We start from the raw sequence: 72,089 nt of genomic DNA, 5'->3' as shown, positions 1-72,089 counted from the left end.
AATCACTGTACAGGAAGCCAAAAACAGCTGCTTTTACAAGCAACCGAACACTAAAGCCTGTACAGCTTGGTTGCCGGCCTGTACAGCTTTGTTGCTGAATAGCAATGGGCAGAGCAATTCAGAACAATTGACACACAGTGCATACTCGAGATCACAAATGAACTCCTTGGAGTAAATCTAGCATGAGTTTGCAAATACACATTTTTTACTATTTGAGCATCAAACTGTCAATGCTAGCACAACATTTTTCTAGAATAGGCATAAAAAATACAACAGATTCCAAAAAATTGCCAAGAGAACCTTTTCTTCTACTATTTCTTGCATTGCCATAGATCATAAATTACATTCGGAACACATATAGTGTGCACTGTCAAGAGGTCAATGGAAATTGGTTAAAGGCACAGTGATTTCATCCAAATAAAGTTTTAATCAAGGAGAATCAAATGAGATCAAACTGACATAGCAAGATAACACTGTACATGCTTCAATCAAGGAGAATCAAAGCCAACACCACGCATGTCTTGACTCTCGAAAAAAGAGTTTCTAAGTGTTTTAAGGAAATAAGGCAGCTCTGACTCGGAAGTTCATCTTAACACCAACTCCACATATACTAAACATAAACACACTGAGACTAATCACTCAGCTGCAGCAACCTCCTGTCCTCCCATTGCCTCGTCACCTTCAGCAGGCCTGTCCATCTTGACACCAACATCCTCCTTGGCATAGTCACCATGGACCTGAACATCATAGAGGGCATTATTAGCTAAAAAAGCCACAACGAATTTAAAGTACATGAACAGACAAAAACTTTGCTGCAAGTAGTTACCTCCATGAGCTTTCCAATGTCGAACTTTGGTGCTTTCAGGATCTTCACCTTGCGGATGAAGACATTTTGCAAGGGGAATATGCTACAGGTGGCTTTCTCGATTTCCTTTCCAATGACCTCAGGGATGAACTTGGACACGAGCTCTTTCAGATCACAAGTTGAAGCTTGGTTGCTCATGATTTCGGTCATCTTCCGACGAATCTACCAAAACAGAAATGGTGTTAATATGACAAGACAACCGACAAGCTAAGAGAGATTCAAGGCTCTTGAAAACATGAGATATCTCCAGAACTCTTACCTGTCTGATTTGGCTTGCCTGAGCATAGCAAGTGCGCTTCACTTGATTGGGCCGCCTCTTGGTGAACCCAATGCAGAAAAGCCGCAGCATGTAATTATCAGTGGTCTTGACATCGACATGAGCCTCGATAAGTGTCTGCCACTTCTTAACCAGCGAACGGAGCTTGTCCGTTGTAAAGGACATACCCTAACAAGATGACAAGATGGTTAGAGACATAATATAGAACATAGGTCTCGTAACAGTGTGAAGCGAACTAGAGATCATTACCCAGAAGTTTGTGAGAACATTTCTCCCTTGTACATCCTCTGCTCGAAGTCTGATCTTCCTGTATGCCTGGTCTTCATCACTCTGAAGATCAGCCAAGGAGACCTCAAATACTCTGTGCTTTAAACCCTCAGAGGCAATCTGAAAACAAACAGAATAAATTGAGATACATACAGTCATGGAATCACAAAAAAGGATACAACAGATACTTTGAACTGATTAATTTCCAATAAAGCTACAAAGGAACCAACAGGGTCATCGAAGATTACTGATCCTCAACTCAAGTCTAGTACCCATTCCAATAATTCGGTCCAACAAATGATCTATATCTTAGAAAGTCAACATAAATCATTTTTAAAGCTACCTAACCAAATAATGGCATTGATTCTTTACCAGAATAGTGATACATAGAGAGAACGGACCAAAGAGTGCATAATCTTAGAGCTTCCACCTTATTATATGAACAAATAACAAATGTGACAGCCTACAGAGGTCTCATTCTCATCTTACAGAGCAAATACTACACAGCCAAGGTCTGAGTGAAATAGTACTACTGTAAGGTGGTGTTTGGATCTGGTGACTAAAATTTAGGAGATATGTCGGGAGGATATTGCATGGAGTGTTCGGATACGACGAATTTTTTTAAGCCTAATTAATCCGTCATTAGCACATGTTTACTGTAGCACAACATTGTCAAATCATTGACTGATTAGGCTTAAAAGATTCGTCACGCAAATTAGTCGCAAACTATGCAATTAGATTCGTAATTAGTCTATATTTAATACTCTATGCATGTGTCCAAACATTCAATGGGACAGCGACTAAAATTTAGAAGGGGCAACCAAACACCACCTAAATCGGGAACAGTGTCTAAATCAAAAGTATCGCTAGAAATGCCATATACACTTGGTTGTTGGCATGATTTCACAGCAGTGAAGTCAAGATACATGGATCAGTGCAACCGTTCTGGCGTACAAATTTATAGAGCACTGCACAAGATCAAGAATAGGTCTGACCTGACTGAATAAGTGCCCTAACAAATTGATACCTAAGGTTCAGCAATACATCTCAGCGACTAATCAATCACTACTTCACCACAATACACGGAAGGCAACAATACGATACCCAAACAGAACAAGAACGTGAAGCGCGGGCATACCTTGGTGCCCTGTGTCCTGGAGACCAGGGTCTTGCCGATGTTGCGCACGCTGAAGACCGACGGAGCCTTGATATCATACCAATCCTTTTTGCTGAACGGATCCACGCTGCAAGGCAAGAGACACAGACACACCAAGAAAACGGGTCAGCACCGGCAAGAGGCGGCCAAAGAACAGCTGATAACGAATGCCATGCATCATTAAGTTCATCATTAAGTTCATAGTACAGCCAAAAAGGATTTTGAAGTGGCCAGAAACATCATAAATTAGCTTATATATATCTACACCAGATGCAGTGAAATTCGAGGGACAATTTCAGATTAGAATGGGTGTAACGATGGATAAATTCAGCAGTTCTGAAGTATTCTTCAGGTAATCAACAATCAAAAGTTGCTGCACCCAACCAGACACAACAAAGGAAAAAATAACTATCAAGCAGTTCCCAGGATTAGCATTGCACAGGCCTAGTGTCCTCGCTCAAAGAAATCATGTGACGTGTGGTCATCTGCGCACCAAAAGGTCCACAAGAGCAAAATCTGACCATTTCTGAACGTTATATTCCCGGTTTCCGATCCGCAAACGGAAGAGGATAAGGGGGCGAGATAACTCACGTCTTCTTCTTGCCTCCCTTCTTGCCCTTGGAGATACGCTTATTCTTGCCAACCGCCATTGCTGCTGCGACAGCTCGTCGCTGCGTCCGTGCGGTGGCGACGGGGGCGGCGCGGCGTCCGTGAGGACAGGAGGCGCGGCTGGTTGCGGGACGGCGCTAGGGAATGGGGCGGATACAGACGACGACGAGCACCAGAGCCGGATTTGGAACGGAGATGAGGGGATGCAGGAAGAGAACAACGGCGGGGTGCGCTAGGGTTTGGAGGGCACCGGCTGCCCTCCACTTTTATACGGGGGGAGTGGGGGCAGGCCAACGGGCCGATTTGCAGGCCCCCAACGGCCGAGGAGCGAGACCCGCCTGGCCTGCTAACGGCATTCTATGGGGCGGGCCTTAGCGGGCCAAAGGCGTTATCAGGCCGTGCTCGTGCCGGGCCAGCGTGCCGGGGGTGCGGCCCAACTACTTCCACTCAAAAAAAAAAAAGTCCACATTACCTCTTAACTTTTGCGAAAGTCTGTTTTTTCCTCTCTGAACTCTAAAACCGGGTAAACCATCTCCCTGAAATTTTTAAACCATTCGTTTTACCTCCCTGACCGGTTACAAGCGGTTTTTAAAGGCGGTTTTATCTTTTTCTTTTTTATTTATTTCGACTAAATCTTTGAAAAATCATAGTAAATCATACAAAATCATAAAATTGGAAAATTCAATTTTTTTACTCCACATGAGTAGATCTACACAGTGAATATATAATATGGTATGCTTTAGTATAAATTTTTTGCTATAACTTTAGATCTATGATTTTATATAATTAATTCATAGCTGCAGTTTCTATGGTCCAACTGTGGTAAATTTTTTATGGTGGGATAATTATTGTATGCTTGAACTATAGTAAAAATCATATACTCATTGGATCATGTATAACTTAGTTATAGATTTAAGCATACACCTAAATAAATCTATAACTAGTTAAACATGATCTAATGAGTATAAAAATTTTACTACAGTTCAAGCATACAATAGTTATTCCACCGTAAAACTTTCACCATAGTTGGACCATAAAACTGCAGCTATGAATTAATTACAGAAAAGCATAGATGTAAAGTTATAGCAAAAAAATTGTACTAAATCATACCATATTATATGTTAATTGTGTAGATCTACTCATGTGGAGTCCAGCAAAATTGGATTTTTCATTTAATGATTTTTCTGTGATTTACTATGATTTTTCAAAGATTCAGCCGAAATAAATAAAAAAGAAAAAGACAAAACCGTCTTTGAAAACCGCTTATAACTGGTCAGGGAGATAAAACGAATGGTTTTAAAAGTTCATGGAGGTGGTTTATCCGGTTTTAGAGTTCAGGGAGTAAAATTGGACTTTCGCAAAAATTGAGGGAGTTAATGTGAACTTTTTTCAAAAAAAAAAGCATGGCACTACTATGCAGGCTGGGCCGGCACGGGCACGATGAGTTCGGGCCAGGCCGTGCTTGGGCTAGGCTTTAATAAATGTTTTTCCTTCCTATGAATTAAATCTAATTTGTGTCAGGGATAATCAATGTCTAAACTGAGTGCATATTTTTTTCAGAAGATTAGCTTTCTCCTGTGTCCCTACAAATTATTAGTACTCTTTTTCAGTTATGCGGGATGATAACCTGCCGCTTTTTTCGGTGATATGGATCGCGATTCAAACATATAAATTATTTATTTAGTTCATCTTTTTCAGTTATGTTGATGATATCCTTCAGCCCCACATCCTCAGGACCCTTTTGCGCCCAACGCACCCACATCCAACTGTCCTGATCCCGACGCGCAGGAGACGGTGAGGCATGGCGTGCTCCGTGCCCTCGACACACTCAACCTGCGCTTACAATCATTCTGGCCGGAGTGCTGTCGCCGCAGCGTTGGCTGGGTAGGCGCTGGCCACCTCAGGCTCCTCCTCGCCTCCATCGCACGGGTACATTGCGCTATGCTCACAATTTCCACTAGGATGTGAGTCAGCCCTCTTCATTCCTCCGTCACCTCTTTATGTGTTCATCACGGCTGCCTGCTAAGTCTAATTAGGGATTGTCAGATTGTTAATTGTTTGGTGTAATGCTAGATAAATTAATCTCGCGATTTTCAGTGTACTGCTACTGATTGTGATAATTGTGCATCATTTCTATGGGGGTTATTAGTTCAATGGTGGAATATATTATTGTAGTAAGTACCAATGACTTAGCCTAACATGAATTTCTGGAAATTAGATAACATTATTTTTTCTGTTATCATGTCCACTTTTAATCTATTAATATTTAATGATCATGACATTATTTATTTTCAAAAAGTTTCAATTACCTTGAATGCAAGGAGGAGCATTGGTACCCTGGGTTGATGGTGGTCTTGAGATGTGGATGACACGAACAAAAGCCGAAGGTCTCCATCTGGTACCACCACACAATCAGCTTCCATGACACGGGGATGAGGTCTCAAGGAACACGTCCACCATCCAGTTTCAAGGGTGCCGCTAATATGGACGTTTAATTATTGAGGTTTTACTCATACCATCAGTCTTATGAAATTGTGCTGTTAGAGGTAGTAGTCCTTCATTGAGTTGAGCTGTGACAGCGTGCTGACCAGAGGCAATAGGTTTTGCTATCGCTGCAGCAGTGCAACCATCACTTGTGTTGTCACTGTAGTTATTGTATTGTTGGTCTATAAGTTGGTGCTTATATGATGACAAGTGGACTTCTGTTGTAGACTAATTTTGATTATCTAGCTTATCTAAAGGATTGAACTTCTGAACCTCCCATCTATTTGGAACTGCACCTCTGCATTTTGGAATCGTTTTTAGTCTTTTCAGCTTAGGGTTATTATTAAGAATCAACACATCGTTATGCATAGTAGCAGATCTCTTGTTTTGCTTTGCATTGTCAGCAGCAAAAATCCGTCACCATGATTCCAGGCATCGAATTCTATTATTTACCCACAGCAACACACAGGCATATTTACTAGTCCTAAATAAAATCAACACAAATCAGGCTTGGCAATCTAAAAAACTAGTATCAATCGAGACCAAAACGTGCATCAACATTATAGGTTCCCAAGGACGATGGAGTGGACCGACAGGTGCAGGCGCTGCTAAGCTGAACTTAGAGGGTGTTTGGATCCTTTCGAATGCAGCATTGAAAAACATAGGAATATGAAAAAACGTATGAATAGTATAAGGATACATGTGTAAAACAGAGTACCGTAAAACGTAGGAATGTTGAGTGATTGAAAGGTTTTTTGGTTTGGGCACAGGAAAAATGAAGGATTCATTTTGTAGGAATATCAAGATGGAGATAAAAATAACACCAAATGCATGCTTTGCATGTTTTTCCTCTCTCTGAGGTTGGGTAGAACAAGCTATAATGAACCATTAGTTACAGCATTCAACTCCTTGTACTTCATGCATAGGAATTTTTCCAAGAGGTACGAGTGGATGTTACAAATCCTATAGAATCAACACACATGCCAGCTACTCAGTCCCAGAAAGAAAGTCATTATGGGATACGTGCATGTCAAACTTTTTCAATTCTCACTACATTTATAAAAAATACGTGCAACATTTTTATCTCTAAATAAGTTTATTATGAAAGTATATTCAACGATCTATCTAATGATACTAATTATGTATTACAAATATTAATATTATTTTATATATAATTGGTCAAAATTAAAAAATATTGACTTATCGGGAAGCGAGAATAACTCCTATTTTAAGACAGAGGGAGTGAACCATAGGATAGGAAACTTTCCTTCACCAACAGTGTTCCCCAAAATTTTGATCCAAAGGAGCGCTAAAGCTTATAATTATTAATGTTTTTTTAGAAATTACACCGGACAACGTAGACACCCACAGCACGCACGGACACTCACCCATATGAACATACATACGCAAACCCTACCCCTATAAGCACATTCAAAGGACTGAGCCAGTAGATCTCGAGATTCATGAAGTCATCACAGTCGCCTCGCTGTCGACGGGGACGTCGCGTACCACTGAAAACATAGCGCCGTTAAATCCTAAAATAAATTCAGAAAAATACGGGCACCCGTGCCAAGTTGAGGACTAACCCGGATAAACAGGTTCCACTATAAGGAATCCAATCAACTGATCTATGACCAGTTCATAATTATTATATATTTATAACATTGAACCGACAGTAATATTCTAATTTTAATGAATCCATTGATAATTGAAGGTTAGTACCTATATTGAATTCGGATTCCTACTCATATATCTACTTTTTTTTTTAAAGAACATGTAGATCTACTCAACAGTAGTTTTTCTAAAAGTAACATATATATTAATAAATATATCATTGATCAAATATATAAAAACAATATAAATGTAGATAAATATATTTCAATACATATAAACATTTATCAATAGGTAAATTTAAATATATATATATATATATATATATATATATATGAATCATAGATATAAAAAACTAAAGTACCTGATTAAGTTTATTTTGTACCCCCTGAACTCTTGTTTTTGTTCAATTTGACCCCCCTCAACTACAAAATTGAGTAACTTTTCATCTCACCCATCAAAATTGTTTAATTTTGATACCAAATCGATTTTGAAATGGTTCTGAGATCAAAATTGAACGATTTTGATAGTAGACGTGCCAAAATGAACCGGGTTTTGTAGTTGGGGTCAATTAGATAAATGCACCGCTAAAAATAGACTTAATCCATTCATTAATAATTCATGGCATATTAATTTAAAAATATCAATGCAAATTGTAAAATTAACGACGGATTAGGCCAAGAGCCAAGTGAGTATAATGTCTACATCGCTACACACATGTAAAAGTTGAGAAGCACGACATTTGGTAGTCGGTGACTTGGACAAGGATATCCATCATAAGAAAACATTATCTATAGATGTTGGATAAGATCGTCTCTAAAAATTCGCTGGAGAGGCTTGCCCATCTTTTCTAGTATTTGTCATTAATAAATATACTAGCAAACATATTCATGAACGTCTTAGAATAAGACTCCATATTATTATTGGACACGAGTTGTTATCACTCGTATGATTATATATCATGAGTGCACGTCACATATGAGACATATAGGCCGTGAGGGCGCTTTGAGAAGTAAAACAAAGCGAGACGGAAAAGTCCCTTTGTTCTTTAAAGTTGCGTTTGGTTTGGGAACATCAAGGGATAGGACGAACTCATTCTAGTTTTCTAATATAGGACCATCTCATACTTGTGTTTGGTTGGAGAAGAGGTACGTCCATATTTTGTGTTTGGTAAGAGGTATGACCAGAGAAAGGACACAAGGATCATTTAGATCCGTTAGGCAACCATTCAAATGGAGGGCCATGTCAGCCTCCTTTATCATCTTCTTCATCCAGACATCGGCCTCCTAACCCACCTCTGGCCACCTCTGCCCGCCCGCCCACACGAGGGCATCTCTGCCTGCCTGAGGCCGCCTTCGGCCTTCGCATCTCCTCGAAGCTCTGCGCTGGAGCTCATGCCGGAGGCCGAACAGGGAATCCTTGTTGGAAGCATGGAGGATGCACATGAGGCACGCTGGGCCCCGTGTACGGATGCCCACACTCGGGCTCATGCCATGGCCATCGCCCATAGTCGGCCCCACTTGGATGTTGCGGTTGCCCACAACCGACCCCGTGCCGATGGCCGGCTTCACTTGGATGTCCCCTCCATGCATCGGCCGCACGACCGGACACGTGAAGAAGATGAAGCGCAAACGGAGAACGACGTTGTGGAAGTGGGACCAGTGCGTTTCACTAAGAAAGGGGATCACACTGTCCTCGGATCTTGTAGAATATTTCCAAGTATGACTCTGCCCCTGCCTATCTTAGAACCAAATACTGAGACGAAGTGTCCCGCCCTCCGACTAAATGATACAGATATGAATATAGATTAAGGATTATTAGTAAAAAGAAACAATTCTAGATATGAATCTCAACAAGCGATTGGATTCTTTTTTTTTTATGAAGGGAGTATATATTTTACTTAATAATTATAATGGCAATATTAATCTTTATAGGTACTACTAATATGCTGATTATATCACGTTTTGTGTGCCGGTTAGGATAGTGACAGTGCTAGTTAACATATTTTATTTTAAATTAGTGATTATAATGACAAATTAGTGGTACTGCATATTTATTGGTGTATAATTAGTTACAGTCCTTGGATTCTCTGGTTTAAATTTTAGTTGGCTATAGTCGAGGACTAACGTTTTAGACCACTTTAGCTCACTTATGTGATCTATTTTTTTTTTATGAGATTGACTAAACTTTAGACGGCACTTTAGAGTTCGGAGCCCCAATAGCTAAAGTACTTTAGACAATGAGATCTAGCAAGCCCTAATTATTAGTTTTAAGTAATCCAAGCAATTACTCTAACTATCCTTTTTGCATAGGGAAAATTCATTCAACCAAACGTAATAATGACTCATCTAAGAGCAACTCCAACAGAATTTGTATCTAACATGCAAATGATATTTTTAGCTAAAGCTCTAGAAAAATGGCCTCCAAGATACTAGCCAACACAATTGCTATCCCATTTGACATGCTATCCTATGAGCCTCGGTAGCTAAATTTGGCTAGCCAACATGCCTTGCTATCTTAGTGTATGTGAGGCTGACTGTTAGTGCCATGTTTGCGTTGCTCCAAACTCCATTCTTTTTTCTTGGAGATATGGCCGGTCTGTTGGAATGTGTTGAATTACGGAGAAAGGATTTTTACGAAGTGGATAGCTAAATGAAGATATGGAACATGAAATTTAGAATGTTTCTTGGAGATGCTCCAATCCGTTCAACCAAAAATGGAGCATGCATAAGTCCCTCCTAAAATTCATCGACATACAACTTTACCCAAAAAAACCATGGGTAACTATATATATATCACATCGACTTTGCCCTCAACCAAACTCATCTTAACAGGCATAGCAACCAAAACACGTACACAACTCAACCAAAGCTTGTATAACATAATTTTTTTCACTCAATCATTTCTGCAAGGACAACGTGAAGCCATAAGACAAAATCATTTTGTACAAAATTTGTAAAAGGACAACAATGTACACAATTTGAAAAAGGCCAACACCATGCAATTAGATGAAAATTTGCAGAATCCCATACAAAGCCTCCCCAGCGCTTTGCTATTGTTGTCGACGTCTTCTTACTCGACCGTTCGGCGTGAAACGGCGAGTATCCGCTGTTCGGAGTGAAGGGATCCACTGGACTACTAGAGCGTAATGTAAGTTTGCGCAAATTACTTGCACATGCATGTTCCTAAAACAGAAGCTTTGCGCAAATAACTTGCAGATCAACCTGGCATAGCAAGGAAATATCCAACTTCCAAGCAAAAATAAAACCGCCACAGATCCAGATGTCAACAAAAAAGTGTTTCAAGGTAACAAGGCAGCTTTAAATGGGAAATCCATCTCACTTAAGCCTATAAACATATAAACAGCAATCCTGAGCCAAGCTCGGCCACCTCACTCTATTTTTACCACCGTTCGATCCTAAGCACGGTTGCCATCCGGCGGTCAATGAGGACCCCATTGATAGTGTCGCAACACTTCGAGAGAACTCGGCGTTCAGCCCTCCGGCTCCGCGTCCGGGTACCTTCGCCTCTCGCCGTCGCTCAGGCTGCCGGCGTGAAATTTTTGTATTTTGGTCCCTTTTGAAAATATTTTTTACAAAAAGACCTACGCCAAAACGTTTTCTGAAAATAGACCATTTTTAGGCGTCTTAGAACATGACGCCGAGGTATGAGGGTCGGCGTCGACTGACACGACGCCGAGGTCTTGCTACGTCACGGACGACCCCGGTCGACGGCGACACGGTGGTGCGTGGGGTCCGACACGTCGGCGTCGTGTCAGCAAACGCCAAGGGCCCAACCTCGCCGCGGCTGGACTGAGCGCCGAGCTATTGGCACCATCCGGCGCGTGGCTCAGGCGGCCCAACAACGCTTCGTGGCCCAATAGCTCGGCGCGGTGTCACTTAACGCCGAGCCACCAGACCTCGGCGCGGCCCGACTCAACGCCGAGGTCTGGTCCCTTGAAGCCGCGCCGCGGCCCCCTTCTTCTTCCTCCCTCCATTCTGAAACCGCCGGCTCTCCTCTCTGTCTCTTCTCCCCCACGCCGCCACCAAACCCTACCCTCCAAAATCGACCCTATGTGCCACGATCTCGGCTCCCGAAGCTTCCTCGAGGTAATGGTCCCTCCCCTCCTCCAATCTATCCGCGTAGATGTGCTTACATTGTCCCTAATCATGTGGAATCATGGGTGTATGGTGTTTTGGTATATTTGTGTTTGCATTTGCAAAATATATGGCTTAGGATGATTGAGTGCATTGTTGTTTAACTGTTGTATGTGCTGAACATGCTAGGTTAGTTTGGTTTCTAAATATTTTGGTCATTAGGGTTCTTTGTTATTTGTTGGTGTCATTAGGGTTAGTATGTATTTTATTTATTTGTTGGTCATTACATTTTAATTTTTTATGACTAGAAATGATTATGTTGTTGGGGTTGAAAAAGATGAAATGATATATTTTAGTTTTTACTTATTGGATTGAAACTCGCATGATATATTGATATGTGACACTACTTGTTGTGTGATGGCTGTAGATGGATAAATTGGTGAGGTTGCATTATGGAGGCCGTATTGTTAGGACAAGAGATGATAGTTTGGAATTTCTGGACATGTGTGAGGAGTTGTTGATTTTTTCTGAAACACCATCTTTGACCCAGTTAGTGGAGCGAGTGAAGGTTAAGTTAGGCTGGAATGAAGGAGAAGTGCATGTTCAGTTTGAAGGTGTCATAGATGTTGGGTCGTCGAAGGGTTCTCGGATCAAGCGGTTGCTCAAAATTACTAGCGAGTCTGAATGGAATGATTACAAGGCAGTTGTATTGGCCTCAGAAGTGCGATCTTTGGATTTAGTAGTAAGTAAGGAGTCCGGCTTAGGAAATGATAGCTTCGAAGCATGCCCATCTTCTCCCGCTCACATAGGTTATGGTCCTTTGTCTGAAGAAGAAATGCTTGTCACACAACTAGGCTACGGTGGAGATGAGGAGGAGAATTCGGTTGCCGATGGTGAGGGAAATCATGATAGTTATGAAGAGGATGATGATTATGTAATTGGTGATGCAGAAGAAGGTTTAGACGACGCTAGCGGAGACTTTTCTATTGAGGATGAGCTTAGCGACGAAGATGATCTTAGTGGTGAAGAAGACTTTGGTGATGCTAGGGCTACGAACCGTTTTGACATGGAGATAGCTGGAGATGATGAATCCTTCATAGAGGAGATAGCCGAAGACTCTGATGACGATCGACCTATTGGTCGTCTCAATTTTAGGGAAATAGAGATATTGTCTAGGGTCTTGCCTTGGAGAGATCCATTAGTTGGTGATTTTGAGGACCTTAGCCATGGTCACAGGGCAGTAGCTGATGGTGGGCCAAGTGATACAATAGTGCCTAATGTTAGCGGTTGCCTCATCATACGGAAGGGCATATTGTTTGCTACCATGGATGAGTTGAAATTATGGTTGCAAGAGTACTCCATTGTATACAACCGACCTTTTAGGGTCATCAATTCATTCAAGGAGAAGAGATACATTGTTGCTTGTGAACAACAACAGTGTGGTTGGAGAGTATGTGCTAGGAAGACGAAGGCAGGCAAATGGAAGATTACCTCAGTGAAGCAACCACATGTTTGTGCCACTACTGAGGCAGAAGAGAACCATCTGCAGCTCAATTCTAGGTTCATTGCAAGGCAGTTATGCCCCGTGGTGAAGCATATGCCAACCATTACGGTGTCCGCGTTGGTTGAGATCATCTTCCAACAGTACAATTACTATGTCAAGTATGGAAAAGTATGGAGGGCAAAGCAGCATGCACTAGAAATAATATTTGGAAATTGGGAAGAAGCTTATGAGCGCCTCCCTGTAATGTTGAATGTAATGAGGGCTGTAAATCCTGGGATGCACTTCGAGTATTTACCTAAGGAGGGTGAAACAAGGAATGGTAGCCAGGTATTTGGAAGGGCCTTTTGGGCGTTCGGGCAGAGCATCGAAGCATTCAAGTATTGTAGGCCCATCGTCTCAATTGATAGGACCTTTCTTATAGGGAAATTTGAAGGCACAATGCTTATTTGTACTAGGACAGATGCAGAAGACCAGCTTGTGCCATTGGCCTTTGCGATTGTTTGGAAGGAGGACATGGATAGTTGGTGTTGGTTTCTCAGGCTAGTAAGACAAGTGGTAATTGGTCTAGGACATGATGTTTGTGTGATATCCGATAGGCATGCTGGCATTCTGAATGCCGTAGAACAAGAGATTCCTGGTTACGGCCAAATACATCACCGGTGGTGCACCAGACACCTTGCTCAGAATCTTATAAGGCGTGATCATACAAAGGACAACTTCAAATTATTTGAGGAGGTTTGCAGGCAGCAAGAGGTTCAATTATTCGAAGACAAGCTAGATGCCCTGAAGTTAGCCACAAATGTTGATGGTAGGCAATTCTTGAGTGAGTTGATGGCGTCGAAGGATAAGTGGTCACTTGCATATGACACCGGAGGTTGGAGATGGGGCTTCATGACTAGTAACATGGCAGAGATGTTCAATAGCCTTCTAAGAGGTTGTCGTGGTTTGCCTGTGACTGCTATTGTCTCATTCACCTTCTACAAGTTGAATGCTTGGTTCATTTCGAGGAAGAAGCATGTGAGGTCTCTATGGATAGCAGGCAAAGCTTGGCCACTTTTAGCATCTTAGGAACTAGCTTTCTCAAAGAAAAAGTCTAAACGACAGAAGGGTTCATGTTTTGATCCGATCAACCATGGATATGAGATTCTAGAGGGTGGTGGAACTAACATTGGTGGTGAAGATCAAGGTGCTCGAAAACATAAAGTAGTGATCAATGAGAACAAGTGTACGTGTGGAAAACCGACCATATACCATAGGTCTTGCTCCCACATGATTACAGCCTGTCGCCTTAGACGTGTTGACGCTGAGGTCCCTCCCTGTATGGCCGCGGAGTTCTCTTTGAGGAACCTAATGAGCACCTGGAATCCTCAGTTTAAGCCATTTCTTGACGAGAGTCAATGGCCTACTTATGATGGTCCCAAGTATGTGGCTGATCTTGATTTACTCTGGAAGAGTAGAGGACCTAGGCGGCGGAAGTGGTTCAGGATGGACATGGACCGAGCCACGAAAGGTAGATCAACCATGAGTAAGGTTGGGAGACATTTTGTAGAGGACACCCAAAAGAGTCATTGCTCTGGTTGCCATAAGACGGGCCACAATAAGAGAAAATGTCCTGAACTTCTTAGACAACAGGTATCCACCAAGCTAGCTATATGAATTGCTTTGTGTAATAGTGCATTGGTTTACTTTTGTTTTTTTATTGTTATGTTACTTCGTACCATATATACATGCTTTAACTTATACTAATGCTTTAGCATTCCTTATGTTGTAGGATGGATCGGTTCCCCCTTCTTGATCAAGGTTCGATGAGCACCACCGGGCTCGGAGGATCGAGAACGGAGAGGTATATTCAATAATTCATATGAAACAGTGCATTGTTCATCTTTTGCTCTATATTCCATGCTCTTTATAAAGTGACATGAACTAATACTTTTTCATGCTTATCTTTTTTTGCAGGTTTTGAATGTGCTGAGACCAATGACACATGAGGCCTCTACGACCATGGTCTACGATGAGAGGTACACGCTCCTACTGAAGCTGGCGAACCTTGCTACTGTTGCTCGTGTTTGTCGTCGAGGCACGCCACCTTTCAACCCAGCAGCACTGACGGCATTGATAGATCAGTGGCGTCCGGAGACACACAGCTTTCACCTACCGTGCGGGGAGATGACGATCACTCTCGAGGACGTTGCCATGATCCTTGGAGTCAAAATCTGAGGATTCCCAGTGACAGGAGACACGGAGTCTGAAGGATGGCAGTAGTGGGTTGAGCACTTCTTGAGACATCCCCTAGCGGCAGTTGAGGCTAGCAAGAAACGGCGCAGCAGTGGGGTGTCCCTGAGGTGGCTTCGTCAGTAGTTTCGGGAGTGCCCACCTAATGTAGATGCCCAGACCGTGACATACTACTGTTGGGCCTACGTCCTGCACATGTTTGGTTCGGTTCTCTTCCCTAACGGCACTGGAGACACGACGTCCTGGATGTACATCCCGTGCCTTTGGAACTAGGAGGATGCCGGCAATAGGAGTTGGGGCTCGGCTATACTTGCTTTCTTGTACCGTCAGCTTTACGAGGCTTGTCGCCGTCCTGGAGGCGCGCACACTACAATGTTAGGGTGCATCACACTGTTGTAGGTAATAAAGTAAAGTTGTACAAGTTTCCACTACAATTCAATGTTTTTTCTTAACAAAAGTAATTAACATTCAAGTTTCCACTCTTTTTTGTAGATTTGGATGTGGGAGAGGCTTCCAGTTGGGAGACCACATCAGCTTGATCCCCCACAATCTTGGTTTCCTCAAGGAGACGTAGTTGTCGCCCCTACCATGGCACACCTCTATGAGCGAGCCCACGGAACTTACCACATGTCACGCCACGCGTACATCAGCTTCACCAATGAGCTAGACACCCTTTTACCACAGCATGTAAGTTTCCCACCCATTTGGCCTAATCGAGGATATGTGCACAAATTGAGCGTCGACTAGTTGATGACGACGTTGTGTACAGGTTCAATGGTGCCCATATCAGCGGAGGCAAGTCACGGATCTCAACTTGAGCTCCTTGTGCATGGCAGACGAGGATGTCTGGACGATGAGGACCCCCTTATTTGTTTCTATGCAGTGGAGTACCATCTCCCTCACCGTGTAGCACGACAGTTTGGTAGGCTACAGCCTTCTCTGCCTGAGGATTTCTCCACCAGTTGGCAGCTCCACAAGTACGTAACATGCAATATTTTGTTCGTTTCACATGAATGAATCATTGAGTAGGCCTTCATATTACCGCTATGGTGTAAAATTTGCAGGTTCAGCAGACAAAAAATAAGAAGATCACCAACTGGCAGCTGGAGCACCAGCGCTACATTGATGAGTGGATGTTGATGGAGTAGAACAACATGGGCATCCATGTCGTCCATCGTGACAAGGCATTCGATGATTACCTTGTTTGGCTTGGTCAACGAACAAGGCTTCAATTGAGGCCCGCTTGGATGGAGCAAGACATTGCTGACATTGTGAGCGAGGATGAGGGCAACAACCCATATGACCAAGCTACCCGAGAAGGCAGGCAAGTTGAGATCACCCCTACGTTAGCCAGAGCTGTAAGTGACACAACTATTTCCATCTCTGAGGTCTTTACTATGATAGAGACTTAAATTCTTGTTTTTTTGTATAGAGCATGAAGATAATGAGGACAGTAGCCGAGCAAGGAAGGGCATTGAGGATTCCTGTGGGCGGTCCTGATGAGTTCTCCATGTTACGACAGCACATTCAGGTAGCCTCCTATCATTCAAGTGATGTTACATCTTTATATAGTTTTGCGACCAACCACACTTACTAATAGTGCTTTCAAAATGCAGCGTGCCATGCATCACCTCCGAAAGGTAGCTGCACACCTTAGATGTAGACGTGCCCCGGATGTGGCAGTCCCACAACAGCTTGGTGCTGGACCTTCTACTGCACATGTTGGAGGGACTTCATCTTCACATGGTGCACATGTTGGCGGGACTTCTTCTTCACATGGTGTAGCAACTAGTGTAGAGGGTGGTCAAGGACATGGTCCTTATGATGATGAAGATGATGAAGGATAGGGAGAGTACTATAAGCATGAGTATGATGAGATTGGCATGTCCCAGCTTGAAGATGCACCCCAAGGAACTCAAGGCCCCTCCGGTTCTGGATGTCCACAGAGGACGCTCAGACCAGTGGATGTAACACCTTGGTATTAAGCATGCATTAACATTCCATCCCATGAGCATAATTATCATCACCTCAGGCATAAGCATCATTCTTGCATTTCATTTCGAAAGAAATGAAGTATCATTTCATGTGGTGCTTAAGTGATTGAAATTCATTATGTTTAAAACAATGTGAAATGCTATGCTCATGTTTGGATGCCATGATTGTTGTTTTAATCACTAAGATAGCTTAAAAATTTTTAGGATACAATTTGGAGCAAAGTTCATATTTAAATTTTTACCAAATTATGCTTTTAAAATAATTCTCCAAAATTAGGGTTTTGAATTAATATCGATTTTATTTTGTAATTCAAAATCTATTTGGAATTTGACTTTGGTCATAAAAGCAAAATTGTAGATCCTGAAAAATGGAACAACTTTCATTTTTACACCAACTTTTGAAACTGCTTTGAAATAGTTTAAAATTTCATTTGAATGAAAAAGGATTTGAAAAGAATTTGAAAAAGAACATTTCACCTTGGATGGGCCGCAGCCTCGCTTTTGGCCCAGCCGCTCACGCCGGCCCGGCCTACCTCCGCACTAGCCCGCTCACCTGGCCTGCCTTAGCGCCACGCCACGCCTGTTCCCATGCGCCGCGCCTGACCGCATCAGGGCGCGCTCGCCGCGTGGCCGCCATGCGCCGGTGACGCACGCCACGCGGCAGCCCGGCCTGCCCCGTGCCCTCCTGTCGCGTCTTCACCTTCCCGGCCGAGCTGCGCTCCTTCTCACTCCCCACTCCACTCTCTCGCTTGCTCAGTAGCAGCAACAGCAGCGGCGCACGTCCTCGCGCACCTCGTCCGCCTCGGAAGTAGCTCGCCGTTGAACCCTCCATCTCACCCGCAGCTCTGCCTCCTCCTCGCGCACCTCGTGCTCGCCTCGGTAAGCCGTGAGAAGCTCCCTCTCTCCGGGAATCTCTCGCTGGAGTTGTGGCCGAGCTCGCCAGAGCGCTCCGCTCCGTGGACCTCGCCCCTCCCCTCCGTCCTCCTTCTCGCTCTCACTTCGCGCGCACGAGCACCGCACGAGCTCGGTGAAGCTCCCGCACCACCTCTCGCGCCCCTTCTCGGTCGTAGTTGGCCGGCCGTCAGTGAGCCGTGCCACCGCTCCACCATGCACACCGCCGAGCTTCATTACGAGCTCCTCCCGTGCCTTCACTTGGTGCACTGCGTCCGCCTCGTCGTGGGTGAGCTGCTGGTGGTGACCGCGCCGCTGGCTAGCTCACCGTCGGCGAACGCTGACCAGTCAGCGGCGGCCCTGCTCGGCTCCGGCTGACGCGTGGGTCCGGTTTGACCAAGGGTCCCGCCTGGCAGCCCCTCTGGGTGCACAACACCGGGTGCACCTAGCGGTTCTAGGTTGGGGAAAATTTCATTATTAAAGAAAATGGTTTCAGAAATTGATTTACAAAGCTTGTAAAATGTATATCTCCAGTTATATTGCTCCAAAAATGGTGAAATAAATTTTGTTGTGCTTCTTGTCACCAGATCTACATGATAAAAATATTGCATGTCATTCTTGAGATACTTTTCTGTGGAGTTTTATTTAATAATTGAAATTGTTGTTTTCTTGAGAAAGTCATAATAAATCATAGAAAGATCAGAAAAATATGATTCCAAGTTTGTTACTCTTCTTGTGTAATGTACTTCCTGTGAAAAATATATTCCATGCATGTCCTGTAGAAAAATTATGAGGTGTAGTTCAAGTACCTTTGATGGCTGATTTTTGTTATTTTTGCTAGAGAGCAAAATTTGTATAAAACATGCATGTGATAATTTTTATGCAGTGATTATTTACTGTGTAGAGCCTAGAAAAAAATACTAAATATGTTGTTTGGCACTTTTCATAATACAAAGTATTTTCATGCTCATAATTAGGTCCAAGCTTGTCAATTTTGTGTAGGCTATTCCACTTATCCAAATGCCATAAAAATCTGATGGTAGACTACTTAGGGTAGTATTGTGCTATGGTAATTTTCTAAGATTTTTCTAAACTATAAAAATAGATGTTGGTATTCAAACCTATTATTAATTAGGGTTTAATCAAATGTTGCTTTGTGCATGATTAAGAAATTAGTGGAGCTTTGGTGTATCTTTGAAGCATTTAATGAGATGTGTTGACTTAGCATATTAGTAGTAGAAGAGAATGTAGTAGATGACATGTGCTTGTAGTACATGTTCTTGGATGAGGTTGACTACTTTGCATTCACGCATATCCATTGTGTTCATCTCATCTGATGCACCTTTTGTATAAGCACTTACGCACCTGCATCATACAGGATCATAAACCGAGAGCCCAGTTGTCCTACCTGAGGAGCCCGAGGAGCAGCTCGAGGTGCAGCCGCAGGAAGTGACCGAAGCAGACGAGGAGGACGTTGAGGAAACTTCCAGAGTGCACCGATCACCGCCCGAGCTCCTTCGAGAGAGGCAAGCCCCAGAGCATTTTTCTCCCCGGTTTGCAATTATTAATTAAATGCTTTACTTTAATTGATGCATTACGTTTAGGAGTTGTTTGCAACCGTTGCTGCATTATACCTTGTCTACCTTTGTTATACTATATCCTTGTTACCCTGGTATCCACAGTCGAGTCAATGCTTAGCTGGCTTAGACTGGTAGAAGTCAGGTGATTTCCTGTCACCTACGAGCTATAGGTGGTTACCTGGATCTGCTTGGAGAAATATGTAGTCATGGTATAACTAAGTGTTAATTGAAGTTGAGACCGGATGGAGACTTACAGAGTTTTGGACTGTAGTGCTTTTCGTCTGTGTCGATTAAGGACCAACCGTTGTTGGGCCTCAGGTCATGTTGAACACATGCCTTATATTAGCTGGCCGAATAAAGTACCTTTTGACAGCGAAGCTGGGAGATTATTCGGGCCGAGTAGATTGCCCGCAGCGCACTGTGTCGGAGTAGGTGTGGTAGGACACGGGGGCGCGAAGATAAGACCAAAGAGCAGTCGATCGGCCCCTGGGTACATGTGGTTCCTAGCAAACTCGAGATTCCTGGATAGTTGACTCAGTGACCGATACCTCACTTTAGCGGGTGAGTGAGGTTTGTGTAAGGAATAAATCACCAACTGGTTAGGAATCGATTCGAATCGCCATCGCTCCTGGATAGTGAGCACTTGACTTGAGTGACATCATCGTAGAAATATTGATGGAACACTTGGACAGTTATAATGAATATGACAATATGGAAGTTGTTAATGATCATTGGTTATCATTATTTGCTTAATCACATGCTTGCTCTAGTATAGGTGCAAATATAGTCGATAGGTTAATAATAATTAACTTGACAGTAATGCTTTTGGAAAGGTTCTTAAAATACTAAAAATGTCACTTTTTGCAAATGAGTCAGCTACCCTACTATAAAGCCCTTCATAATCCTTGGTGTCATTTTATTTTTGGTTATGTCGGGTAAGTCTAGCTGAGTACCTTCTCGTACTTAGGGTTTTATTCCCACTTGTTGCAGATGGGCAGATGTATTATGGCTACTGTATCAACTGCCTTTATCCTGCGATGGGTGATGCTTAGGACCATGGGCATGGTCATTCCATACGTCTCATCTGATGCTTTTGTTGGAGATGATCATTAGCTGGCACTATATTTGAACTCCGTGTGAGTGTGTGTGGTTTGAACAAATGGCTTCCGCTACTTCTATTTGAACTCGTTTTGTAATAACTATGTTTAAACTCTGATGTATCTGTGATGCAAACTTTTATGTAATATGTGATGGTGACCGCTAAACTTATTACGATCTTGGCTAGTATGTGAGTTGGTTTGAAATCCTTCGTGATTTCACGGACTACCGGGTTATACGGACTTAAGTTTGTTAAATCGTCTGCTCTGGCAGATGATTTTCTTACTTAATTTCATATAATTGGTCGGTTCTGTTATAGTGGACAGGTACACTCCAGGTACCTATCCGTTTGGGAGGGGAAAGCGTTATGCTCGCCGTCCACGTTAAGGTACTTGGCTCAAATTTTAGCATACACCAATTAGCTCAATATCTAAACGAACATCTTTTGATATGTAGTTAAGTTACATCTCATTTTTTGTTCCCAACTTAGCTCAATAGCTGCTAAAAGTTGTTAAAATTTACTATTATAGGAAAAAGAGAGATCAAGGTGAAAAGGAGCATTGGAGAAGGAACGAACTAAAAGCTCCAGACCTTGTCATATGCTTCTTTTGTGCAACCTTATGTAATGTTCTATGTATCTTATGGTATGCACTATGTTTGGACTATGTTTGATATCACTATGTTTCGATGTTGAATGTGTATGTCGGTGTGGTAATGACATGGACTATGTTTGATGAAGCATATCACTATGTTTCCAGCGTTGAATGTGTATTCTATGAAATTTTGTATTCTGCGAAATTCTGTCAACTTGTGCACTTGTGAACTGAAATGTTCATTTCTATTTTTTTGTGTACTCAAATCTCGGCATCAAATCAAGACACACCGATGGTAGGCACGTCGACGTTTAGTCAATTAACATCGACCCCTGGCGCATACTGGAATCGACTGGTTCGAAGCGACGAGGTGCCCAAGCTCGGCGCGTCGTGAATTGACGCCGGCCCTTTAGAAACGACGTTTATTCATTTGACGCCGAGATAGGGCCGTGGGTTGAATCGACGACGTCCGCGGCCCAAACGTTGGCGTGGTCCGACTCAACGCCTTGGTGTTCAAACTCGGCGTGGGCTGACTCAGCGATGAGCTGAAGCCCAAACCTGGCATGCTGGTCGAGCCAAACCCTAGGGTCGGCGTGGGCCGACTCAACGCCATTCTCTTTACCTCGACGTGGGCTGACTCGATGTCATTCTCTTTTTTCTTTTTTTTTCTTCTATTTTTTTTCCTTTTATTTTTTTTTTATTTTTTTCAGTACTCTTTTATTATTTCTTTTATTCTCATTTGTAATGTTCGATTTCAATCCCCTATTCTTAGAGAGAGTCAAATCTTTTTTTGAGTTTCGGAATCAACCATAGTATATGAAACTTAGAGATAGGTAAACTACAAATTTATGAAATAGCGAATGCACTACGATTACACTCACATGAAAACTAACAATGGCATATCACAAACTAAACCTACCATGCCTTAGGGATTGAAAGAAACAAGTGATACAGACGTTACAATGGTACTACGATTACACACTCACATGAAAACTAACAATGGCATGTTGCAAACTAGACCTAGCATGCCTTAGGGGATTGAGAAGAACAACTCATACAAGCATTCCACATTCAAATTGACTAACAAAGGTTGGTCCTAATAACGGTCCCACATATTGAACTGAGTTGCGCCTTCCCCACAGTATCCCCCAAATGATGGAGGCGGTGGCGGTGGCGGTGGAGAAGGAGGCCCGTGCTTCTTATGGTACGGGCACTGACAGTACGGATTATTGCATAGTGCCTCCTCTGCATCATTGCTGTTGTCGTCGTCCGACTTGTCCCTGTTACCACTTCCAGGGCCATACTCTAGGTCAAAGATGCGTCCCTGTAGATATGTGATATACTGTTGATGAGGATAGATAGGAGGAGGGTCGACCCATCTAGTGAAGCCATAGTTATCTAGATAGCTTGAATCCTGAAAACCCATCTACCAATAAGTACTACTACAAACCAAATGCAAATCTAAAAAAGAAGAGAGTTCAAAGGAAATACAAATCCTCGCGGGCATATGAAGAAACGACGGCCTCTACCGTCACAGTCATTGTACATCTGCACAACACAATCCAAACTGTGGCGGCATTTTGGCCAATCTTCAATGCGCTTGTCGTATGATCTAAGAGGTCTCTCATGGGTGAAGTCACTCTTCCTCTCCAAAGGAAATTCCTCTATTGGTTCTTCAAAAGAATCAGGACCCAGAGAACCCTCCCACACAATCGGAGGTCCCTTCCTCACCCCCTTTCCTCTCCCTCCGCCGAAACCCTTTTCACTCGAGGAACCTTCGCTCGACATTTGCTAAAACTAAACCAGAAAACAAGTTGTGTGGATGTGAAGCAAGACATAGAGCACTATATATAGAGATGAAGGCAGGTTCACTATGAATGCTACTTGACAAAAAACTTATGTGCATACTCATTTATTGAATCTGCAAAGGCTAGATGCTTCATCTGAAAAGCCTACAACCATGACTGGTCATTTCATCTGAAAAGACTACACCTGTGTTTTGTCACTTCATCTAAATACAGTACATCACTCTGATATTAATTCATTGCGTATACGGATACAACAGTAAACGAATCTAGGCTTTTCAGCGAGTTTTCAAATTGACTTTTCATTGACTGCAACAGTACTTGTAGCCCTTTTAGTGACTGCAACAGCACAAGTAGCCTTTTCAATGATACAAACAGTAGCACTACAGTCCTAGGATAGTTAACGAAGTACAGGGCATAAGACTATCTGAAATAAAAGCATAGTGCATTACAACATAATAAAAAAAGTCTAGGGAATAAGTTCATCTGAAATAAAAGCAAAGTGCATTACAATATAGTAAAAAAAGTCCAGGGCTACACGACATCGCTCGTGAATAAACCAAATACCTACTGAGTGCAACGAGGCCACTTTCCCTTCCTCTGGGCATCGGGATTCTCCTCCATCGCTGCCTTCGCTCGGCGCACACGCTCAAGCTTCTTCTCCCTCTCCGCCCTGTACGCAGCAACACGCCTCCTTTCCTCCTCTTCCTTATGCTCCTTTTCTATAGCCTCCTGTCTGCGTCTCTGCTCAAACCTCTCCTTAACCTCCGTATCCCACTCCTTCAGGCCTTCTAGATGCTGCTTGTCCGACTCCTTAATCTCAGTGTCAATCCACTGCTCAAAGTCACACAGTGGTGGAACGGTCTACAAGAAAAACAAATTGTTACAAAACAAATAAATAAGCAATACTTAATATCACAAGAAAATTAATTAACACATAATAAAAATTCCTCACAAACGATGCACGGCGCTGTTGCTTTGTAGGTTCCTATGTATATTTGGGACATATCCAGTACCTCTGTCTATATGTTTCCTTATCTTCAGATATGTCTACCTTATAAGGATCACCACAAAAGCACATTGGTCGAGGAACACCTTCAGGGAGAGGCTTTAGGTCATAGGGATTTGCCCTCTGGCGACCATAGCTACAATTGAAAGAATTTAGTCATATTAACGGAGAACATAACCTAAACCTAGGGTTTTCTATTTGTTGCACAAATAATTAATAAACATTAGGATTACCTTGGAATACGAGATTTACCATGCCTTGGCATCCTAACATTACGTAGAAAAAAAATCAATCCAAAGTACCTTGCAATGAATATAAAGCTACTAACACTAAATCATCATATCTCCCAAATAAGCTTTTCATTATAAACCCTAAGCAAATTTGAATCCCAACAAACACAAAATTTAACTCAATGATTATAATCCAGAACATATACAACAACAACAACCATACATTTGGGTCATTCAATTATTTGAACCACCATACATTGCACGAATGACATGAACATGAACCAAACCTATAATGCCAAGTTCAAAAACAACCAAATCTAAATGGATGAAATGAAAGAGGGAAAAGAGGAGTACCTTGGCAAAACACCTTGGTCATAAAAAATTGAAATATAATGACCAACAAATAAATAAAATACATACTAACCCTAATGACCAACAAATAACTAACCCTAATGACACCTACAATAAACAAAGAACCCTAATGACAAAAAAAAACTAGAAACCAAACTAACCTAACATGTTCAGCACATAAAACAGTTAAACAACAATGCACTCAATCATCCTAAGCCATACATTTTGTAAATGCAAACACATATACCAAAACACCATACACCCATGATTCCACATGATTAGAGACAATGCAAGCACATATACGCGGATAGATTGGAGGAGGGGAGGGACCATTACCTCGAGGAAGCTTCGAGAGACGAGATCCAGGCACCTAGAGTCGCATTTGGGGGTTAGAGTTTCGTGGGGGCCGTGGGAGATTTGGGAGACAGAGAGCCGGCGGTCTTCAGAATGGAGGGAAGAAGAAGGGGGCCTCGGCGCGGCCTCAAGGGACCAGACCTCGGCGTTGAGTCGGGCCGCGCCGAGTCTGGTGGCTCGGCGTTAAGTGACCCCGCGCCGAGCTACTGGGCCACGATGCGTTGTTGGGCCGCCTGGGCCGCGCGCCAGATGGTGCCAATAGCTCGGCGCATTGGGCCGCTTGGGCCGCGCGCTGGATGGTGCCAATAGCTCGGCACGTTGTCCCGCCGCGCCGAGGTTGGGCCCGTGGCGTTGGCTGACACGACGCCGACGTTTCGGACCCCACGCGCCACCGTGTCGCCGTCGACCGGGGTCGTCCGTGACGTGGCAAGACCTCGGCGTCGTGTCAGTCGACGCCGACCCTCATACCTCGGCGTCATGTTCTAAGACGCCTAAAAATAGTCTATTTTCAGAAAACGTTTTGGCGTAGATCTTTTTATAAAAAATATTTTCAAAAGGGACCAAAATACAAAAATTTCACGCTGCCGGCGCACCCGCAGGCGCGCCTCCAATCGCCCTACGGCATATCACCGCGCCCGGCGCTACAAGGGACCAGCGCACCCGCATGCACGCCTCCAATCGCACTATGGCAGATCCCCGCGCCCGGCGCTGCCAGGGACCACCACGCGCGCTCGCTCTCTCCCGCGGTACGCTGGTTTGCGCCGCGCCCGCGATGCCGCGCTCCATGCCGTCCTGCACCTCCGAACCGCCGCCGCCGCTTGGCCTACCGCCCAAGAGATCCGGCTACCGCCGCTCCCCATGCCGACGCTGGTCAAGCACGAGATCACGACCGCGGCCGAGGGCAGCAGATCAGACGGCGCGACGACGACGCCCTCTACGACCTCGTCAACACCTACATGGACCTGTACGGGCTGCCAGGATGAGCGCGGCAGCTGCACCAGCGGCACGCGCGCGGGCAGCGCCGCGGAGAGTCGGTCCGCAGGCTAGACCGCTAGATGTAGGCTAGGCGCCACCTCCTGCCGTTCTCGCTTGGCGAGACTCGGGCCATGATCAAGGAGTGGTTGACTAGACAGGCTCCTAAGCTAGCTTGCGATGCACAAGACGTGGCTGGCCAGACGCGCGGTCGTCCCGACATGCTGCCACGGCGGTCCATGGTCACCGCGAGCGGATGGTCTGCGGCCACGGCAGCGCAGCGCCACTGCGAGCCACGGCCGGCCAGCCTACTGTGCCCACTGCTTGCCGAAGATGTTGAGCATGTCAGCAGATGCAGCATAGCTCCTCCTGTAGTAGGATCTGTAGTATGCCTCCCATATCTGGATCTCCTCACTCTGCCAATTTCCAAGACTGATGAAATATTTGGATTTTCTGGAACTTTGTTTTGCCCTGCACAATGTTGACTCCCAACTGCAAAATTTTATTATTTTTCGTTCAATGTAAACACCTGTAGTTTTGAAGCCTAGGGGACAAATACGTTGAGAAGACAAAGAAAAAGGCTATCTAGAAATATTAGCGGTAGTGTATAGAACTACAACTCATAGCCTTGTCTGTATTTCACCATTCAATTGCTGAGATTTGCTTGCAGTCTGACTATAAGTGAAGTAATTTTCATATGAAAAATTATATAGCTGGTTTAAGAGAGATTGATTTATAAAGAAACGTTGTGCACATATGCTGATATTTCTAAAAAAAAGATACGGAATGTTGCCCATGTATTAGTAGGTCCCTTGTCCTTGCATGAGTTTTTCTGAGTCTGAATACTATTCTAAGCACCCATTTATGATAATCTCATCATGGGGACATTTAATTTTAAGTTATTATATGTCATTCTTCTGGTCGAAAGAGATTAGGGAAGTAATATTAAACTCCACAGTGTCTCTTCTGGTATCACCAATTTACATTTTGATATCCTCTGTTCACAAAGCACAAACTATTCCTTGCACAGCTGATTTCACTGTGCCTTCTTTGCACCAATTTCATGCTTTGATAGCTATTTTGGGAACATATCACTATATCAGAGACTTATGCCCAACCCATCTTCGTATCCTTGCAATGCAAGTGCCATATTTTACATCAAAGTAAATCTTCATCATATAATATTCTTCAGTTCTGTTTTATCGCTAGCAGGCCATATGTATTCACTATCATGTTGGGTTGTTTGTTTTCTTTCTTTCTTTTGAGGAGCATGTGTGTTCCCACTCCTTTCTTCACAAGATGGCCACTGGCAAATTGTTGTTCGCTGACTGGTACTCAAGTGCGGATCATATGAACGATTTAAATTAATGGTGATATACAGACCAGACCCCGTTGCAGTTTTTCTATGTATATCAAATTAGATTTTACTTAGTGCAGATGAATGATGATAAACATATGTTAATCTTTTTAGCTTTTGGGCAATCTAACTATGCCAATTTGGGAATCGCTGCCAAATTCCAGTATGCTGTAAACACTAATCTTCATACATTTACGCATTAAACAATAACTCGGACTCAATTCTAAACTAGATCAGTTCGGTTATTTGTACCAAGGCCTTTGTGCAAATAGCATGCAACTTGCTAATTAAATTATGCAGATCACGTTTTTTTAGCAACGAATATGCAGATCACGTGTACCTCTTTATTTAGAGAATTCATTCTTTTTTTATTCTCACTTTCTAAGTAATTACAACTACTACTTCTGCTTAAGACCTTTTGTTATATATCGTATCACTGAATAATCACAAATTATCCATCAAATAGACAGACCATACCACAAGCCCATTGTCTGTAAATAAGCAGCTTATACAAATCTTAAAAAAGAAGCTTTCTGCGGTTTGTTTCTCATTATTGATAAACAATGCTAGACATTTTTCTCTTATTGATAGACAATTTAAGACACTTCTATGAGATGTTTACATTTTTAACTTGGGCCTCCTATATTGTTGCTTCAATTTTATACTGCAAACTTGAATCACTGGTGTTGTATATGTTCCAAATGAATTTACACCATTGTACTCCAATTCAAGCACTACTGAGGATATAAACATACATATCTAGCATTTTCATATTGGCCAGTATCCTACTACACAAAATTAAATAAACAGTGGCCGTCACAGAGATGGCGCCGTGTTTTCTAGTACTATCACTCGGATGCAGAAACCTCCTGTCCCCCATTGTCAAGTCATCTTCAGCGAGCCTTTCAATCTGAACACCAACATCCTCCTTGGCGTAGTCACCATGCACCTGGGAGTCACACAACATTATTAGATTGAAAAAAAGGCACAATGCTAAACTACCATAACACAAACTTTGCTTCAGGTAGTTACCTCCATTAGTTTTCCAATGTCAAATTTTGGCGCCTTCAGGATCTTCACCTTGCGGATGAAGACATTCTGTAAAGGAAAGATGCTAGAGGTGGCCTTCTCAATTTCCTTTCCAATGACCTCAGGGATGAACTTGGACACAAGCTCTTTAAGATCACAAGAAGAAGCTTGGTTGCTCATGATTTCGGTCATCTTCCGTCGAATCTACAAACATAAATGGTATCAATGTAACAAGACAGCAGGCAAGCTAAGAGAATTTCAAACCTCTTTATAAACATGAGATATCCCCAGAACTGTTACCTGTCTGATTTGGCTTGCCTGAGCATAGCAAGTGCGTTTCACTTGATTGGGCCGCCTCTTGGTAAACCCAATGCAGAACAGCTGCAGCATGTAGTTATCAGTGGTCTTGACATCGACGTGAGCCTCAATAAGCGTCTGCCACTTCTTCACCAGTGAACGGAGCTTGTCCGTGGTGAAGGTCATTCCCTAACAAGATGACAAGATGGTTAGAGACATAATATAGAACATAAGCCTGGTAACTGTGTGAACTAAGCCAGAGATCATTACCCAGAAGTTTGTGAGAACATTTCTCCCTTGTACATCTTCTGCGCGAAGCCTGATATTCCTGTATGCCTGGTCTTCATCACTCTGGAGATCAGCTAAGGAGACCTCAAACACTCTGTGCTTAAGACCCTCAGAGGCAATCTAAAAAAAACAGATTTCAGAGAGGGAACTAAAATATCACATACAAATTAAATTGAATATTTTAAACTAAAATTTCTGATAGAACTACACTAAAAGAACTGCATAAGATTACTGTTCCTCAGCTAAGCACACATCCCTAGATAAATGACATATGACTGGATGTTGTATAACCCAAGCTCGGTCATGCTCCATTTCCTCAGTCAGCAGTCAGTTAGGAGTCTTAGCTGAATAATGAGCTCTCTTGAGCGCGTCTTGTAAAGGCCAGACGCATGCTCCGTTCATGCAGCGGTCTTCCTTCATTCTAGCAAGTAGTGGTGTGCGTGTGCGCGTCGGTCTCGTCCGTGGGATGGCACGGGCCTGTCGGAGTTCGTGGCGCGCTTGCAGGAGTGGCGATCGGCATGCATCCAGTCGTGGGATGGCGCGACAATGGCGGGTGCGTGGTCGACGCAGCGTCGTGGCTTAGAAGCCGCATGTAATCTGCTATTTATATTGCAATAGAGTCCAGAAAATGCTGCGGTTGTTAGCGGCACCAAACCTTGTGTCTGTGTTCTTGAATTCCACCGTGTTCGTGTGAGTTTTTCAGGAACGCACTGTTCCTCTTCTCCATCTCCGGCGACGGGCGCCGGCGATCCGGGGACAACAAGTGGTACCAGAGCGAGGTCCCGGCTGTGGACGCGCGACCGCGCGATCGCTGCTGCGTTCATGGACGAACGGAGGAATCGCTCGTCGTCGCCGACGCGGAGAAGCGGCGGCTAGAGCCGTTCGAGCAGCGGCGGCGCAAGAGGGGAACGCGGCCTGGTGATCAACCGGGTCGTCCGTGATGGGGGGAAGGACAAGTATCCTCTCCTCACCAAGTCCAACTACTATTCGTGGGCGGCTCTCATGAAGCTCAAGCTCCAGGCGCGGGGCTGGTGGGAGGCGGTGACCATCGGCACCGTCGACTTCATGGAGGACCGCAACGCCCTGGAGGCCATCGCGCTGGGCCTCCCGGAGGAGCTGCACGGCAGCATCGCCAGCAAGGCTACGGCGAAGGCGGCGTGGGAGGCGCTGAAGAAGATGCATCTCGGCGTCGACCGTGTGTGCCAGGCGAAGGCAAACACGTTGCGCCGCCAATTTCAAGACCTCAAGTTCAAGGATGGAGAATCGGTGGACGAGTTTGGCGTCCGCATCAGTGATCTCGTCAATCAACTGGAGGTGCTTGATGCGGCGTACCCAGAGCCGGAGGTCATCCGCAAGTTCTTGCAGGCCACCCCACCGAGGTATGCACAGATTGTGATGGCAATTGAGACTCTTCTCGATCTCGATCAGATTTGTGTAGAGGAGTTGATCGGGAGACTCAAGGCCGCCGAGGAGCGGTACGGCCTTAACGGCGGTGGGGGAGGCAGTTCCCTGGCCCGTCCGAACCTCACCGAGGACGAGCTGGTCGCGCGCATCTCGACGCGGCTGAAGCTCTCGGGTGACGGCTCGGGCGGCAACAACGGCAAGTCTTCGTCAGGCCAACGTCGCGGGCGCGGTGGCCGTGGTCGTGATGGAGAGCGCGGTGGCGGTTCCAAGCCGCCTGCTGGTGGCCACGGTGGTACTGGCGGCCACGGTGGCGCCAGCGGAAGCGGCGGGTCTGGAGCTGGCAAGAAGAAGGGCCGGCAGCTCGCCGACGACGAGTGCGCCTACTGTGGCAAAACGGGCCACTGGGCCCGGGAATGCCGCAAGAAGAAAAGGGATGAGGCGGCGCACATGGCCCAGGCCGATCAGGAGGAGGCCGCGCTCAACCTCGTCGTGACGTCGCTCGACACTGAGGTGTCTCCGGGGGAGCTGGTCATTTCCCTGGGAGATAAGGCAGGCGGAGCTGCACACTGGGTGTTCCAGGATGCAGACGTGTGGCCCGCGTCGTCCACACACCCAGAGGTGAACTGGGTACTGGAAGAGGACAGCACTCCGACGCCGTTTGCGAGCGTGATCACCGCGAGCATCACCAAGCCGGAGCCGGTACACATTTGTGAGGATAAGCTGTTCGTACAGCTTGGCGAGAAGACTGAAGGGGGGAGTACTCGCTGGATCCTCGACATAGGAGCCACGAACCACATGACGGCCGTGCGCTCCATCTTCTCCGAGCTAGATACTGCTGTACATGGCACTGTCCGATTCGGGGATGGCTCCACCGTGGCGATCGAAGGATGCGGCACGATCCTCTTCAAGCTCAAGAGCGGGGAGCACCGGGAGTTGGCCGGGGTCTACTACATTCCGAGGCTCACGACAAACATTGTCAGCCTCGGCCAGCTCGACGAGGACGAGTACAAGATTCTCATTGAACATGGTGTTCTGAGGATCTGGGATCAACACCGGCGTCTGCTTGCCAAGGTGCCCCGTTCGGCGAATCGTCTGTACCTGCTGGATCTCGCGATCGACCAGCCGGTGTGCCTCGCCGCACGGTGCACCGAGTTGGCGTGGCAGTGGCATTCTAGGTTCGGGCATTTGAGCTTTCAGGGACTGAGGGAGCTGTCCAAGGGGATGATGGTGCGTGGACTGCCGCAGATCGATCATATTGAGCAAGTCTACGACAGCTGCATGGCGGGCAAGCAGCGACATCGTCCGTTCCCAGCTGCGAGCGAGTACCGCGCCAAGAACCTGCTCGACCTGGTCCATGCGGACCTGTGTGGGCCGGTCACTCCGAAGACGCCCGGCGGGAATCGACTGTTCCTTCTCGCCGTCGACGACAAAAGCCGCTATATGTGGCTTGTGCTACTGAGCTCGAAGGACCAGGCGGCGGATGCAATCATTCGTCTTCAAGCACGCGCAGAGGCCGAGGCGGGGCGCAAGCTCGGCACGCTGCATACCGATCGCGGCGGCGAGTTCACCTCGCACGCGTTTGGGGAGTACTACGCCATGGAGGGAGTCCAGCGTCATCTCACCGCGCCGTATACGCCGCAACAAAACGGCGTGGTGGAGAGGCGTAACCAAACTGTACTGGGCATGGCACGCAGCATGCTCAAAGCTATGCACATGCCTGGCCGGTTTTGGGGAGAGGCAGTGCTCACGGCAGTCTTCATCTTGAACAGATCGTCGACGAGGAGTCTGGAGGGGATCACTCCATTCGAAGCTTGGTATGGTTACAAACCACCTGTGCACTTCTTTCGCACGTTTGGTTGTGTTGCACATGTGAAGGTAGCCGGCGGTCACCTCAAGAAGCTTGATGACCGAAGCACCCCTATGGTGTTCATCGGTTACGAGGTGGGGAGCAAGGCGTACAGGTTCTACAACCCCGGGTCCAAGCGAGTGCATATCTCGCGGGACGCGGTGTTTGATGAAGGCAGGGCGTGGGACTAGACAGAGAGCGACGGTGGCGCTCTCGCGGCGGACACGGAGCCGTTCCTCGTCGAGTACACGACGGTGACGTACCGCCGTGCTGATCCAGCTGCATCGACGCAAGAAGATGGTGGTCCAGGCGGTCCAGTGCCTGGTGGTGCATCACCGACCACGCCTGGACCGACTACGGCGGGTGAGAGCACGCCAGGCGGCGCGCACGGGAGCAGCGCGAGCACGCCGGGCGGCGCGCACTGGAATGGTGCGAGTACGCCAGGCGGTGTTCACAGCAGCGGCGCGCTGGGAACATCTGCATCACCTGCACCAAACCCTCAAGTGGAGTTCGCGACACCACCCTCAGGTGCTCTGGACCTCGATTGTGAACAAGACGACGATGCACCGCTCCGGTTCCGCACTGTTGACAATGTGCTGGAATTTGGACCGGCCAAGGTGAGGAGTATGGGGGAGCAGGAAGTCGAAGTTGATGGAGACTTGCTCCTGTCCGTGGGGGAGGAGCCGGCGACATTTGAGGAAGCTCGGCAAGAGGAGTGCTGGCGCCAGGCCATGAAAGAGGAGATGGCTTCAATTGAGCAAAATGGGACTTGGAAACTGGTGAATCTGCCTCAAGGTCATCGACCGATTGGTCTGAAATGAGTGTTCAAGGTGAAGCGTGATGAAGCTGGTGTCATTGTCAAGTACAAGGCATGCCTTGTTGCAAAGGGGTATGTTCAGCGGGAAGGAGTCGATTTCGATGAAGTGTTTGCTCCTGTCGCTCGGATGGAATCTATTCGGATGCTGCTTGCTGTTGCTGCTCAAGAAAACTGGCTTGTACACCACATGGATGTTAAGTCAGCGTTTTTGAATGGAGAGCTCAAAGAAGAAGTATATGTCAGACAGCCTCCAGGTTTCATAGCTGCTGGACATGAAGGAAAGGTTCTGAAACTCTACAAAGCACTGTACGGTCTTCGTCAGGCCCCTCGTGCGTGGAATGTGAAGTTAGATGGGAGTTTGCTGAAGCTTGGTTTCACCCGGTGTGCAAGTGAACATGGGATGTACACTCGAGGCTCGGGGAAGACACGTGTTGTTGTAGGAGTTTATGTGGATGATTTGATCATCACAGGTGCAAGCCCGGCTGATGTTGGCGCGTTCAAGGAAGACATGCGTCGGCTCTTCCGGATGAGTGACCTTGGACTTCTCTCATACTATCTTGGTATTGAGGTGAAGCAAAGTGCACGATCAGTGACATTGGGGCAATCAGCTTATGCTAAGAAGCTTCTGGTGAAAGCAGGAATGGAGTCATGCAATCCGTGCTCAACACCGATGGAGGTGAGGCTCAAGTTGTCAGCCAAGAGCACGACACCTGAAGTTGATGCAACAATGTATCGCAGTCTGGTGGGCAGCCTGCGGTACCTAGTTCATACCCGCCCTGACATTGCTTTTGCGGTGGGGTATGTGAGTCGGTTTATGGAGAAACCTCGGCAAGAACACCTAGTTGCTGTCAAGCATCTGCTGCGTTACATCGCCGGGACAGTGGATTTCGGCCTGGTGTATCCGAAGCTTCAGAACGGCGACAACAGGCTGACGGGGTACAGTGACAGCGATTGGGGGGGAGATGCAGATGAGCGAAGAAGCACCGCAGGGGTCCTATTCTTTCTGGGACATTTGCCGGTCACCTGGCAATCTCAGAAGCAGAAAGCGGTAGCTCTCTCCACCTGCGAAGCGGAATACATGGCTGGAGCAGTGGGGGCATGCCAAGCCGTGTGGCTGATACAGCTGTTGAGTGACATCACTGGCAAACCAGCTCAGCAGCCTGTACTGAAGATGGACAACCAGTCCGCGATCGCCCTAAGCAAGAACCCTGTTCTACATGATCGAAGTAAGCACATAGATACGAAATTTCATTTCATTCGTGACTGTGTGAACAACGGGAAGATCAGCGTGGAGTATGCAAGCACCCAGGAGCAGCTTGCTGATATCCTGACGAAGGCTCTTGGCCGTGCGCAGTTCTGCGAATTGCGTGACAAGGTGGGCGTCGTCAAACTTCGATGAACCGAGCAAGTGTTAGGGGGAGATTGTTGTATAACCCAAGCTCGGTCATGCTCCGTTTCCTCAGTCAGCAGTCAGTTAGGAGTCTTAGCTGAATAATGAGCTCTCTTGAGCGCGTCCTGTAAAGGCCAGACGCATGCTCCGTTCATGCAGCGGTCTTCCTTCATTCTAGCAAGTAGTGGTGTGCGTGTGCGCGTCGGTCTCGTCCGTGGGATGGCACGGGCCTGTCGGAGTCCGTGGCGCGCTTGCAGGAGTGGCGATCGGCATGCATCCAGTCGTGGGATGGCGCGACAATGGCGGGTGCGTGGTCGACGCAGCGTCGTGGCTTAGAAGCCGCATGTAATCTGCTATTTATATTGCAATAGAGTCCAGAAAATGTTGCGGTTGTTAGCGGCACCAAACCTTGTGTCTGTGTTCTTGAATTCCACCGTGTTTGCGTGAGTTTTTCAGGAACGCACTGTTCCTCTTCTCCATCTCCGGCGACGGGCGCCGGCGATCCGGGGACAACACTGGATGGGCCAGTGGCAAGCTCCCAAGGGTGGGAAGTAGCCGGCGGGGTTTCGAACTGCCGCACCGCAACTGGCCTCATGGAAGGCTGCGCCAAGGTGGCGCTGTTCAAAAAAAAAAGACAGATGATCTATCTATATCTTAAGAAGGCAAGAAAAAGGCTTGGTAAAGTTCTGTAACCAAATAATAACACGTGTATCGATTCTGTACCAGTATAGCGATGCATATAGAAACCAATCCAATCAGTGCATAATCAGCAGCATTTAAAAGAAAAGAAGCTTATGGCCTTCAGCCCAACTTATACTAACATGCTACAAATAGTTAATCAAAAAGCACATCAGGCAATCAGGCATGAAGATGGTGCTTATATAAACACCAAAGAATTCTATATTTATGCTTCCAAGTTGCAACCTATATCTAAACCTGAAAACCTACAATCACCATTCACCCCATCCTACTGGGCAAAATTCTACACAGCAGAGGTCATGTGATACTACTGTATATCAGGAACGACATCTAAATCAAATGTATCACATAAAAATCCACACAAACTCGGTAGCTGGTATAATTTCACGAGAATTGAGTCAACATACAAGTCAAACCATACAATGCATGGACATAGACCACATCACTCCCACCTACACCAACTGTAAAAATCTACAAAGGTCCCATCTCACTTCCGTTTAACCTAACTGAACAAATAATCAAATACCCGAACAAATGGATTGGTTAAAGTTCAACTACACATCTAATGGAAGGCACTACTTTATCACAGTACACGAAGGCAACGATTACATTCACAGACAGAGCGAGCAGGAGAAGAGGAGCAGGCATACCTTGGTGCCCTGTGTCCTGGACACCAGAGTCTTGCCGATGTTGCGCACGCTGAAGACCGACGGAGCCTTGATATCATACCAATCCTTTTTGCTGAACGGATCCACGCTGCAAGGCAAGAGACACAGGCACAGCAGGAAAACGGGTCAGCGACAAAATTGGAAGATCGAGCTTCTGACCAGGCCGCGGCGGCCAGTTCCAGCACGGCTGGCTGGAGCTCCGGCTGGCCGGGCCATGGTCGGCTCGTGGCTGGCCTGCTGCGGCAGCGGCCGGGCCAGAGGAGGACGGGGCGAGATAACTCACGTCTTTTTCTTGCCGGCTTTTTTGCTCTTGGAGATACGCTTATTCGCCAAGCCATGGCTGCTGCGAGAGCGCGTAGCGGCGCCAGTGGACGGTGGGGCGGCGGCAGCGCGGGTAGGGCTTGCGGGGGTATTTAACTTTTTACCATTAGGACGCAAGACACTTCATCGGATAACACTCTTAAAATTACTTCCAGATATTTATCATCGAAAGAGAAGAATTCATAACTTTAAGTCATTTTTTATACGCAACGTGTCTGTGAGATGCAAAATGACTTTGTTACCCCTCATATATTTCTTCTTCGTCCGTCTCATCCTCATCGCTCGGTAAAGATGCATCCCGGCCTACACGCCTCTCAGCTCCACCTCCTCCTCCCTCCCAGACGCGAGCAGCAGCAGATGAAGCCGGCGAGCGCGAGGTCTGCGCACCACCCCAGCTAGCAGCGCGCTCCGATGGCGAACGCAGGCACAAGATCCGCCGTGCGTGGGCTCTGCCGCAGGCACGGGCTCTACCCCGCGTGCGTCCCCATCCCTGGCGTGCCTCCCTTCTGGTCGGTCGCGCGAGGTCCAGCTCCTCCCCTTTCAGTCGCTGCTCCCCCATCCCCAGCGGCGTGCGCGAGGTCCGGCTCCTCCCCTTCTGGCTGCACGAGCTCCTAGATCCGGCGAGGTGCCACCATGTTCGTCGCCGGCGGGGGAAGCTGGCTCGCCGGTACCGGCAGCGACCGCGCACGAAGAGACTCGGCGCAACTCGTCTGTGGCCGGGGATACGCGTCCTCCACCGACGAGGAAGCAGAGGAGCACGAGCATGAGGAGGCACGGGGCCGCCATGTTCGTCGCCGGCGCCGAGGAGGTTGTGCTCGTGCGCGTGCTCCAGGTGCCGCTATGTTTGTCGCCGGCGTCGGGCGCGGCCATGGCCCCGGCTGCCTCGCCCCCAACTTCCCCTATGTTCTGTCAGCCGTCGCCGTGGACCCCATCGTCGGCCATGGTCGGAGCTCGAGCGAGGAAGGGATAGAGATAGAAGAAATAGATGAGGGGCAAAAATGTCATTTCCGGTGGCCGATCTATGCTGTCAGGTCGAGTTGGCATGCCACGTCAGCGGAAATGGCAAGAATGTATCAAATGCTCTCTCGATGATAAATATGTAGGAGTAATTTTAAGAGTGCTATATGAGGAGGTGACATCCGTTGTAATGACAAAAAGTTAAATATCGCGGGCTTGCGTGGCGAGGTTTTGTAGGCGAAGGATGACGTCTGTTCCGATGGATGGGCCGTGTTTACTGTTCAGGGATGGTTAGGCCACTCTGAAGCCAGTTTGGGCCAATCGATAAAACAAAGACCATGTAGAGCCTAAACTGGCCCTAAAGTTGACCCAAACAAACTGCGGCCCATCGACAGCTTTGCTCGAGTTCCGGTTTTGACCCCTCTTCCATTTCTGGCTCAGATGAAATTTCGGCCCTATATGCTCATTGAATTCCTTCCCCGTCTTCGTATTTCTCAGTACCACTAGAATTTTGGCTAAGCCCTTGTTTAGTTACCCTAAAATGCAAACTTTGGCACTAGGCAAAAAAAAAAAAAAATTCCCATCACATCAAACTTGCGGTACATACATGGAGTACTAAATGCTGACGAAATAAAAAACTAATTGCACAGTTTGGTTGTACTTTGCGAGACGAACGTTTTGAGCCTAATTAATCAACGATTGGATAATTATCACCAAATACAAACGAAAAGCTACGGTGCGCTACAGTGCCGGTGAATTTCAGTCGGTGCCGATTCAGGCGGCAACTGGGCGTAAGCTGTTGAATCGCTTGATGGCCCGGCCGTACATAACCATGCGAGGACTCTGAATGTCAGCAAGCGATTCCCCGTAAGCAGGACCCTGTAAGCAAACCACAAGCGATGCATTGATGCTGCAGCTGTCAGAAAAGGCGCGGGGAAAACGACGGCACCGGACGGGGAAGAGTGGAAGACCGGTGCTTTTGCATGCATGGCCTGAGCAGCAGCTGCACGAACAAAGCCGGATGTTCCCCCGTCAGCTCGACTGGCTGTTTAGTCACACACACGCTTAGCTTTGGCGAGTAGTACCGCGCAGTGCTGACCGCCTGGGCCATGCTTGCTGAACATGAGCATGTAGATATGAACGATGATCGGTTCTTTCTTTTGCTTTCCTGTGTTTTGTTACTTCCGATTCCGAGTTACGAGGATGATTATGTAAGAACTTGCATTATCTTCGTTCTTCTTAAATGACATGGCAGCAGTGCTCTGCTGATTTCTTTTTCTTTTTCTTTTTTTTAAAATACACATCTTGATGATAATATAAAAATCGACACGTATTAAGAAACAGGTTACAGCTTGCAAGAAGCCGTTCCACTCGCAGATCAGCACGTCATGTAGCAGCAGCATGTTGCGTTCCGTGCGTGTCAAAAAGGCAAAGCGCGCGCGGCTCGCGGGATGCAACCGTACTAGTACGTGGGTGCGCCTCTCCGGCCGGCCGCTGTCCGCACAAAGCACGATCGGGGCCGGACGGTTTGGAGACCACTAGTGGCGATCGGGGCCGCGAGAACGATCGAGACACGCAGCCGCAGCTTGTGCCGAGCGCTGCCAGTGGCCATGCGAAGCGCCCATGCCATGGCCGCGCACGCACACGCGCAACTCGGCACCGTGGCCGTGGTGGAGAGGGAGCAGCGAGCGACGCAGGATACTCTTCTCTCGGTCCCCGCTCCCGCTTCACTGTAGCGCGATGGATGGGTGACTCCAGCATTGCTGACCCTGGGTCCTCACTTGGAGTTTAAAAGCACTTAAAATTCAACCATTACCTCCAGCAACAGCCACTACATCCTAGCCCTCGAATTCATACGATCCACTCGTCATTAGAGCAACTCCAGTGTAATCTAAAATTGAACCGAGAGCTCATCCGACTGAACCATGCACACTGGAGTATTCGAGCCGTATGTGTAGAAATCGCACTCCGCAGATGACTTGAACCGAAGCGATAAAATAACCAGTTCCGTGCACCACGTGAGCAGAGAGAAGCAAAGAACGGTTGGAGAAGAGTCCGCCTGGTCCTGGCCGTGAAACTTGGGTACCTTCCCAAAATTTTACAAAATTTTTCAAGATTTTCCGTCACATCGAATCTTTGGACGCATGCATGAAGTATTAAATATAAATAAAAAATAAAAACTAATTACACAGTTTAGACGAAATTCACGAGACGAATCTTTTAAGCCTAATTAGACTATGATTGATACTAATTACCAAATAACAACGAAAGTGCTACTGTACCATTTCGCCAAAAAAATCGCCAACTAAACAAGGCCTTGATGGAAGATTTTTTTTAATCGTACGTGGACCCTACTAATCGATGTCTACGCTAGAGTCATCGAACTCTCCTTGCGTTCGAGTGGCATGGATTTTACGATTTGATTTAGCACTAGAGCTGCCTTTAGGTCGTTTGTTCTCCATTTCTCTCTCACGCATCCACGGATAGACTCATTTCTCTACAATCACGATGTGCATCGTCCTTCGTGCCGCCGTGTGTCGGCATCGAAGAGGGAGAAGGGGAGAGGGGGGTCATGGACTCATGGTTGAGAAGGGCTCACCAAGGAGGAGTCGCTAGGGCGGGGAGGGGGCGGTGTCGTCGGAGCAAAGACATAGGAGCAAACACACTAGGGAGCATTGGAATGTACTAGAACATATGATAGGTCTGATTTGATAGTATTATACCAACACTACTGCAATACCATGACGTGTGTGCAAACGTACTGAAATGCACGCCAAACCTCGGATATAAAAGGCTAGCCTCAACATTTTGTATCGGGCTCTCTCTCTCTCTCCTCTTACCTAGGTGTGGGTGTGGGTGGGTGGGTGGGTGGGTGGGTGTGTGTGTGGGGGGGGGGGGGGGGGGGGAGATTAGCTCCTTGGTTTCCAACTTTGAAACCTGATGCACAAGGAGAGAGCTCAAGATCACGCTGGACGTATGTTTTTTTTCATAGTGGGGGTCTCAACTTGGTAATCTCTCACATGGATTGAGCTAATTGCTTCTAGCTCTTGTCTTTTGAATCCCTTTTGCTGTGAACATCTTGCTAACGTTAGTTCGCCGTCTACCCACCGACACCGATACAAACGTTATGTCAAAATATTTTATATGCATATTTTTTCATTTAAAATGCTATAAATTGTAGGATATATCTGTAATAGAATGTGACTATGACAATTTAGCTTATTACACCATGCTATCTCTAGAGAAGGCATAGTACCTCATAGAAATTAAGGGCCTCTAAGAAGTTATTCGTCGATCGATCTCTAGCAATTTATAGAGTTACCACAACAGCGGTTATCATGCAAAAAATTATCAAGGTCTCTAGCAATTTAGATACACGTAACAGTGCCGCTACAAATTGCCTTAGAAAAACCCTGTTGCTTACACTATAAACGCTGTGATACCGCCATAGGGCCACGTGTCTTCCTCGTAGATTTAACACGTCATCAAACTATGATGTGGCAGCCCTCCACGTTGGAGGCCCTTTTCTCTTCTAAAGTAACCTACCTTCTGTCTTCATTGCAGGGCCCATGTGGTTCTCTTCTCTCTCTCTCTCCTATCGGTTTTTAACTTTGCTTCCATGCATGGATTTCTCCTCCCCCAAGGCCCCAACCCAACCGCACCCGTCGCCCCCAACAAAACCTCCGAGCAGATCACGACCTCCACCATCCCGCTTAACCACACCACCCTACCTTTCCTCCCCTCTTACTCCTTCAACACTCTGCTAGCCTCAAGCTTGCTCTCGCCCTCTTTCTCTCAGATCTCCGACGCTCGACGCGCCGCGGATCCTCCTCCCGATCGCGTCCTGATGGCCTCCAGGTCGGTTTCTTGATCCCTCGATCCTGAATCAATCCCACCGTTTCTTGCTTCATGATGGATGTCGTGGAGCTTGCTGCGGCGGCGAGGCATGGATGCAAGGTCTGCGGGAAAAGCTTCCTGTGTGGCCGGTCGCTCGGAGGACACATGAGATCGCACATCTCGCTCGGCGAGGCGGCGCTGGAGGTTCACGCCGACGACGAGCTGAGGCGTGCTTCGCCGAACGGTGGCCGGAGCTGCAATGGAGTGGTCGGGTACGGGCTGAGGGAGAATCCCAGGAAGACCCGGCGGCTATCTGACTTCGCCAACGAGGAGGATGGCGGCCATGGCGTTGGCGATGGCGATGGAGAGCAGCACAAGGCGTGCCGGGAGTGCGGGAAGCTGTTCTCGTCGTGGAGATCTCTGTTCGGGCACATGCGGAGCCATGCGTCCGGCGGCAGGTATCGCGACGACGAGCATGATCTGGACGTGGAAGAGGAGGAATTCGTCCCAGTCCCAGAGGAGACGGAAGCAGAGGAAACAGAGATGGTGACGCCGATAGAGGCGCCTGTGGCGGCGGCGCCGGCGGCTCTGACGGTGCTGTCCGCTCCCCCTAGGCGGAGGCGCCGAACGATGCGCGTGGCGGCTCCGGCCCCCGCGCCGCCGCTGCCGCCGATGCTGAGCGGGTTCGAGAAGGAGCCGGAAGACGTCGCGCTCTGCCTCCTGATGCTCTCGCGCGACACCGGCATGTGGAGCTCGCCGGCCAAAGAGGAGCCTTTCGAGAGCGCGGAGAAGCAGGCGGGCCTCCCAAGAAGCGGCTACGCTTACAATTCCGACGACGACTTAGCTCTGCTCCAGTCCGCCGACGCCAAGATCAAGGGCCGCGTCGCCAAGAGGAGGAAGCGAGGCTCCCCGAAGCAGCGACGCGATCTCGTGGCGCCGAAGCGGACCCGGTACGAGTGCCCGGGATGCGGCAAAGTGTTCAGCTCGTACCAGGCGCTCGGCGGCCACCGCGCGAGCCACAAGCGGATCAACGCCAGCTGCAGCTCCCCCAAGGTCACACCCGCCGCGTCCTCCGCGCCGGAGCCAAGCACTGAGACGTACGCGTCGTTCAACACGCTGTCCCCCTCCGTGTCGCCGGACTCGGTGGCCATCGGCTTCGGCAAGCCCAAGGACGAAGCCGTGGCCGACGCGAAGTTCGAGTGCGCGGTTTGCTTCAGGGTGTTCGCGTCGGGGCAGGCTCTCGGCTGGCACAAGCGGTCGCATCTGATGCCCTCCGAGTCCGACGACGTCGAGCTGTACTACGTCAACGGTGCCGGCGCGGACCACCAGGAGCAGCATTCAGCAGCCGCGGACGGGTTCCTTGATCTCAACTTCCCACCGGCTGCACCGGAGGAGGCATGAAGCTCTGCTGCGATGGCTGTACCGAACCAAGCTTGATCCGCAAGCGATCAATGGTGGCTCTGTACAGATTGATTCAATTCAATTCATTTTTTCCAAGCTTAAGGGAATCTTGGAGGAGGAGGAAGATTAAGAAGAAGAGTTCGAGTTTTCTCCCAGGTTACTTAATGTTTTTTTTTTCTTTAGCATTTCTGTTCTTCAGGGCACTAGATCAATAAGCCTGCCTATGATGATATTCTGAGCTCGAGTAGCCGAGCTGGTTCAGTTTAGCGGATGCTAAGATTAGCTCGAAAGCTATCCATCTGCTTACTCGGTCAGTTTGTTATTTTTAACTTTGGCATCTGCTTGCTCAAGTCCATTAGCAATTCCCCGTGAATTTCTGAGTCAATGCTAGCCTTTGCTCTGCTCCTACTTTTGCTCACCAACCCGAGGTAATTGTTGCCTCAAAGTAACCAATTGCTTCAGCCGCTGCATGCTCAGTGTACTACGGTACTGTCATGCTACTGGTTGGTGGCTCTGCATGCTATATTGCTACGGTTCACTTCATACCAGCGAGAGAAGCAAGCAACAAGAGTACAGTACTTCACCTCTCTCTCTGACAGACAGCAAAGCAACGCAAATTGTGCATAAAGATTAGAAGGCATTGTGTTGTGCAAGCTAGATCAATGGAGGTATCGAGTATGCGAGCCAACCGAAACAGCAGGGGTGCAGCTTCAAGCAAGGGAGGGGCCGACGAGAGGAGTACAGTGATGGAAGCTCAGGAGCTGCAAACTATATGTCTTAGTGACAAAATGATTGGTTAGGACAGTGGAGCAGCAAATCTTTATGCAACAATAGGTACTGCTGAAGAAAGAGATTTGGCATGCATGTGTATGATGGCATGTGGGATCAGTCAGTGCAGTGTGCAGAGGGGTTGTTCACTAGTCCACCAGAACACTGGACAAGTCTTCTCACTCACCGTTCCAGTTTCTCTTTCTCTCATCCCCACTTAGTCTTCTTTGTTGCTTTAGCAAGACTGCTCCAAGATAGTTTATCCCGTCCTGTTCGCTGCGCTTATAAGCCATATTTTTCAGCCAATGAATAATATTTTCCTCTCACAACAAATCAGCCAATAGTACTGTCACCTATGGCTTATCAGCCATCTTTCTCTCCCTTCTGTTTCTCCCTCTAGAGAGTAGAGATGCACAGACAGCTCACGCGATTGTTGTGTTGCTCATGTCTCTTTCTTGCTCGGCTTCGTTGAACTAGCTTTGCTTTAGGAGGCACACAGGCCACTTGCTCATTGCTGCAACTCCTGCCGGCTGCCGAAATTCTATAGTCCTCAATTCCAGAGCACAGAGTTCGCATGCATCCAGCAGGAGTTTAAGCCTTCTCTTGTTTGGACCGGAGGTGTTACCAGCTGTGCTGGCGCGTTTGTTCAGGTCACATCTGTGTAGTAGACTAGTAGACTAGTAGGCTAGTAGCACATTCCTTGCTTCAGTTCAGTAAACTAGCACATCAGAGATCCAGAGAACAATGTTCCATAGGTCCATATCCATTGCGCAGAATGAAGCGCGCGCGCGCGTGTATATATACTGTATGAATACCATGCAATGCATCTTTATAATTGCTATACGATTGCCAAGATGCAAGCAATTCTTGTGACGCTTGATGGTTACGGTTTTTTGAGAAGCAGATGCGATGGCGATCTCCAAGCACCTCTTTTTATGGGTGCCAGTCGGATGGGACCACGCACGGCCATATGCCGGTCTTCTTCCCCATCCTATCCTATTAGGTGGAGCTCTCGATGTTGGTAACCCACAAGTCGAGCAAGGCTTCTCTTTTCTTTATGGCGCGAAAGATTGGGCGATGGCCTCATTTTGACCACAGCTGGGCCAATCTCAATAGGAGTTTTATAGGCATTAAATACGCTGATATGGTACTGCATTAATGAAGAAAGAGATGATAAAAATTTTATGGAAGTAGAGAGAGTTTACACTGTTTCAAAAATATGGGTCGTTGAAAACTGGGCTATGAAACCCCACTTATATAGCAGAGCCAATCGGTGTGCAGTCTGTGATTGATGGCTTTGATTCTGCATAGTGCAGACCCAAGCTGATGTGCTTCAAGCAAGAGTCTGAATTGTACTTTCTAGCAGTGGTCCACGCATGGTCATGACTGTCTTCCTGGTGCTTGCAGTCTTGCAGAAAATATATTTCAGAATACCATTGTGGATCAAAAGAGCATAAGGGCATAATTAGTCGATTTGCCAGTTAGCTTCCATTTGTCTTTACAATTAGCTGTAAGAGGAGATGTTAGATATAGCTCTCGACCGTGCAATTTCTTAGTCTCCATTAGCATTGACATGAATTGGTCACCTCCAATCAACAGGGCATTTTATATTGCACTACTTTTTACTCCAATTTCACTCCGAAACAAACTGTAAGATCTTTGATCAGCAATGATGTCCCTAGACATCCTTGGAACAGCAGGTGCCACAACCCACAAGCCAAAGCCTAGAAGGAAATGAGCTGTCACAAGCTCTTCTTGCATCTGGACAAAGGCCCAGGTCACACTCCAACTTGCGACGAGAAGGATATGCATATGTATATATATACTTGCAGAGGAATATCGATCATCTCTGGGTAATGACTTGCTTGCAGAGACAATTGGAGGATATATATATACATATACGTACTCATCCATAAACAAAGCCATGAGAGGGCATTGGTGTCATGGTGTGCAGGCAACTTCTGTTAGTGGTTCCCACAAATGTGTGCCCAACCAAACCAGACACCTCTCACCACTGCACACGGAGCCATAGCTCTGCTGCCTTGTAACCACTTAAACCAACCTTTCTTTAGCAGCCAGGACAGATCCAGATCTGCCTGCTTCAGCGGTCAGTACAATGCTGCTAAAATTAGCCAGGCGAGAGGGGTCTCAAAGATAGGAGCTCTAATTGGGTGCTTGTGACCGGATTAGTCGGCAACCACTAGCTGCAAAAATGCCATAAATTGTGGCTAACCATTTTGACTTTGTGGCTATGTTCTTTATTTATTTCTTCTTCTTTTTTTCTTTACTGCCATCAGAGGTGCCCAAGATCACTAATGCTAGCCCATTACTAGATGATGATACTGGACTGCTGGCAGATGCAAAGTTAGTGTTCACTATATGTATGAGTGAATTCAAGAATGCAATAATTGCCCGGGTTGATTGGATAGTGAGCAAAAGATCACACCAGCCAAGCTTTGGTTGCACTCTTCAAGGAAAGGCTACTGCTTTTTTACATGCCCCGAAATGTGTGACAAATCACGCCTCTGCTGTGTCTCTACTCTAGTACTACTGTAGTAGCAACTAGCAAATGTTGCTCTCGACGAGTATATGCTACTTGTTTTTCAGTGTACTGTCGTCAGGGTGGTTAAAGAAATATAAAAGCCCTTAAATTGGTTGGGGTTAGCATATCCAGAAGCTTGGTTACCTAATAAGAAGATAATAGTATGTGATGAGTGATGCAAAACATACAAAAATAATCAGTTTTTTTTGGAAGGAACAGGAGGGGCAAGGAGCCCCTACTGGATTAATATTAATAAAAAAACACAACAACAATCAGTGAATATAGCTGACCAAGGTAATTAGGTACTGGTAGGGTATCCTCATTGAAAGAGGCGAAATCGGAGCCTTCAGCTTGTAGAAAAGCAACGTTTCTCCTTTCAAAAAATATACTGGCAGGAAAAGTTGGGAAAGGCAACTGAAATGCTCCTTGAACAATAGCTGTTTGCTTGCAGCCATCAACAGAGCCACTTGATAGCATTGCATGATAGGAGCAAACAAACCGACTGAATCTCCTCATCGAACCAGTACTGCAAAAGAAAAGGGCACAAAAAACGCTATATGATTTGACACGCAACGCTGTTAACCTACACACTCCGTTCCAAAACTATTCAGAAAAGAAAAGCTCGTTGCTTCAATATATTCAGTAATAGAAGAAGATGGTCATTAATAAAGTGATAGAAGAGTAAAATTTGAGTGTGGGAGCTGCCTAAATACATGTTCAATCAAGCGTTAGCATTTTGATTGGGCAAAACTATTGAAAGTGCGAAAAAATACAGAAATGTGAAGGAATTACTAATTAGCTTAGGCCAATGATTTCTTGAGAGATTTCGGCTGGTAGCTTCTTGAGTAAAGCCCAACTCCCTCCATCCAACAAAGGTATCATTCTCATTTTTTATAGAAGTCAAATAATTTTAACTTTAACCAAATATATATGGCATAACCTGTTAACTATGCGCCCCCAACCCTAGCGGGCCTGGCGGGTTCTCCCACGCCGCCGTCGCCACCGCCAGCAGCCTCCCCGGCACCGGTGCCCACCCCTCCCAGCCTGCCCTCCCCCTACCCTCCCCTTCCACTTCTTCCTCCCTCCCTGCAACCCACCACCACGCCGCCTAGCGAGCACGACCCGCGCCGCGCCTCCTCCCCGACATGGGCGCCGCCGCCGTTGCAACCGGCTGCTACTCTGGCAGCGGAGGCCGCCTCCACCTCCCCTCCCCTCTCTCCTTACCCCCACCGCAGCCCCCCTCCCCTGCGGCGCGGCCCTGATGCCGGTGCCTGCGAAGGGCGCGGCCCTGACGCCGAGGCCTGTGGAGGGCGTGGGCCGACAACGCGCCAGGCTGGCTGCTCGCCACCGGGGTTGGGGCCGGCGTACAGGACGACACCGAAGGCCGTTGGGCCCTGGCCTTTGCTGTCGACGACGGCCGCCAGAGGCGGTAGGTTCTTGGGCACCGTCGATCTACTCGGATCAGCATCGTCCGGGTCCAAGAATGGGTCTTTTGGGTCTGTGGGCTCCCCGGAGGCCGCTGCGGCAACTGCGGTCAGCTCTCCAGTGCCGCGGCCCTCCCCGCCATCGTCGCCGCCTCGTCCACGACGCTAGCGATGCCGGGCCCCACAACCACGACCACTAGCAGCGTCGAGGGCACCACCGTGGGATGCAGCACTGGAGCGCTTCCGCACATCCCCTCTCCATTACAGCCGCCGCTGACGCCAGGATCCATGCTCTCGCCGAACGCGACTGCATTCTACCCGCCTTTGGTAGGGCGCACGACCCTCCACAACCTACCTGGATGCCGTCCGTCGACTGGTGAAGCCGGTAACTGTGTCCCCACCGCAGCGCCCAGACCCGTTCAGTTGTGGTTCGGGGCCGTGGCGGAGCGAACACGAGATGACACGGACATGGATGAAGCTGGCGGCACATCCCCAGTTGGTGCGCGGCCTACCTGCTCGGCAAGTGGAGGGCCAGCGTCCCTGCCTGCCAATGCCTCGGCCGGCGCGGACGGGTCTTCGCTCGCAACGCTGATGGGTGGCGGGAGATCCTCCCCCGGGCAGAGACGGGACCTGCGGCCACCTCGGTTGAGCCTCTCCAAGAGCAGCTCCCGCCGGCCCGGAGGATCCCCGCAGAGCTTCGCGATAGATGTTTCAACTGCCTCTCCTACTCGCACAGAGTAGCGACTTGTCGATTGCCACGGCGTTGTCTGCGCTACCACGACTTCGCCCACCTCGCTAGGGACTACAAACGGATGAGGTCTGCTGCGACAGCGAAGGCGAAGGGTGACGTTGCTCGTGGACATGAGCCACCGGCCCCCAGCACACACCACACAGCAACCCGCCAAGTTCGGTCAGGGCCACGGGAGGCACCGGTAGAAGCCGGCAACGACGCTGGCAACGTCGGAGAAAGCCGGCAAGCGACACCAGCATGGATGCACCCGCCGCCTCCGCCGACAACGCTACTACCTCTGCCGCTGCACACTACCTCCACGAGCCAGGTCCGCCCGTCATGACGACTGCTCCTCAAGATGAGGATGCATCGCTGGTGGACACCAGTTCTCTGGCGAAGGCTTGGACGATGGGCTCGCCTACGCTGTTGCCGGAGCAAGGACAACTACCGGTCACGCCACAGCGGGCGAGACATGCCGTGGAGGCTGAGGCGTGCTCCAACAACATACCCTCAGGCAAGGACGTGGCCACCCCCATCCTGTCGTCGGGGGGGGGGGGGGGGGACAGCCCGCCGTCCTAGATGACGAGGAGCGCCTACAAAGCCCTAGTGCCATCCGCCTAGCCGCGGACATGACCACACATCGCGAGGGACGCGGGAGCTCTGCCGCCAAGAGGCTAAAGCGGTTCACCGTAAAGATCCTACGTAAGATGTTATCGTTGCTGCTGCCTCAGCCAGATGTAGAGGCACAACCAAGGTTGCCGACTCACAGTAGAAGGATTGCCGCTCAGGCGCTTTCACGCATCCCGGCTTCAAAAGCGGGGAGAGGTGCTGGTGATGAAGCGGATGGGCTACCTTGATGGGCAGACGAGGCCTTCCACGGTGTCCCAGGACACATACGATAGCATCTTCGTCGACCAGCTCAAACCCTCGCATATTGAGGCAATGCGACAGCTCTTCCTGGACCCACAAGGAGAGCGTCCGAGGCGCCGCGCACGCCAGCGCGTTTGATCGTCGATGATGGCTACGTAGTATGATTAGCGAGTAATAGCTCATTATCTTCTCATGCTAGGGAAGGGCAGAGCCGATTGTATAACAATCACACCCTCACCCTAGTGTGCCATGTTCGTGGCGTGTCGTTGTAACTTTCACTATTTCTCGATCTTAATACAAAGATGCGCAAACTTTTTGCGTATTTAAGAAAAAATAATAGATTATTGATATTAGTATGGTGTATAATAAGTATTATTAGATTAATTATTGAATATATTTTCGTGATAAGCTTTTGTAGAGTTGCTAATATTTTTTTATAAACAAATTCAAACTTAGGAAAGTTTGATCTGCATAAAACGTTACATGACTTTAATTTTGACACGAAGGGATCGAGTACTACGGCTCCTCGAGAAGCTCGCTTGAAAAATGATGCCATGGCGACCATCACATCACATAACAAAGAAAACATCATCGTTCTTTTCGCTAAAGTTGAAAAAATGCCCCTCGATTTAAAATTTTATAGACGCACAAATAACCGGGCGCATAATATTTTCTTAGAGCCTTCGGATGCTGATCGGACGGTGAACCGTTTTGAGGGAGAGAGAAGAAAAAAGCAGTGTTTAGCAGCTCTCGAGCTTTCCCTCGCTCCCGTCTCTCTGCGCTCTTCGCCGCCGCCATGGAGGTCGAGCTCCCGCCGCGGGTGCCGTCCCCTCCGGCACAAGCTCCCTCAGACGCCTCGCCAGTTGGCGTCACCGTCATCACCGGCTACCTCGGGGCCGGCAAGTCGACGGTGAGATTTTGTTCCGTACCTTAACGGCCTAACCGCCGCCTCTCCCCCACCGTGTGTTTGGTGAAGTAGGCGCGTCAGCATGCATGCACTTCATAGAATCAGAGGCAAATCGCTGGGTACCCAATATTCGCTGTACAAAGTCTCGCTGATAAAGTGATAGGATACTTCTAATCTCACGAAATTGAATCCTGGTTTAATCTATTTTGTGCCCTATCATGGTTACAAACTATAGGATTACTAGTTTACCACAACAGCTCCTCTGAAAATTGTCATCCTCAGTTCAGTGTTTTCTGACATAATTGATTCATAGGTGTAGCTCACCTTATGCTTTCTCATGGTAGCATTTATGTATCTATTAATGCAGTGTTAGTGTGTTACATTAAGTTTCTTAGCCAGTTTCTCGATTAGCTGATTAATGACTTGACAGTTTCTATTGGACTTTGAACTCTAAAACAGTTTCTATTGGACTTGGAACTTTCAGTTAGTCAACTACATTTTGAATGAGCAACATGGGAAGAGAATTGCCGTGATACTAAACGAGTTTGGAGAGGAAATTGGGGTCGAGAGGGCGATGATCAATGAGGGACAAGGTGGTGCACTTGTCGAGGAATGGGTGGAGCTGGCCAATGGATGTGTCTGTTGCTCTGTGAAACACAGTCTGGTTCAAGCACTTGAGCAGCTTGTGCAGAGGAAGGATAGGTAAGATACAGTTATTCCTATCTACGCAAGGATACCTTGGATACAAGTGTGGCCTAGGATTCCAGAATTTTGGGCCCTCCTTTCTGTATCTTTTTGGTTCTTTTATCTACCTGTTGATATGGCCAAATTATTTGGTGATATAATTTGATTTGATATTGACATCCTGGCTGTAGCTCTAAATTGTTGGCATCCTGTTTTTGGCTCACAACACCCTTCTTATTCATGAACAGGAGACCGATTATCTTTTGCTAATGATGGTTGCTTGCCTTATCTAGTCTGCATGAAGCTGTAGAGTTCAATTTAATTTTTTCATTTTTTTATATATTATGTTGTGCTCTTGCATTGGTCCAATGTTATAAGTTGGATTGGTAGCACCCTTTTGAATTACGATGATGCAAATTGTCCTAACATGTTGGAGTGATTTGGTATCCTGCAGAATGGATCATATATTACTTGAGACAACAGGATCGGCCGATCCTGCTCCACTTGTTTCTGTTCTTTGGCTAGACGATCAATTGGAGTTCTCAATTAGACTGGATTCTATTATTACGGTTAGTTAAGCCTTGTGACATTTGTTTTTTTTTCTTTTGTTTGATCAGTTGTCAACCATATTTTGTGAGATGTAGAAAACACTATTGCTGATCATATGCATAACCTTGCTCTGCAGCTTCCTTTTTAAATTTCCCATTTCCCATTCTTATAATACTCTAAAAGTTCTGCAAACTATCTGTACTTCGCTTCCTTTAGTTGCTCTTAAGATCACAATTTAGAATATCATATCATATCACGTTGGACTTTTTTTTAATATATTTTTTGTTATCTATTGGCAGGTTATTTATGCAAAAAACTTCAGGGTTCCTCATTCCCTGAAGCATTTCATCAAATTGCATTTGCGGTAACTTGTCCTTTGTGTCTCTCTTGTTTTTGTCATTTCATGGTTTATTTTTGGGATATTGACTTCTTGAATTTGGAGTTTCCTTTTTTTTTTATCCTTGCAGCTGCAGTTAGAATTCATAACTCCAGTATCCGAATAACTACATGTCAAATTCGTGTAACAGGACGTTGTGATATTGAACAAAATTGACCTAGTGGAAGACAATCTTGAGGATTTGGAAAAACACATTCATGATGTGAATGCTCTGGTTACAGTGGTGCGGTCTGTCCGTTGCCAGGTTGACTTGAATGAAGTATTTAACCGGCAAGCATATGGTGCCAAGGTTAGTAAACTAGTTAAGAACTTAAATTCAGCTTTTCATCTTAATTATGTCAATGTTTGAAGGTTAAGCTGCTTTGATGTCTTAGGCAACTTGAATATTTATTGTCAAAGTTTATTTTAACTCTATAGCCTATAGCCGTAGGCTGCTTAGAAAGATGGACTATATCATAAGGACTATGAAGGATATATCAAACCAACAAGTCAGTCAGCCTGTTCGCTGGTTGGTTTCTGGCTGATAAGCCCGGCTGGTGCTGGTTTGTTGTGAGAGGAAAACACTGTATCATGGCTGATAAGCCCTGGCTGAAACCAACAAGCGAACAGGCTGAGCGAACTTTGGGGCTAAGTGGCTAACTAGCAGTATCCTCCACAAGTTGAAGTCTTGAGCAACTATATGGCAATGCAATTTATCCTCAATACTTCATATGCTAGATATTGAAAATATTACACGACTCATCAACACTATCCTTATATGTTCTGAGTTTTATCTAACTGAATGGAAACTTGGAAACCAATAGAACAACCTGAAAACAATTCTGCAAAGCTGATTCTTTGTCCATTGCAAGGCTTTATATATGCTAGAAATATGCATTGGTCTGATCTTGCAGGGATGCAATTCTAACTTCTTCCTTCTTTTTCACTAGAATTCATCCCATCTGCAAGAACTGCTGGACTATAGTAAATCAGTGCTACCTAGTCGCCGTCATGATAACAGTATTTCCACCTTGTGCATCTATGAGCAGGATTCTGTTAACCTGGCTAAGGTACTTTCTCTCCTTAAATGAACCATTTCAAAAGAATCATGTAATGAAGTCAGACATTAAGACATTTGCATACAGAAAATGGGGGCTCAAAAGATATTTCTTATTCAAGGATACAAAGTTGACATAAAGTGCATAGTTTGCAATTCAAAGTATGTCTTGAATTGTTTCACTCACTGTTCCACATCAAGTGGCATTCTTATTTCGTAGGATAAATTGTTCCTGTCTCGAATATAGATATTTCTTCATACATCAAAACAAGATGTTCCACACTTTCTCTGTGAGGCTGCCAGCTGGACTAAATAAATTGACAAAATTCAGTACTTTAAATGGGAACGACTATTTAATATTTTCTAGTATCCATGCCTTAGCGACCCCCCCTCCCCCCTCCCCCCACAAGGTTCTCTGTTCTTGATCTAATGAACTTGAACCTCCAATTATCAGTCCCTTTTGCATATTTGTCTGATACCCTGTTGTGGTTTGTTTTTTACAGGTGGAGTCTTGGCTTGAAGATCTTCGTTGGGAAAAGAAATCTAGTATGAGCATATATCGCTGTAAAGGGATTTTATATATCCATGATTCAGACCAAGTTCATACATTACAGGTTGTTACATCATACAAAGAATCTGAAAGAACTGCATGATCAGCTAAAGCTATCAGCCATTTTTTTGTATTTTGTTGCAGGGATTGTCAGTACTGATTTCTGATTTTGCCCTTATGCAGGCAGTGAGGGAAGTCTATGAAGTTGTGCCGGCTCGGAAATGGTCTGAGACAGAGTCTCACATGAACAAGATAGTTGTCATAGGTAAAACCTCAAAAGTCAAAACTCAGTAGTTCAGCATTTGCAAATTCTGAACTGGTTGTAATATTTGCATGCCCATTTTGCTGTAGGCCGCAATTTGGATATCAATGTTCTTCAAGATTCTTTTAGTGGTTGCAAGAGCTGATAATGAGCATCTGTTTGCCTTGCACAATGTTAGCGTTAGATAATCTACTGCTTCCTTGTGTGAACACACAGCAAGGAAAGACGACGCCGAAAAGGCCTCCTGATGTGGTACTGTAGCCGCTGTAGAGGCAGATGTGGTACTGTAGCCGCTGTAGAGGCAGGCGCCGAACGGCTCACCTGCCGGACTGTAGCCACATGCAGGGGCAAGCGCCAGAGTCAGCCCTGCTGTGTTATCTAGTCACTGTTACAGCATGAGAGCTATACTAGGACTAGATGGATAGAGTTGTATATATAGTTTGCTACTGTAACTCAACAAAGAGAGTTTAGTTTTGCCATATCCTATGCAGGGCTCCGGCCAACGCTGGTGTTTTGTACTGTGTGTATGCTCTGTTCTTCTCTTCTTCTCCCTCTAGTCATAGTGTGCGTGGTCGGACAACCTCTGTCGTGCTCGGCCGTGGTCGGCAAAACTGGTGAGTGGTCGACTCACCTGAGCCGGTGATCCTGTGGGCTAACAGGTGGTATCAGAGCCATACAAACGCCGTCGCTGGACTAACCGCTGGCGATGACGAACGGTTCGGAAATGGACGACAGTAGTGGCACTGCTGTGGCTGCCCAGCCACGACCGGAGGTCGTTGTTCGCACGGTGCAGGAGGTTAGCGGCACCAGTTGGCCGACGCTAACTCGCACCAACTATGAAGAGTGGTCGGTGACCATGAAAGTCAAGCTCAGAGCCCGACGGCTTTGGAATGCTGTTGACAAGGGCACCGAAAATGAGAAAGATAACATGTCAGCGTTGGAGGCTATTCTCGCTGCTGTACCGACAGAGTACAGGGAGCCGTTGGGAGCGAAGAGCTCTGTTAAGGAGGCGTGGGAGGCTATTGCGGCGATGCGCGTCGGTTCCGACCACGCAAAGAAGGCGACGATCCAGCTTCTGAAGCAGGAGTACGTCAACCTCAAGTTCAAGAATGGTGAAACGGTGGAGGATTTCTCCCTCTGCTTGCAGGCGCTCATCAACAAGCTGAAGAGCCATGACGTCACCATCGACGAAGAGGAGGTGGTCTCCAAGTACCTCCACTCCGTGCCGACAAAGTACATCCAGATCGCTCTCTCCATAGAGACGATGCTAGACTTGTCCACCCTCACCATTGAGGATGTGACAGGCCGTCTGTGGGCGGTGGATGAGCGCCTGGAGCAGGCGACAACAACGAAGGACAGCGACAAACTGCTGCTGACAGAGGAGGAGTGGGCTGCTCGGAGGAACTTTGGGATAGCCTCCTCTAGGTGCGGCGGCGATGGTAAACGCCGCGGCAAGGCTTCTTCGGTAAAGAAGAAGCAGGTCGACCCCAACGCCTGTCGGCGCTGCGGGAAGTCGGGCCATTGGGCACGAGAGTGCCCAAATCATAAGCAGGAGAAGAAGGCTGAGGCTCATCTGACACAAGTTGATGACGATGATGAGGCCACTATCCTGATGGCGATGTTCTGTGCACTGCACGACGTCAAGGCTGAGGAGAAGGAAGAGGCGACGACGGTGGAAGGACCTAGGAAGGCCCTGAAGGCTGTCAACCTCGACGAACCACGCGCCCAAGTCCACCTCGGATGTGTGGGTGCTGACCAGGAGTAGCGGTGGTATCTAGACTCTAGTGCTAGCAACCACATGACGGGCTCCAAGGCATCCTTCTCCGAGCTCAACGACGATGTTACCGGTACGGTGAAGTTTGGTGACGACTCACGGGTGGCAATCCAAGGGTGCGGCACCATCATCTTTAGGTGCTAGAACGGGGAGCATCGCGTGCTAACAGATGTATATTACATCCCGCAGTTGCGTTCTAGCATCATCAGCATTGGTCAGCTGGATGAGCGCGGTAGCGAGGTACTAATCAAGGACGAAGTCCTTAGGATCAGGGATCAGGAGCAGCGACTTCTCGCCAAGGTGAAGAGGTCCCAGAACCGCTTGTACCTGTTTGACCAGAAGGTAGAGCAGCTGGTGTGCCTGGAGGCAAGTCACACCGAGGAACCGTGGCTATGTCATGCCCGGTTCGGACATCTCAACTTCGACGCACTTGGTCAGCTGAGAAGATGGTCCGAGGGCTACCCCACATCAAGCACGGAGGTGAGCTGTGTGACAGTTGCCTGGCCGAGAAGTAGAGGAGGCTATCGTTCCCAAAGGCGGCCAAGTATCGCGTGAAGGACGCTCTCGAGCTCATCCACAGCGACCTCTGCGGGCCGATCACGCCAGCTACAAACGGTGGTAGGCGGTACTTCATCCTGCTTGTGGATGATTGCAGTCGCTACATGTGGCTGCAACTCCTGACGAGCAAGGACAAAGCGGCGATAACGATCAAGAAGTTCAAGATGCGCGCGGAGGCCGAGAGCGGCAAGAAGCTCTGTGTGCTGAGGACTGATCGCGGCGGCGAATTCACTTCGGTGGAGTTCGCTGCATACTGCGTGGACCAGGGTGTGGTGCGACACCACACCGCGCCATACTCGCCACAACAGAATGGCATGGTGGAGAGGCGGAACCAGACGGTGGTCGGCATGGCTCGATCCATGATGAAGGCCAAAGGCATGTCGGCAAGGTTCTGGGGTGAGGCGGTGACCACGACGGTGTTCATCCTCAACTGCGCTCTGATGGGCAAGACGCCGTTCGAAGCTTGGTATGGGCACAAGCCGAGCGTGTCCTTCCTCCGGACATTCGGCTGCATCGGCCACGTTAGGAAGACAAAGCCGATCCTCACCAAGCTGGAGGACAGGAGCACACCGATGGTGTTCCTAGGCTACGCAGAGGGTACCAGGGTGTACCGGCTCTATGACCCACGTGGAGACAAGGTACTTGTCTCGCGCGACGTCGTGTTTGACGAGAAGGCGGCTTGGGACTAGACCAGTCCGAGCACGGGGGAAGCTAGCGGCTTCACTAACACCTTCGTCGTCGAGTACCTGGTCATCCACGATGGTGGAGACGCTAGGGAAGAGGTGTCGAGCACTCCGAGAGAGGTGCCGAGCACTCCAGCAACAGAGCCGAGCACTCCTAGGGCAGTGCCGAGCACTTAGGGAGGAGTGCTGAGCACTCCTAAAGGGACGCCGAGCACACCAGGAGTGGTGCCAGGAGGTTCTATAGTGGTGACGACCACTCCAGGACGGGTGCCGAGCACTCCCATAGCGGAGCTAAGAGGTCTTGCAGTGGTGCTGACCACTCCAAGACTGAGGCTGAGCACTCCTACAGTGGTGCCGAGCACTACAGGAGTAGTGACGAGCTATCCAGGAGTAGTGTCGAACACTGCAACCGGGGTGCCGAGCACTTCGGGTGCTGTGTCGAGTACTCTGGCGGAACAGGGAACTCCATCGATGCCGATCGAGTTCGCCTCACCTCCAAATGACATCACTGAGTTTGTGGATGCCTTCCACGAAGGTGAGGAGGTGCGGTTCCGCAGGCTGGATGACATCGTTGGCGGCACAGTGCCCTCAGGCCTGGCTGGTCGGCTGCTCAATGATCAAGAGCTGCTGCTCGTCAGCGTAGAGGAACCACCCATGTTCGCGCTGGCTGAGCGCGACGGAAACTGGCGACGGGTATGCTGGAGGAGATGAAGGCGATCGAGGAAAACAAGACATGGCAGCTCGTCGATCCACCTCCAGGATGTCGTCCGATCAGCCTGAAGTGGGTGTACAAGGTCAAGCGGGACGAGCCTGGCGCCATTGTCAAGCACAAGGCTTTGAGGAAGTCTTTGCACCAGTAGCGCGCATGGAGTCTATCCGTTTGCTACTAGCCTTGGCAGCAGCAAAGGACTAGCGCGTCCATCACTTGGATGTTAAATCGACCTTCCTCAACGGCGAGCTGATGGAGATGGTCTTCATTAGGCAACCTCCAGGTTTTGCCGTCAAGGGAGAGGAGCATAGGGTGCTCCAACTGCGCAAAGCGCTCTACGGGCTACGGTAGGCCCCACGAGCGTGGAACGCCAAGGTTGATGCCACGCTGGGCGAGCTTGGGTTCTAGCGGTGCACAACTGAGCACGCGCTCTATACGCAGTGACGGGGGAAGGAGGAGCCCGTTGTCGGCGTGTATGTGGATGACTTGATCATCACCGGCGCGTGCACGGAGGACATCAGCAGCTTCGAGATGGCGGCTCATTTTCAAATGAGCGATCTCGATGCACTCTCCTACTACCTCGGCATCGAGGTGAGACAAGGGAAGGAGGAACTCACGCTCGGTTAGAGCGCGTATGCCTCGAAGCTGTTGGAACGGAGCGGCATGGCTGAGTGCAAGCCATGCGTGACTCCGATCGAGGAGCGGCTGAAGCTAACGAAGGCCAGCACCACGACGAAGGTGGATGCAACACTCTACTATAGCATCATCGGTGGTCTACGCTACCTAGTCCACACGAGGCCGGACATTACGTTCGCCATGGGCTACGTCAGTCGCTTCATGGAGGATCTCGAAGAGGATCACTAGGCTGCAGTGAAGCGGCTACTATGCTACGTCAAAGGGATGGTGGATCAGGGGATCATCTTTCCCAAGACCAGCGGGAGTAGGCTGTAGCTCACTGTGTTCAGTGATGCGACATAGCGGGGGACATCGACGGACGGCGGAGCACCTCTAGAGTGCTCATCTTCCTCAGGTCGGCTCCAATTTCATGACTGTCGCTGAAACAGAAGGTGGTGGCGCTATCTACGTGCGAGGCAGAGTATGTAGCGATGGCCACAGCGGCGTGCCAAGTTGTGTGGCTGCGCCGGCTGCTGGGCGAGCTGATCGATGCGGAAGCTCACCCACCAGCATTGATGGGGACAACCAGCCCGCCATCGCCCTTGCAAAGAATTCGGTTCTCCACGACCGGAGCAAGCATATCGACGTGAAGTTTCATTTCCTCAGGGACTGTGTCAATGAAGGGCAGATCGTCATCGAGTTCGTCGAAACTGATCGACAACTTGCGGACATCCTCACCAAGCCGCTCGGACGTCTTTGACTCACGGAGCTGAAGGAGATGATCGGCATGGAGGGGGTACAAGGGATAGCAGTAGGATTATGGGAATAATTGTTAGATAATCTATTGCTTCCTTGTGTGAGCACACAGTAAGGGAGGGCGGCACCGAAAAGACCCCCTGTTGTGGCACTGTAGCCGCTGTAGAGGCAGACGCCGAACGGCTCACCTGCCGGACTGTAGCCACATGCCGGGGCAGGCGCTAGAGTCAGCCCTACTGTGTTATCTAGTCACTGTTACAGCATAGGAGCTGTACTAGGACTAGATGGATAGAGTTGTATATATAGTTCGCCACTACAACTCAACAAAGAGAGTTTAGTTTTGCCATCTCCTATACAGGGCTCCGGCCAATGCTGGTGCTTGTACTATGTGTATGCTCTGTTCTCCCTCTTCTTCTACCTCTAGCCATAGTGTGTGTGGTCGGACAACCTCTATCGTGCTCGGTCGTGGTCGGCAAGACTGGTGAGTGGTCGACTCACCTCAGCCTATGATTTTGTGGGCTAACAGTTAGTTGCCCATTTTTCTATGAGGTAATTTTTTTAACGTTTCTATGAGGTAAAATTAGACTTCATCAAGGGTTAGCCTTAAGCCTGTATCTCTTTGCCTTGGTAATGGATGAGGTTACCAGGAACATACAAGGGGATATCCCTTGGTGTATGTTGTTCGCTGATGATGTAGTGTTAGTGGACGAAAGCCAGGCGGGAGTAAATAGAAAACTAGAGTTATGGCGGCAGACCATTGAATCTAAAGGTTTTGAATTGAGCAGAACTAAAACCCAATACATGAGATGTGACTTTGGCGAAGTTGTACAGGAGGAGGGAGATGTGAGTTTGAAAGGTCAAGTAGTGCCTAAGAAGGATACCTTTTGGTATCTGGGATCGAGGCTATAGAGGGATGGAGATATTGATGTGGACATTAGCCATAGAATCAAAGCAGGGTGGATCAAGTGGCGACAAGCTTCTGGCATTCTCTGTGACAAGAGGGTACCACAAAAACTAAAAGGCAAGTTCTATAGAACGGCGGTTAGATCGGCTATGTTGTATAGAGCAGAATGTTGGCCTACAAAGATTCGACATGTTCAACAACTGAGTGTTGCAGAAATGTGTATGTTGCGATGGATTTGTGGTCACATAAGAATGGACCGAGTTCGGAACGATGATATACGTGATCGCCTAGAGGTAGCACCAATTGAAGAAAAGCTTGTCCAACATCGGTTAAGGTGGTTTGGCCATGTCCAAAGAAGACATCCAGAGGCACCAGTACATTCTGGAGTCCTAAGCCAAGCTAATAATATGAGGAGAGGTAGAGGAAGACCAAAATTGATATGGGGGAGGCAATAGAAAGAGATTTGAAAGCTTAGGATATACCTAGAGATCTATGTTTGAATAGGAATACTTAAAAAGCAGCTATTGTAGTGCCTGAACCGTGACTTGGGGCTCTTGGTGGGTTTCAACTCTAGCCTACTCCAACTTGCTTGGGACTGAAAGGCTATGTTGTTGTTGTTTCTGTGAGGTAAATTGCCCTTTGTATTAGAGGTTGCCATTCACATTTTCCACTTTGGGGGCATCACATGCCATTATGGATAGCTTTGCTGTTTGTGGCATTGAGCTGCCATTATCATGAGTTGCTATGTTAACAATGCTTGTATACTGTTTAAAACGATTCAACTCTTTGTGTGTTTGTACATCAGTTTAATTTTCTTACCTGTAGTATGCATGTAGGTACCTCTGTGCAAGTGAATACTGAACTGGAGGAGAATCTTCAGTCGGGGATTATAGATATTAGGTGCTCCATACATACACTTGGTGTATGAACTGGTGATTCCAGGTCTTGTTTGGTTGGCTGCATTGCCCCAGGTCTGAGTACCCATGTATGAGTTTGGTGTGGTTACCACCAGCTATTGCAGAATGAAGAACAGTAGAAGAAAACAGAGATAATTTTGCCTCAGTTCAACAAGCTTGGCATTGACAATGACCTTGGAGCTTCTAATGACATAAACATGACAATAGTACTCCCAGCAAATCATGAACAACAAAAGTCATAGTTCCTCACAAGGTCATTGTCTTTACACGTGTTCAAGGCATTTTGAAACCATCACAGGCAATATGAAACATTTAGAGGCACCTGCAACAATGCTTAGCAATGAAAAAGACGAGCACCATCAAAATAAACGATCGAACCAAAGTAATAGCCAATAACCAAGGTATTTTAGGGCTTGATTGGTTGCCCGAAGTACTGCAAGGAGGCGTTTTAGGGAATAGACCCCAGGCACCTTTCCTCGATAGACAACATACCAAGCCTTGGCATTTTGAGCATCACAGGCAGTTGTAGCAACAAGCAAGAACGAACCACAGGAGCACCAGCAACAAAAAAGACTACACCACAGCCACAACAAATAACACTAGTTTGTTCCTAACCACCTTTGGTGGAGGATTGACAAAAACTTTGTCATCTTCACAACCCATGAACTCCAAGTATGATGCTTCTGTCTCTTCTTTGTTAGGAAAGCTCTTGTAGCTATTGTTTTTAAACCAGTTACCTAGGCATTGCATCTAGCCTAGGTTGCATATACCCCAGGAACTCTACCACGGTACATAACATACCAAACCATTTGCCCCTTAAAAACACATAAAAGCAAGTATAAGATGTTGATAAGATGAGCGGTAGTTCAATCGATTTGCCTCAGATTTAATTGCCTTTTCATTTGACCTTGAACTTGGAGCTTAAGAAACATAGACAGCAACAAACCTCAAACAGATAGTAGAAAACCAAGATCATGACAGGCATGAAACCATGAGAGACATCTAGCCCAGCTATCAGATCATCACAACTGCTCAGCTGTTGCTTGGGCATGGATGTCTCACATGGTTTGATGACAGCCATGAGACGCATAAGCAGAAGATAGAAGAAACAATGCTCCAGTACATCACAAGTCCAAGGTCATCAATGTGCATAATCCATTACTCAAACTGGCACTGTTATCTTCATAGGCATGAAAAGGATCTCACAGTTGTATCAGCCTCAGTCAAAAAAATGGTTGACATTATAAGCACAAAAAAATGTAGGCCTCAGCTAATGTAAACTAACTTATGATCATCTTGCAAGCTAACTGCAATTATCCCAGGTAGCAAATAAGAACACAAATTGCTGAGGCAAGTTTATGGCTCCCATGGAAGCGTGGGACACATCCATCCTAGCCATCCGGTAGGCATGCCTACAATAGTTTCTTGGGAATGGACGTATCCCACGGTTTGATGACAGACATGAGAAAACACAAGAAGACAATAAAGCAGCAACAGGAAGAATACCCACAACCACTTCAAATTGCTATAGTTTGCATCATCGGCCAAATAGGAACTCCAACAATAAGAATAACAAGAACAATAACAGCAACCGAAATGTTTCAGATCAACTAAGTGACAATCCAAGGTATTTTAGGGCTCAGATCAACTAGGTGACAATCCATCACCCGTTGTTAATGTCTACACCACATAGATCAACAAAGCCTCACATCCATCACCATGGCTCCTATGCTATTCCAAGCTAGGTGTAGCCTTGGTCAGGCGGCAAATGGTTCTTTGTAGCATCAGATGAGGTCAGTGCTACACATCAAAATACTTCCTACAACATAAGACAGCTAACATGGCTATATACAAAAGTGGAGACGCCAACTCATATGTATCTAAGCAAAGTAGGTTGTGCTCAGGTAGGTCCTAAGCCACAGGATCCTATGAGCCTCTGTCATCTAAACAAAGCAAAGTCCCCCAGCCTTGTTCTTCAGTAGGTAAATCAGGGCAAACATGAGTGTCTCCTATGAGTACCCAGGGCAGTTCATAACACAACCATAAAGATCCTGATGCACCTCATTGTGCTATGGAGTCTTGAGGGCATCTTCTACAGACTCCACAGTCTTGATCATTCCATTCATGAGGTCTATTTCCTCTAGGGCAAGCTTCCTTCTCTTGCCACCCCTTTCCTCTTGGCCCTTGGCATCAGAACCCTTAGAGCCTTCCATACTAGAAGGAGTTCCCTTTCTAGAATCAGCCTCTGTGCCACCTAAGTCAGTGATGTCCTCAACGACATCAATATCACCTTGGCCAATGTCAGTTGGAGTACCCAGAGGCTCATTTGAGCCCATTGCATACCTACCTATGGCCTGGTTACCACCAAAGATGGCCTCCATCTAAACATAATTCTCTATTGGTGTGTTCGAGAACTTAGCATCAGCATGATGGCCCTAGTTAGTGAAATAGATGTAACTATTAGACATAGGGGAGCAAAAGAAAAGAAAAGGGATAGCTGAGGTGTTATCCAAACAGTTTCTAACCTTTGTGTGGCCAAGTAGGTGTTCATCATCAAGTACTATCATATGGTGGTCCTCATCCCACAGAGCACCACTCAAATCCTTGAGCCTAACAATCTTAACCCACCTTTGCCTCCACTTTCTCAGGTGATTGTAAATCTACTGGGTGCTCACATTGACCCTAGCAAACTCAGAGACCATGAGTGCAACCTACCTAACATGTACCTCCTTGAACCCTTTCTCAGTTTTGACCCCCTGCCCCACCAAATCATGGAACCTCCTTAGCATGAACCTAGACTGGACAGGAGTCTAGTGCATAGGGCCATTAGGCTAAGGGGCTGCTTGGTTGCCATCATCAGCAGCAACTATCCAACCCTGTTCCACCACATTGTCCTCACCACCAATGTTAACAACCTGGTCTGGCATATTGTCCATTTCCTATCCACAACCACCATAACATTGAACAACCAGTACGTAAGGAAAATAAATTGCATGATATGAAATACAAGTTCAACATATCAAATAGGCAAAAAAGGAATAGGTACTACATCATTGCAAAGTGCCATAGGTCTCAGTTAAAATACAAGTTCCTCCAATGCTACTAAATAGTACACACACCATGCCACTACATCCTAAAATTTCCCCTGTTTTGCCACATCTGTGCAGCCCAAGCCTCCCTCTGTTGTGCCCAGGTACCATTATCAGGGACATGATCTGGTTGTGAGGCATTGTCATTGATGTTAAGAGTCCATATGGACATGATCTGGTTGTGAGGCATTGTCATTGATGTTAGGAGTCCATGTGAATTCAACAGGCACATGCTCGTCCCGTCCATGTCTGAGGATCCAATTATGAAGAATACAACAGGCAAAAACAAGCTTAACTTGGGTCTTGTATGGGTGGAAAGGCTTATTGTCTAATATTCTGAATCTATTCTTTAGAGTCCCAAAAGCCCTCTCAACTGTTACTCTAAGAGACGAATGTCTTAGATTAAAAAGCTATCTTTGATTTTGAGGTCGGTTTGAACCAAACTCCCTCAAATGGTACCTTGTGGCATGAAATGGTGGCAAGAAACCAGGCCTCACTGCATAGTCAACATCGACAAGATAGAATTTATCTAGAAATTAGCAGATCGGAATATGTTTTAGTAGTTTCATTTAAGATTAAGCAAAGTGTCAATGGCTTTTTGTGGTTTAGATGATACCTGGTGGCACTCTAAGGCCATTAGCTCTTTCAAGAGCATCAGACAAGATAAAAGCATCATGTGCAGATCCCTCCCAACCAGCAAGCACATAGGTGAATCTGAGGCCAAAGTTCACGGTTGCCAACACATTTTGTGTGATGGTGTGCTTCCTGCCTCTAAAGGCAGCTTGCATCTTCACAGGCACTCTAGCTAATACATGAGTACCATCAATTGCTCCTATGCAGTCCTAAATCAACAAAACATAAGTGCAAGTGAACATTGACACTAAACTGATAATAAATGAGACCTATGTATGACAAGTTATGGATACCAACCTTGAAATAGGGGTACCACCTTCTGCTTCCAAGGATCCTAGGATAAATATTGGTAGCAGGAAGGATAATCAATTCATTCTTCAGCTCTCCTACCGCATATAACACCTTCTGGAAGAACCTACTAATTGTCTCTACGTACCTTCTGAAGGTGAGGTCAACCACCCTAAACCTCTCATTGTGACCAACAACATGCAAGAACATGGCTACTTGTTCTTCAACAGATGCATGTATGCTGTCAGTGACAAGCTCTCTACTATAGAAAAGGTCACAAAGTTGGAAAAAAGAGGCCCTCTTCATTCTAAGAAGGTTGACACAGTGCACATCATCAGATTCATAGATGTATCTAAGGTTGTTCATCCTCTATTTGTCCCTCTCAGCCAAGGGACCATTGGTGACTGAGCGTGAATCTTCAACTCTCCTTCTAAACCACATGAAAACCAAGCAGCCACTACAACAACCACAACAGCCCTACGCCTAGCTTCAAAGGCCATGTCTACCAATAGGATGGAGGGCAACATTAGGAAGGGAGCATGCAACATGGGTGTGTACTGCTTAGCAAGCAAAAAATCGAACAAAATAAACTATGAAAGACGCAGCTGCCACACCAAAGGGTGCTCCTCCAGTGTATACTATTACACAATCAACATCACTGACCTCTAGGCACTTTGCTTAGTGTGTACAACAAAATAGGCATCAGCATGTACAAGATCTACACAAAACATGAGGTATAAACCAAATCGAAGCATCATGTACAGATATGAGCTAGGAACAGGTAAATCAGGTATAGCATCGCACAGATCTGAGGATGTCAAACCAAGAACCCTAATTTCTTAGCATTTCAAGCAAAATCCACCAACAAATCAACAAAATCGACACTGAAGAAGGAGGGAAAAAGCGCAGGTGGCATATACCGTCGAAGCGCCGGAGGACCGAGAGAAATCTGCCGACGAGGGTCGCCTCGGTAGGGCTACCAAGGTCGAGGGGGAGCTAGAGGGGAGTTCGCACCGGAGCTATGGCAGAAGGAGAGGCGAAGAGTGAGGGCGGTAACCCTAGCCGCGACCCGCGCGCGCTTTATGGCCCGGACGGCCTCATCTCCCGCGCTCTGCCCAAAGGTTTCCGCCAAGCACCGAGCGAGCCTGCACCGAGAGGGAAGTGGGGATCGAGAAGACGGCGCCGTCCGGGATGGAGGAGGGAATCTGCATGGGAGGAAGTAGAAAAAAAGGTACGAGTAGGGTAACCAAATACATGTGAATGCATCAAAAAATACGGAATGGACCATATGACGGTCTGGTTCGGACAACCAATCACACCGGTGCACGCCTGCTCTCTCTCCGTCCATGCCCCTCGCGCTGGGCTCAGCTGAGCGTTGTTGATCGGCTTTTGCGTCGTCCCTCGTCCGGCGAGGCAGCGACACAGCGGTGGAGGCAACAGGCAATTGTTTGCACTGTTGCGCATGCGCCTGACGGAAGAGCGGATGGAATGCAGTCAAGAAAAAAGAACAGCGAAGAAGCTCCCTAGCTAGGTGCCGGGCCGCTCTCCAATCCAAAATTGTGCATACACGTAACGTGAACACTTGTACATAAAAGAAAATTTCTAAAATCATAGAAAAATAATCGTACATCTTAAAATTCTAAAACTTGTTATATATCTTTGCGATGTGCCGCTCTCCAATCCAAAATTACAAACCAACCACATAGTATTTATGCTTAATCAATTCGTATAAAACAAATTATAAAAAAAAGATGATGAAAGCACTGGCCACTGTTGTGCCCATCTATCAGTTCGAGAAAAAGCTATATAATATGCTTGTTATTGATTTAAGGATTCCTACCTAATCTTTAAGTTAGGAGTTTTCATCGGTTCAAGTCCTTACAGAAACAAAGGTGTCAGTGATGGTTTTGTGCACTATATTAAGGGCTCCTTTGGCACGAATCCTCTTGGCTCCATCTCCCACCTGCCATGCCAAAGGGGTCTAAGGTAAATCTTCACTTACTCCCTTTAGCTACATACTTAGATAAGCACTTGTCTAAGTAAGTATCTGGAAGTTGATTTATTTTGTACCGCGAGAAGTATTATAGAATGCTTATATATTCAGATATATGTTCACTACATACCAAATTCTCAAGACTTCAAATAATTAACAATCAAGTTGCAATTTAGTTCAAATTTGGCATATACCCAATATAGTCTTTGTTTGTTTCCCCAACTGAGATTTCTACATGCCCATAAAAAAACACTAGCTATGTTGGTTGTGCTTCGATGAGTAACATGATGAGATAATGAGATGAAATGTTATTTAATTATCTCTGCTACTTCAGGTACACAGGTACAAAGCATAAATATTAATAAAATAACAAGCTATCTGATTTTTGTTTCTCCCTTGCGTACTTTTAATGTGAACCAAAGATAGAAGCGCCCAATACGCAAATATAGGGCGTGTTTGATATCCTGTCCCTGCCCGGCACGGGCGACTGGCTTGGTGCAACCGCGCGTGTTTGTTTTTCTGGACCAAATAAGCCAGTCTGGATAGGAATTGTGTTTGTTTTGCCTATACCAGTGGATATGGTATGGCTGCCTTGCATCAGGAAGTGGTAGATTTACCACCATCCTTCACTTGCTCTCTCCTCTCGATTATTTCGTCGAACACGCGTGGAGTCTGCCATGAAGAAGGGAGGAGACGAGGCAGAGCGGCGAGGAGATCGATGCGGTAAGGAGACGCGTGGAGTCCGCCAGTGCGCCGCAGTCAGCTCGCTCCACTGCCGGTGCCGCCGCCACCGCCACCGCCACCGCCGCGCCTAATCGAGCGAGGCCATGGCCTCGCGCCTCCTCACGGCGGCGTCTCCCGCGTCCGAGGCCACGCAGCGTCCGTCTCCCACAACGCCCTCTCCAGCGAGATCCCGCGGGCGGTGAGATCGCCGCTGCTCCACCTCGACCTCCGGAGTAACCGCCTGTCGGGCGGGGTCCCGCGGCTGCCAGACACGCTGGTGTACCTCTCGCTGGCGGGGAACCAGCTGTCCGGCCCCGTCGGCGCCGCGCTGCGGCGGCTGCCCAGGCTGTCGTTCCTCGACCTCGGTCGGAACTGGTTCTCCGGCGAGGTCCCCGGGGAGGTGTTTGCGTTCAGCCGGATCAGGTACCTGCAGCTTCGCAAGAACGCCTTCTCGGGGGAGCTCCGTCTGGCCGGGCGCGTCCCGTCGGGCGCCACCGTCGACCTCAGCCACAACGCGCTCTCCGGCCGCATCCCGCCCGAGCTCGCCACGGCCGCCGCCGTGTACCTCAACGGCAACCGGGCGGATCTCGCCGTCGCTGCTCCACCCCGACATCCAAGAAGAAGAGGGTGAGCGCCTCACCGCAGCCAGGAGGTAACCCGAAGCCGCGCGTGACGCTCGAGCGAGCCAGGCCGCCGAGAAACGAAGGGGGGATGTCGTTTGCCCAGAGCCAGGAGAGAGAAAGATTTTGCACGCACCTGGCCTGGCCCGATGGTGGGCTCATGACATCAAACAGGTGAGTTGCAGCCGGGGGTGTAGCCGGGCTGTCGGGCCAGGGTATCAAACACCCCATAGTAATTGTATTTGAGAATATTTTACCTTCATATTTACACATATCTAAATCACCAATTGTCCTGAAAATAGGCTGTCACGTACTAGTATATAAGGGATATGGATGTTTTTAGATAGACCTTTCATTGCCACATCATGCGTTATCTGCTATCCCAAACTTCAATTTATTTTCTTCATGTCTAATCTAGCTATCCAATTACAGGAACTACAAGATTAACAATGGTCACCTTAGAGATGGCATGGCAAAATCCAAAATTTGATTTATCTTATTACAAACTCGAAGATCAACAATGGTTACCGCAAAGATGGTGCGCGGCAACACCGTGCCCAAGATTTCTAGCTTTTTTTATAAACTAGGTAGTGTGTCTGTGCGTCGTTATGTGACAACTAAACTTTTATACTAAAAACACATGTATCGCACGATAAGATAACAATACTATAAAATTAAATACCAACATTAAAGTTACAATTAATAAAAAAAGCAAAGTTTGTGAAATTAATAGTCACGGAGAGCGCGGCGTCACATGTTTATAAACTCTACTTTATAGACATTTTCGTGATGCGCTTAAGATAATGTTTTATATCGGCAGGAAGAAATTTTTGATATCCATTTCTTTCGTACGCCAATAAATCTACGAATAAGTTCCGTCGCATCTCCATACCATCCAGTACACATGCTCGAATATATATGTCAATATTAGTGCATGCCGCATGGGTAATACTGCGTCTCTTGAAAAATCTTCCACAAAAACTTAAAACAAAGTGTTATACTCACCGTATAAATATGTGTGGCTTTTGGTCTATTCCACGCAGACATATACTGTAGAATAAGATATCCACTTAAGTGTCTGTGGCAAGATTCACGATCAGCGATATATAGAAATAGTTAAATCATAGGTATTATTATTGTAAGCTATAGTAACTCTGTGTTAGTTATCCATCTATGTCCTCTGCAATGTTTTCTTCCCGTCTGAATTTTTATTTGAAGACATCCTCATTCCATCCAGGAATATGTACATTCACTGCGTTCGTGTACTGCAAGGTAAATCCAAGAGTGTACCTGGCATACATCAGCGCTGGTGTGTCTTTACACCCGTCTTCAATAGGTCTAGGATCAATCATGATAAGCATCTTCTCCTTCTGATCGAAAACATAAAACATATACTTTCAAACGTGCAGCCATGGCAAAAGAAACTGCAAATATGGTGGCATTTAGAATAGTATATAGGAAACAAGTAATAAAAGCGGGAGCAAGCGACTTACATATCCGCATTGTGCTAAGTAGTATTCCATATCCTCACATACACCAATCGCAGTAGCCATTTCTTTCTTAGTGTATTTTTTACGGTATTATGGCATTTTTGTTAAAGCACATATTTTCTGAAAGAGAAGGATATCGAGAGTCAAGATTAGTATAACTTGGTCTACTTTATACAATTAGGAGAACAACAAATAAGACAATATAATATAGCACGATAAGAATTTTAAAAATATGCTTACACAAAATCTCAGGTCCATGTGATGTGTCAGTGCAGAAAGTGACCAATTAGTAAATATTTGTAGTTTTGTCGTACGTTGTGATCGGAGGTGGCCTAGCACTCAATGACACAGGGTTTATACTAGTTCAGGCAACGTGCCCTACGTCCAGTTTAAGTCAGTCGGTGTCTTTATTCTTGAGCCTAGGTGCTCAAAGTTTGCAGTGTGGTTACAAACGAGAAAGAGAATGATGGAGTGTACAAGAGGTCTGGTCAGCTCCGGTCGGAAGGGCCGAGAGAGACAGGAGCTCCGCTACGAGCTATGTGTTCAAGCGTGTGCTTGAGGTCCGAACCTGACGGTTCTGTGGTTTGTGTGCTAGTGAACTTGGTCGATATAATGGATCTGGAATAACTTGTATGAACTTGAATCAACTTGAGAGAGAGCGCATCCCCTTTTATAGATGAAGGAGATGTCCTTACAAGTGAGGGAGGAGGAGTATGCTTGCTTCTAAGCCTTGTTGCCTACACCGGCGGGTATAGGACGATGGTAGGCGCCCACAACACTGTTGGATGTCAGATGCATGTGGGAGGTTACGTCATCTCTGTTTGGGTATGGCAGATGTCGGTACTTGCATATACTATTGATGTCTAGAGGCATGTGAGGAGTTTCACCATGTTCACTCGGTACGGTAAATTCCGACGCCCACAACACTGTCGATGCCTAGAGGCATGTGGGGGCCTTACAGTATGGGAGTTTGATGGCGTCCACAATACTATAGGTAAAATGTCGACGCCTATAACACTGTTCATGTCAGAGCGGTTGCGGAGTACTGTTCCTGTAGGTGTACAGGGTATGGTCCCTGGTATCATGGTTTGACTTGTGTGCCTTGCCTTGCTTTCTCCGTTTGTTCCTTAGTCCTTTCCGGGCGGGCGTCCTTGGTTGGTTGGTTCCAGTCGGCTCTGGTTGTGCTAATCGGAGAAGAGCAGTGAGCAGGGCTTCTACATACCCCAGTCGGAGACGTGGGGTCAGAGTTGGAAGTAGTGCTTTGGCTAGGCCTTCCGGTCGGAGAGGCTATCCGGAGGCGGCTGGAGTCGGAGCAAGCGCTCCGGTCGGAGACGTGGGTCAGAGTCAGAAAACGGGTGCCACTCCTCCTCGGCCAGACCTTTTGGTCGGTGATTGGATCACCCTTCTGGCCTGTTGTTTAGACTCTTGGGCCAGCCCATGAGTTGCGTGCTATCTGTTTGGGCCGAGCCTTTGAGGGGAAGTCGGTCCACGAGGGACCCCAGGTTTATGAACCTGACAGGAGCACCCGAGCCTCTGGGCAATTCAGGCAGAATCATCTAAGGAATTTTTGCCTCGACGGCGGGTGCGCGCGAGCGCACCCGCGGGTGTAGCCCCCGAGCCCCCGGGCGGTTCGGGCAGAACTATCTGGGGGTTTTTTGTGTTATCAGCGGGGAAGGTTTTTGTTTCATCTCTGGGTGCGTGCGAGTGCACCCACGGGTGTAGCCCCTAGGTGGTTTGGGCAGAACTATCTAGGGGGTGTTAGTGGGTGTGTGTGCATTTTTTAGTTGAGACAAAGTTTTGTTAACCAAGGAGTCATTGTGTAGCCGAGGCGGTTAGTTGTTTTTAGGGATCGAGTGAGACGGAGCGCGCAGTGGGATCGGGCGAGGCAGTTAGTCTTTTAGGGATCGTACGAGACAGAGCTCATGGATCCTGGCATCGGTGCGGCCCTCGCAATTGAGGCAGTTAGTTTAGTTAGTTTGGGATCGGGCGAGCCAAAGCTCGTAGATCCTAATGGGGTGAGTTTGGGATCACAAACCAGGGTGTTTTTTGGAGTGCAGTCGAAGCGTAGCTGGATGGGATGAGTTTGGAATCGCAGACCCGGGTGTTTTTGGAGTGCAGTCGAAGCGTAGTCGGATGAGGCGAGTTCGGGGTCACAGACCCAGGCGTTTTGTGTCTTGAGCCCCCGAGCCCTGGTGGGCTTTAGTAGGGGTCAGTTTGAGTTGTGTGCGTTACCCTATCCTCGGTTCCTCACAATTGGAGGGGCTGGGTTTTGCCCGGGGCCCTCGTCTTTATCCTAGCGCTTGGCCTTGCCTTTGCCCCGGCCTCTATTGGAGCACGGTGGGAGCAGCGCTTGCTGGGGGTGTTGGACAAAGGTCCATGGTCCCGGGCCATTAGGGCTGGGACTCTGGTTGCTGCCATGTGTGTCTTGGTTTGGTCCGAGCCACGCGTATACAGGCGGTCAGTGCGGAGTGGTTGTCAAGTCAAGATGAGGTGCCAATGGGCCTCCTGTGCCGCGCTTGGCGGTTGTAGCGGTGATCGGGTGGAGCGACCCATCTACTGTGTCCCCATTCCCCTGGTGGGGAGCGAGGCCACGAGTCAGCATTGCGATACAAAGCTCTCCGCTTGTTGAACGGTGGTGGTTTCCACTAGTGCCCGAAGGTTCCGGTGGATCGCCTGTTCGTGAGGATCGTTTGGCTCGGACAGGCCACGTAGAAGCATTGCCATGGTGGTGATGTTCTGATTGGCCCGAGCAAACTATGGGGAATCATTCCCCCTATCCATGGTGTTGTGCTGGATCCCACAGGCAAGACCCCGGGCATAGCTCGCCGGTCTACGCGCACGGGGCGTAGCGTGGTGTGCCGAGCGCGCTGGCGTAGTCGGTGGTTGGTGCTGCCACTGTTGTTGTGGTTACTCGCCGTGCTCTTGTGCGAGCTTAGGGGTTTCCGCATGAGGATTCGGAGGGGCGTGAGTCTACGAGGACTGCGTTACCGCTAGTGGCTGTCCTAGAGCGTCAGCCATAGCGCACTCCTAGGACAGACGGTGGCTAGGTGCCATGTGGCCGATGCTAGAGCCGTCACTCTCGACATCGTCATCCATGAGGTCAAGGAAACAGGTGGGAGCATAGCTCACCATCCCCATGAATTCGGACATGAGTTGGGGCGGCGCCAGCATCCTTTGGAGGGCTCGAGCGTATGCATCTGTAGGAGACGTGAGGCTGTAGGGGAACTGGTCGTACAGCCATCACGATGGAGACAATGGGATCCTTTCGGATAATTGGCGAAAGATAGAGAATAGTAAGTAAATAACAACATGTACATTACTCACAGCG

At 47.4% G+C, this 72,089-nt stretch overlaps 2 protein-coding genes, 1 long non-coding RNA gene and 2 pseudogenes across 5 annotated transcripts; 3 read left to right on the top strand and 2 right to left on the bottom strand.

Moving 5' to 3' along the window:
* Positions 1 to 407: 407 nt before the first annotated feature.
* On the bottom strand, positions 408 to 3,416 carry LOC136552663 (small ribosomal subunit protein eS1-like). Its single transcript, XM_066544217.1, has 6 exons — positions 3,157 to 3,416; positions 2,548 to 2,653; positions 1,392 to 1,529; positions 1,125 to 1,310; positions 827 to 1,027; positions 408 to 737 (listed from the first exon to the last, which is right to left on the bottom strand). The coding sequence occupies exons 1-6, from the start codon at positions 3,213 to 3,215 to the stop codon at positions 636 to 638; spliced, it is 792 nt and encodes a 263-aa protein (XP_066400314.1). The 5' UTR covers positions 3,216 to 3,416; the 3' UTR covers positions 408 to 635.
* Positions 3,417 to 4,920: 1,504 nt separating this feature from the next.
* On the top strand, positions 4,921 to 5,924 carry LOC136552661 (uncharacterized). Of its 3 annotated transcripts, none has more exons than XR_010782855.1 (2): positions 4,921 to 5,103; positions 5,496 to 5,924. It is a non-coding gene; the product is annotated as an uncharacterized lncRNA (long non-coding RNA). The 3 variants fall into 3 exon arrangements; XR_010782857.1 differs by having other exon boundaries at positions 5,474 to 5,924; XR_010782856.1 differs by having other exon boundaries at positions 4,921 to 5,138.
* A 22,138-nt stretch (positions 5,925 to 28,062) lies between these two features.
* LOC136549101 (small ribosomal subunit protein eS1-like) lies at positions 28,063 to 36,965 on the bottom strand (annotated as a pseudogene).
* A 3,756-nt stretch (positions 36,966 to 40,721) lies between these two features.
* Positions 40,722 to 42,681, top strand: LOC136552660 (zinc finger protein ZAT9-like). Its single transcript, XM_066544216.1, has one exon. It carries the CDS (start codon positions 40,962 to 40,964, stop codon positions 42,288 to 42,290), a length of 1,329 nt encoding a protein of 442 aa, XP_066400313.1. The 5' UTR covers positions 40,722 to 40,961; the 3' UTR covers positions 42,291 to 42,681.
* A 6,638-nt stretch (positions 42,682 to 49,319) lies between these two features.
* LOC136552659 (uncharacterized) lies at positions 49,320 to 53,228 on the top strand (annotated as a pseudogene).
* The last annotated feature ends 18,861 nt before the right edge of the window (positions 53,229 to 72,089 follow it).

The sequence above is a fragment of the Miscanthus floridulus genome, chromosome 4 (genome assembly GCF_019320115.1).
Source record: "Miscanthus floridulus cultivar M001 chromosome 4, ASM1932011v1, whole genome shotgun sequence".
In the NCBI taxonomy this organism is placed as follows: Eukaryota; Viridiplantae; Streptophyta; class Magnoliopsida; order Poales; family Poaceae; genus Miscanthus; species Miscanthus floridulus.
The sequence above is the reverse complement of the archived record's forward strand: the minus strand, read 5'-3'. Positions and strand labels throughout refer to the sequence as shown.

Bases quoted from the DNA above. Each gene is read 5' to 3' on its own strand.
- LOC136552663 (XM_066544217.1), bottom strand. From the start codon at position 3,215: ATGGCGGTTGGCAAGAATAAGCGTATCTCCAAGGGCAAGAAGGGAGGC. The intron at 1,028-1,124 runs GTAAGAGTTCTG...CTGTTTTGGTAG, and splicing joins AGGCAAGCCAAATCAGACAG to ATTCGTCGGAAGATGACCGA. The intron at 738-826 runs GTAACTACTTGC...TATGATGTTCAG, and splicing joins ACATTGGAAAGCTCATGGAG to GTCCATGGTGACTATGCCAA.
- LOC136552660 (XM_066544216.1), top strand. From the start codon at position 40,962: ATGATGGATGTCGTGGAGCTTGCTGCGGCGGCGAGGCATGGATGCAAG.